The following is a 60,948-nucleotide window of genomic DNA, read 5'->3' as shown; positions in this document are numbered from 1 at the left end:
TCTTGGAGCATTTACCTCTTGAATGACATAATGTTTGTCGCTTGCAAGGTTTTTGTGAATCTCGCTTTGATCTATTTACCACTAGCCTAGTCCATGCATGACCCAACCTTTGGCTTGGCCTAGTGCTAGAGCAAGGCTTGAAGGCCTGCTCCTAATTTGAGTTGGGTTAGATCTTTTGTTTGAGATGGAGATGGCCCTCATCTCCTCCTCAAACTCTATCAAGGCAGGAAGGAACCCTATGGGCTATTTAATCCTCGATCCCACTTTTCCCATGTCCACCACATCTTCTTCTTCTTCTTTCTTAGGATTTTTGCCACCATCCACCATCGTTATTATGGCCATAGCCAATTCTTGTTGGAGACAAAGATAAAAGAGTCTCAATTCTCACCCTATCTCTCTCCCTCTCACCCCCTTACATATTCTAGTTCCAATCAAGAAGCATTGCTATCGGCCTAGTTTGTAGTGAGGAATTACTAGAATTTGAATAAGAGATTCCCTCCTCCACTTTGCTAAATCACCCATGTTTTCCCTTTCTTTTTGAAACCGATGTCTACCCCTCCTCTCTAGCCATCCCTACTTGATGGCTTGCAATTGCTATTTAAGCCCTAGCCATCGACGAGCAAGCTAAGGATTGGTTTAACATTGCTAAGCTCTATTTTAGATTTTTTTTCCATTCTCCTATTTTCTTAAGCCTTCCATTAATTGACCCTCCTCCCTGTTTCCTTCTCCTAAGAGAGGCCGTGATACTATTATTTTGTTGCCCCCTCTTGTTTTCTCTTTCCTCCTCTTTTTCTCTTCTCACTTTCTCTTTCTCTACTCTCCTTTTCTCTCACTCTCTGTTAGGTTGAGTGAACCTTCGTACATTGGTCAACTCTAATAAAGAGGTCTTGAACTACTTTGATGGTCGAATAGTATGTTGGCCCCCAACTCGACCCACATCCAACTTCATCAGACTCCATGATGATCAACCTTTATTATGTTATTATTATCCTAGTCTGACCCTCATTTCATAACTTGATTGGTTGGATCAACTGATTATACCAACTTTGGTCATTGGATGCCACCACTCGACTAGTATTGTTTCCTTCAACTTTTTTTCTATCTTTCTAGAATTGCTAGTATATTTTCTAATTATTGGACTTGATTCTATGTAGTGGTGCAATTGTCCAGACAAGATGAAGACCATCCAGGAGATTATACTATAGTCCTTTAATTGAGGTTTTGAGAGGGAGTTTAGAATTTATTTGAACTTATCTGTGCGCTAATAAGGTAAGTAATGATTTATTTTTTCTATATTTTTTGATTAATTAGTATAACATCAAATAATTTATAAATTATTTACATGGGATTTTTGAATTTTATGAAATTATGTTTTGAATGAAAAATAGATTTGTAAATCGAAAGTAATATTTTTATGATGAAATATTATCTATGTTATTTTAATTTTTTTATGAAATATGCATATTTTGATTTGAATAATACTTATTTTATTATGTAAAAAGCTTCGATATAATTTGGATTTGGGCACCTAGCTTGACTATGTTATGAATCCAACCTATAGGGGTTAAAGGTTCGCATTTTGATTGTTCCAGTACTTGATTACTCTGGACTTACTCTGTAGAGATTAAATATAATACTAAGGATCTACTTTGTAAGGATAAAATAGAGTACTTTGGATATATTCCATCGAAGCTGAGTATGCTACTGTGGGCCTATTCTGTAGAGAGGTTAAATATGATACCATGGATCCTCTCACAGGGGCAGTATGGTCATAATCAAAGGTTATTGATTCAAACATGATATTTTCAAATTGGTTTTCCGAATATGAATATGAATACTTGGGTAGTAGTGGATATTTTGGGTTTGTTTATGAGATATAATGATATTGTTTATATGCTTACTAATAGTAAGAATATTTATTGAATTTGTTACATGAATTATTTAGTCAAATTATTCATTATTTAATGGACCGTTGAGCTCATTATTCAGCTCTTTTCTCATTAAAGATTCAGCAAATTAGTCGCTAACAAGGTACCGTTATGGGCATGTGATTAGAATGAGAACCAACATATCAATATAGCTTACAATTAATATCGGTTTCTTAGTTTAATATTGAAAATATTTTATAAGTTTTATATTTAATTAGTATTTGAAGACTAGTTGATGTAAAGCTCTTGTGAATATTAAATTATAGAATTTTTTATTAGTTAGATTTATTAATTATTGGAATCTGAATAATTTTTTTTTGTTGTGTTAAATATGAAATCATGATGTAAGTCTTGTATGCTAATGTGAGAGGTGTCACTTAGCACGTTGCTCATGCATGAGTTTTGGTTGGAGGCATGAAAGTCTTCCCAGGCATTGCATCTTCAAAACTTAATGATTGTTTGTCGAGGAATCCGCTTTAAATTAAAGCAGAGAAAAGTGCTCAATTATAGAGCTCTGCAAAGGAAATCCAATCCTGGAACTGAAGGCCGAACGCGTATGGGACTAAATCTATAAGCACTATTAACAGCCATTTGGACGAGAGACAAGCGATTATACCTTTTCACTTTAATTGCATCTGGATGAAACTCCAAAATGTAAGAAAACCTGAGGGAATCCTGTGATAGGTTGACGTGAAGTGACTTGCCAATCGGATACCAAAAGAGCAGATTTGCATCAAATACCGCTCTATATGGTGTCTTATCATTAATTGGCTGTTTTAATATTATATTTAAACAGTGTCTTATCCATCACTAACTAACTATGGTGCTGACACTACCTTGACGTTTAATGATGTTGATTGGATGCTTTAGTGGTTCAGCAATAATTGGTCTGATGCTATAAAGAATTTGGCATTATGTGCATGCAAATACCCAAAAAACTGCATTGGTATCTGCAATATTTCTATTTAGATTTTAATCTTGCAGATCGTTGTCAAGTCTACTCAAAGGGCAGGGTTTTGTTTTCTGCTTTGGGGGGGGGGGGGGGGAGAGGTATGAGTTTGTTTAGCATCTTGAATCGTCCAACCTCCTGCTACATCAGTGTGAAGAGGTGCTTCTAAGAAAAGATACCAAGGAACCATAGGCTTCATTTATTTCATAAAGGAGAGAGATGGTATTCTTATGGTAATTCAATCTAGTTGGAGTGTTTCATCTAAAATTTTTGAGTCTAGAACAATCAAGTTTTTACTCTATCATTATGACTAACGCTCTCAGTTTATTCCACTCTTGGGATGAAACATGAACACCCAGGTCTTTTAAAGAAGCAACTTGCATTTGGCCAAGGTCATAATGAGGAAATCATTGTCCTAACATTGATATCTCTAATACACACCTTGCCATTTTTGTTTTCACTCTCTTCCCTACATTGCTCTCTAGATTTTGAAGTAAATCTCATATATTCAAGTTCAACTAATAAGTCGAGAAGTAAGTCAGGCAAGTCGGATCGCCTAATAGGCCAACCATGACCTAATTAGACAAACAGATTCAAGTCTGAACTCTAAACCATGCAAATCTGGACCAAACTTAGCTAAAAATTCCTCTTGTTGAACACAACTAAGGTTAGGCCGGATCAATGCACACTTGGTTGCATATTAAGAAGAGCCAAATATGATTTGAAGTCTAAGTAATTGGGTGGAACCTAAGGCTAAGTTTCAACTTCCAAGCTATTTTCCTGGCCCAGTTGAACCCAACTACAACTTGGGCCAATTGGGCCGGGACAGACAAAAGATCCGACCAAATTTTAGACGCGACCGAGTCGCCCATTTGGATGGCTCTGATGTGTCTGAGATCTAATCAAGGTGGCACATGGATACGCATTCTCCGGTTGACGAAAAGGCAGTATATTCCCTCACCCGAAGGAATAAATGATGCCGTATCCTTGGTGTCATCTCCTCACCGCCGATCATATTGATCTCCTTACCTTTTTCCAATATCCGAGAGCGAGATAGAGAGAGGGAGCGCTGAAGGCAGAGCTTCGAAATTGATAAAGTTGGGGCTTTTTTTCACCTTCGAGTCCAATGGCGAAGCCGGAGTTCTTGAAGCGGGAGGAGGAATTCTTCCCTTTCTCCATCTTTGATTCTCAAAAAGGTATATTTTTCCCTCTTCTTTTGGTGAGATTTATCCAGTGTTGTCGGATGATAGCTATTAAGTTTCTTTGTTTGTGTTCGATTAATATGAGTTAGATTAGTAGCTGCCGTGGATTTTTAGATCCATGCTTAAAAATTTACTATTTTGCTATCTATTTATGTTGTTGTGCGATGCGCGTCTTTGTTTGATTTGATTGATTTTTTGGAAATTAAGGTGAGGCAGTGAAATCGCGCGGGCAGTTGATTGAAAGAAAGATTGATGTTATTGAAAGCTTGGCGGGCAAGGCAAGGGTTTGATTTGTGTCTTCTTCTTTAAATCTGATTTCTGATAACAAAGAGAAATCTTTGAGAACTTGTTTAGTTCTGCAGCAATGATGTAGATAGGATCTTATTCTCTGTATTAAAAGTGCATTCTTTATGAGATCATATTAAGTTGCTTTAAAAATATTTCTGGAAATGAAAAAATTTTAACTTATGTGCACCCAAATTTGGTTGATGTCATTGTACATAGTTTTATATGATGTACGTCAAAAAAGATGGGCCAAGATTGGGATGGAGGCAAATAAACATCATAAGCAAGGATGTCCTTTGTCAAATGACAGAAGTGAAATGCGAGAGAATAAGAAGTAATTCATATCCCACCAAATTTGTGTAAGTATAAAGTTTTCAACCAATATTTTAAAAGATGGCTGCAATATGTGGGTGCTTAGGAGACGACATAGAGAGCAGGTAGTATATTGGCTGCATATGCAAGCACATATATGGTTAGTATTTTTAAAACTATAAATAAATTATATCTGGTGCAATACAAACAATAACAATGATATTGATATTGTTTTGGATAAATAATGGCAATATTAATGACAAGTAAAAAGCAATGCTTAGCGCTTAGTATGTAATACCTCAAAGCAACAATCATAACATAAGTAATATTATTATTAATTGTATCCATATCTGGTCCATTCAAAACCCAGATCCTACATAACCGTCAGTTTAAATCATCCAGATGGACCACATATTATTTGTTGTGATCTATCTATTTATGTTGTCATGCGATGAACGTCTTTGGTTGAGTAACATAAGAATGAGCTGCATATGTAGCCACACAATCCAAATGGACCACATACTCAGCCACACAATGGTAAGTAAACTATCTTTTCAGTCCATACATGGTCTAAGCACAAACAGCAATTGCATATAGGAATTTTCTGTGTTTGGAGGACTGAATACACATATGAATCCATTTATGCAGCATTTTGGAACACTATTTTTAACTGCTATATACTGATAATGGACATTTTAAAAACAAATTATCATAAGTTTTCACTAATCTATCAAAGTTTAGCATTCTAGGTCATCCTATATACATGTGCTTGTTGCTATGTATTAAGATTGTTGGATTGCCTTCAGTAATATATCATGCAAATTTAATATCATGGAACTCTACAAGGAACAAACAGATAAGCCCAAAAGTATAGGCAAACTTATTGGACACATGACCGGGTCCATTTCATAGTTATTGACATATTTTCATGACTGAATATAACCTGATGTCAATCCTTCATTGGCTTGGGACTAGCCACAGTGGTGTTGGGGGAGACATGACTGTGCTAGATATTAACAAAATGTCAAAGGTACTCTACGCATGTGTGTGTGTGTGTTAGTATTGCTGCTTTTGGTGCTCAGACATGTAGTCCATGTATTTTTAATGAACTGGACACAGACCACCAAAATTAGTGCAAATACTTGAATGTTTACCACATAAGGCTTGTATGAAGGAACATGGCCTAATAAAATATGAGTAGGTCTATACATGTTGGACATTTTCTGGCATAAATGTTTGAAATTATTTACTTATGAGAGATTTGCATATACGTCAGATGCTGAATCTGACACATAGATGCATATGGTGAAAAACCATCTGCACGGTGAGATGTCCATCAGTGAAAATCATGCTGACGTGACCACAGAGATGTAGAACTCCCTCGACTTATCTCTTGTTATCATCTATGAATTTCATCTCCATCTAAATCATTGGAAGTTCCTCCCTACTCATTCATCTATTGTTGAAACAACGTTACATCATCATATCTTCCCATTTCGAGATGAGGCCTTGAAAGTCTAAAAGAAAAGGACTAGTTATATGATGATTTCAAAGTTTGCTAATGAAAAGAAGGCTGTCCAGGATGCTTGGGCATAGGTTTGAAAGATGGACTTAACTATAGGCCTGTACCACTTTGATAAAGATGGACAGACAATGAATTTCGTCAGCATGAGTAGTAAATTATAAAGGTTGATGCACAATGAGTTGGGTTGACATAAATAGTAAACTGGTATGCATTCCTTTGTTACGCTCATAACCTACTAGTTTGGTGAGCTTCATAAGGTACAATGTAGTGTGAACTGGTTCTTAAATCCTTTAAGTCTACAATAGCACCAGAATGAAGTGTCAATCAATTTTCTTTTCCCCAAAAGTGTAACTAAACTATCAGTTACACTTATTTCTAGTTGAACTGATGGATCTGCTAAATTGGGTCTTTTTATCTGAAACTTGACCTGAGCTGCATCAGTTTCTTTCTCTTTCTGGGAACTCCTACCTGCATCATTATCAGCTATAAAAATTACCTTGTTAGATCATTGTAAAAACGGATGCATCAATCATCCTCATGCAAAGCTGATTCTTTCCCAAAATTATTAACATTATGTGTGTTATTTTAGTCAACGAACTAAATGCTTTGTGCTTTCCCTAATCCTGAATTTAATACATCCGGATGTGAGCTTGAATTATTGTTCATATGTGATTGCAGGAAAATTTCTGACTCTCAGCTGTTCATGTCAACATCTTTATATTAGCTCTTTGAGTTAATTGTACTGACTATATTTGATTGGTTTTTAATGTTGACCTTTTAAAATATCACAGGTTAGTAATCGACGGTCACGCAGATGGTTGAATGATCGTTTACTTATTGAACTCGTTCCCCGTTTGAATGTTGAAGAAATAAGAGGCCTCTTTGCTCCACCTCCATGGGGTAAATATTTTCCTTAGAAATTTGGTTCTTATGCACCACTGTTTTTTATGCATTTGTTGATACATGAGTTTGAAGTCTTTTAGCTGTTGGATTAGATCTGTATTTGCACATGGGAATTCATGTGTTGCTGGTTCAATAAGTATTGATTTTGTGCATTGGCTTTTTTGCCTAGAAAAAAGGCACAACTGATGGCTGCTTTTTTTTTTAAATTTTATTTTTTAAGAGAGAAGATGTATCCATCACATCAATCTTGTAGAACACCGTTTGGTTATGGTGGTTAATATCATATATTTGATTACAATGGAAAGTGCTGTCTCAGATTCTGTGTTATGTATATTTGCTTGCATATTTTATGAGCTTTTGAACTGCTTGATTAATGTGTTCTGTTTCAAATGGCAATCTTAACTTCTTATTTGATGGAGAAATCCACATGCTTTTTTTTTTCTTTTTTTGAGTGCTGATGGTATATTGTATACTTAGAATTGTTAGAAATGTTATCCTTTTATGTTAATGGTGTGTAAAAAGTATTTTAATAGTTTAAAATTCTCTTACTGTACATATGAATTATACATGTATTTGTATGTGACTATCAACAGGTTTGCATGTGATGTATACAAATTCTTTTAGTTCCTAATGGAAAAATGATGGAGAAGGAAAATAAAAGAAACAGCCCAAACTTAAGACTGCATTTCTTGACTCTCACAAAAGAAGGAAATGAGAAAAAGGATTTCCAGTTCCAAATAGAATGAAAAAAAGTCTAAGGGAAAGAGAAGAAAGATCAAAAGATGGTATCCTGTGCAATATAAGGAAGTTAAGGATTAAATACCCCCACCAGAAAGACAAGTTTTCCATTTTTTTAAATAAGGCATGTCAGCCTCTTTCTCCCTCCTGGTTCGGCAGCAGAAGCATTATCAACTCCTGAAGAAGATGAAGCTACCGAGAGGGGAATTAAGAGCTGCTCTTCTGGCCGAGAAAGCCATTGAGAAAGCCAACAGTTCTATCTTAATCATTATTCCAAATATCTTAGATTGAAGATCACAAGCCTCAACACCAAAATTCACAACTCACTCCTGATCAATAAGAGGTGCCTCCGTCCAACCTCGATAGTATTGAATGCTTCTTCCATCAAAGCATAATAGTTGCATTTTATGGTCAGAACTCAATCCTGAGATGGTGAATTAGACAGTTGTTTTACGAATATATATGTATATTTTCATATTCATATTTTCACATTAAGAGCGCATATATGATGTCTTCTATAATTTTGCTACTTATATCAAAAGATAAGAGCAGAAAAAGTTATGCATATTGAAAAAGGAATACAATAGTAAAGCCCCTTGTCTCCGGTTCTTATGAATATCTTTTTACGTAAACATATCTTTTTTCATATTTTTAGTCAAAAGAAGGAAGTTTGGTATGTAAAATATGCACATGACTTACTAATTGCTAGTAAGAAGGGGCCAGAGTTTGAAATGGTAAGCCAAAACTTCCAACAGAAGTTTCGAGAGTCTTTGGCTGAGCTCAAACTCTTTTCGTCTAAGCTCTTTAGGCTTTAAGTACTCCCTAATAAAGAAGAGGATATCGCCTCAGAGATAGGGGTTGATAGGGTAACCTCTACCTAACCACAACTGCAAAGGCATACCATCATTCGGTATGGGTGGCTGTTGGCTCATCACATGGATCTTCCCCTAGGACTGTGAGAGAGTTGAATGAGCCCTTCTGGTGACTCGATATCCACCTCCACCTAACCTAACAAGTGTAGAGAATCTCTACACTCATTACTTTTGGTTAAAGGCACAAAGGCCCCAAGGGTGGTGTGTCAACATTGCCGCATGAAGAGAAATAGGTGAAAAATCCTTATGCCCATCATGGACCATGAAATGCTTGGTGAACTTGAGACAACCCTTCTTAGAAGTCAAACTTTTCTGAGTGGATATTGTAACACCTAGTTTGTCTAACAAATGCAACCAAATTTATATGACAGATTGCTATTATGACTGTTATGGTGCATATATTATTATGTTGGATATGGATTATAAGTATTGCATATATCAATCTTTTCCTGTGGTATACTTGCCATCATGTTGATTGCATCACCTTCATGTTATGTGCACATATTGTTCCGCCGCTCTCATTATTACATTGTTCCCCAAAAGAGCTTTAAGAAGACAAATGGTTCTAACCAAGGATTCAAGTCATGGCGGGATGTCCTGCGGGACATTGGGATGGGATACTATTCCATGTGTTCAGACAGGACGGTCCCACCATCAGTTTAGCATTCTAATCAGCACGTCTTGAGATATCCTCTATCCTAAGTGCCAGGACGAGGTGGGATGGTGGCATGTCTTGTTCTATGGGAAAAATGGGACAACTCTGTCCCACGAGATTTAAAGCCTTGGTTCAAACTTCAATCTTTAAATGCATGTAATTGGAGTTATCCAAATCTTCTATGAAAGCTTCATTGTTCAACTTCTGAGGATCGAACCATTTGCTTCTTGAATCCATTATTGAATTTGCTTGCTATGCCATTCTTTTTGTTCTTGTACCTTCACAAGATGGAGTTAGTCTAGGCAGCATCATAAATCAGCAGTTGCAATGTTGGCTGTTTGGTTTGATTTTAGTCTTCCATTTATCGTCCATAGGTTAGTCTTGTAGTGGTGCTGGACTTCCCAAAAGTGGTGGAAAATCCCCTTCTACATTATTTTGATTTTACTAACACAATGATCAGAATAGCAAGTTGTTTTACCTCACTGCAGTCTTAGAAAATGACCATTTAATCTTATACTCCAACCATTTTCTTTTGGCCCATTGCACTTGTTTTCAATTGTCATTTCTCTAATTGATTGGATACTTGAAAGCAGTGAGTTTTCTTTCTGTTGATCTCATGTTTTACTTGATAGCTTCATCTGCTTTTTAGAATGTGTACATTTGCTAGCACATGTTCACAATTATTATCCTATTGCCGAAAAATTTATAATGGAACCTTTGATTTGTTTCCATCCATTTAGAGGCATTAATTTTGTGAAATGATAGTAGTTGATGATTGGGTATTAACTGCCCTGTTTTCTTTGCAAGTTTAATACAAAATGGCCCGATTTCTCTTTCGGTCTTTTTTAAAGTTCAACACATATCCTTCATCCTAATTTTGAGCATCAAGTGCAGAATGTTAGTAAAAGATGCTTGTTGTTCACTGGTACTAAACAATTGCCTTCTCTTGTATCAATTTTTGGAGATCATTTGACTGCGATGGAGGCCTCTTTCTTTCTTTCTTCATAGAATTTTTGGAGGTTGTATCTCTTATTATTGTGCTATGTCTCTCCTTCAGAAGATCCTTGACACACCTCAATAACTTATTTGCCAATATTTGTTATGTGTAATTTGACACTTGAGGTCCTTTATGCAATAGCTTTGATGCTCTATGGTGCCAAGTGTCAAAAAAGTATAATTCTACTTGAAAATTAATCCTGAGCAGATACTAATATTTTGTTTTAATGGCCTGGGATCCCACTTCTCAGGCTGAATGTTATTATCTATCATTTATAAGTGACACATATTGATTATTGTTTTATAATATAATTTGATGCTTGTACTTTGTACATGAGGTGTCAATTCCATTAGCTCTCACATTCCGTGGCAATGTGATATTAGTTAGGCAGTTGTGATTTGTAGTCCCATCATGCATTGGATCACTAACTTATCCACAAGTTATTCTTTTACTCCAGAGAGATTCGGATGTGTAGGGTGCCATTTTTTGCCATGGTGACTGTCAATTCCACCTTGTGCATGTTTATCATCATTTTCTTCGTTTGCTGCTTTTTTTCAGTTTCTCATGCACCTTTGGGTGAAATGCTGAAGTTTAAGCTTTGGTGTAGCCATCTTTTACTTTTTGGTCTCTGCTACTTTTAGGGCTTAATTTTGCATATTTTCGAGTAAGATCTACTTTAGGCATCTTGGCAGACAGCCTTTAGAATGCAGAGATTATTGTCTTGCCTGCCACGTAGCACTTATTTGATTCTGCTAGCACAATTTGTAGTGAGCTCTTTTAAGCAGTAAAGCGAAAAAACTGTCCCTTCTACTGAAATGTGCACCTAGCTTGTGAAGAAGAAGCTTCATTGAAGGGCCATCTACCATTGCAGATATTCTGGGTTTGCTGATGTTATGAGACTTCACTGCATGAAGCCACTGTGTCATGACATATTCTTGATTGTCTAGGCCAGATGGAGATGCTTCTTTAGGCTATTTCCTAACTTCCCTTAGCTATGTTTGGCTTATGGGAGCAACTTGCGTAGTTGGATCCTAGATTCATCTTGGAATATTACTTCTGGTGCAGCGGTAATGACTTGTCTATGGCCATCCTTCCTTACAAACTATTATTGATCATGTTTCTCATCTATCAATTTTTGATTTAGACAGTACTTATGAACATGTCATTGTACTTCATGTCAGTAGTATTGGTCTTTGTTTAGTTCCTTATGTTACATGTTGTGTTGTCAGTTAGAAATTCTGTTAGTTGTTAAGTCATGCTTCATGGACTGATCGCATTTGTTTCCTGCGCTGCTAAAACCTATGTGTCTCCTCTGTTCTCTTATTTGTTCCTTGGTACGATAGGCTGCGTTAACTGTCTAACCTAGAATAGACATGAAGTTTATAGTGAAGCTCTTTGTTCCATAACTTAGGGCACTTATGACATCATCTGCAGTTCATATATTTGTCAATAGATCATCCTTTCTTTTGATTACTGTACCACTTAATTTGATACATACTGACCGATATGTCCCCCTCACAAGATTGTAAGTAACATTATATTTCGTTTGTCGGAGTCTATAATCGTATTTCATTATATCTATAGCATCTTATGTCTCGAGTCTGTCACAAAAATTTAGCTAGCAAAGGTCCTACCATGTTCTCCTAAGTGATAAAATTTTCTATTTTAGAATTTCGGGGTTACTACCTATTCTATGCTCCTATGGAACCTTCTGTCAAGATGCCCATTAATATAATGTTATTATTGACTACAAACAATATAACATCCTCGACAAAACTTCTTCAATTCTCTTTTTTGCCCTACTCCCTACTTCATTTTTGGGAAATGTAGTCATAATTGTCATGCATCTCATCCATTATATTTTCCAATGTTACCGTGTGCATCTCATTCTTTTTAGTGAGTCACACTAGCTGCCAATATTTTCTGATCTTTGCTTGTACCTACTTTCTTTTGCCAACCGCTATAGGAGCTTCGCTCACCGCTGGGTCAGGGGTATCTGCTTTATGTGTTATGCATTTAAGGTCTTTACAAAGTCATATCACCTAATCACCTTAATGTGCTTGTTGCTCTCCCTTTTTGCATCCTCTTTCCTCCTTTAATAGCTTTATCTTCTCATGTTTGTGTTGTCTATATGGAGTTTTGTGTGTATAAGGGGTATCTGCTTTATGTGTTATGCATTTTAAGTCTTTATAAAGTCATGTCACTTAACCACCTTAATATGCTGGTTGCTCTACCCTTTTGCCCCTCTTTCCTCCTTTAATAGCTTTATCTTCTCATGTTTGTGTTGCCTATATGGAGTTTTGTGTGTACAAGGGGTATCTGCTTTATGTGTTATGCATTTTAAGTCTTTATAAAGTCATGTCACTTAACCACCTTAATATGCTCGTTGCTCTACCCTTTTGCCCCCCTTTCCACCTTTAATATGTTTATCTTCTCCAACCTTTTTTCTAACTTGTTGTTTGAGTCCTCACCTCATATGACTTTCATTGGTTCTTCAACCAAATTCCCTTTACTGGTCATTGTGGACCTAAGATGTTGATTCTTGATAGATTTAGGGACGTATTCCACCAACCTGCTGTTGTTTTACTCCTATATGGTGACCCTGGAAACATAAATGCCACTTATTCGTCATCTTGGTGAAAATTTTTTGGAGTGACAAGCTCTACCTGCTTTACCTATAATTGATTATTCATCATTACAATCATTGTTCATCAGGTTTAGAGTCCTTTTATATAATGTGATATGTTGGTCTCATCAACTTGTTTTTTACAGGTGACAGCATACCATTATCAGCATTTAGCATGACAAATGTTGGAGAATGGGATGCATTTAGGAATGTTGATATGGATGTGGAGGTTTGTTACTTCTTTACTGTTTCTTTTGTCAAGTGTATATGTTCATTACCTGTTTCCACGGATATGAAAGTAACTCATCAAAATTTTAGAATGCAGAGATTGCTGGGAATTGAATTGTAGACTACAAACTTTATGGACTTGCTATATCACTAACCTCAACTTTCTAGAGTCATTGATTTGATAAAAATGTTCATCCAAGAGAAAATAAATCATATTTTCTCATGCATGCATGATATCTATTGATTATATGCATATTCAATATGCATCCCTTATCCTCAGTTTGGTACGAAGGATAGATTCAGTTTGGTACGAAGGATAGATTAAAGAAAGGATGGATAGAAGAGAAAGGTGGATAAGGGAGAGGATAGATGGGTCTTCCATCCATCCTCTCATGTGTTTGCTGAAATATGGAAGGATGGATGGAAATGATTCTTTTTTCCGTTTGGTATAGGAGGAATGAAAGGAAGAATGGATGATATTTATATGATATTTTTATTAAACTATCTTTTTATAAAAAATTATTATTATTATCAATTTATAACACTTATATTATACTAAATAAGTCTGGCAATATATAAACTTATAATCTTTATAATTTATATAAAAATTATATAAATATTTAATTTTAATTTAATAAATAATTATACAAATTAATTATATATGAATTTAATTTATTTATAATTATTAATTATATAAATAACTATTTACTTTATAATTTAATTTAAATACTTAATTGAATAGTGACTATAACTAAAAAATAGAAAATAATTCTAATTATTTACTTAAAATTATAAAAATTATGTACTAAAAATAAAATAATTAGTAATAAAATTTAATAATATAGGGTTAATAGTATAGGTAAAATAAAAATATATATAAATAAAATGAATGTAAAAGTGAAGAAGTGTTAGAGTTTTATCAAAAAATTAATGAGGGATAATTTGTCAATATAGAAATTGACTGCTTGCATGCTCCATCCATCGTTGTATCCTGCCAATTTGGGAGAATGTACATTGGTGGGCTAGGGTGGATGGATATCCTAAGATTTTTTGAACCAAATAGTAGATGAGGGTCATCCGTCCTTCCAACCCCATCCATCATTCTTCTCATAAGTCCAACCATACATAGGGTTAATGTGCACTCAAATGGCATGTGTTGTACCTGTATATGAGTAGCTTTATGCCTAATAAGAACTTGAATTTGCTTTAACACTTTTTCCTTAACTTTGATGGTAATAATCCTGGATCTTTATTGCTGGAACTGCAAAAAAGCTTTTAAGCCTTAGAGACACATTTTGCATGGGCTTATCATCTTTGTTGGATATGTTCAGGTGTCATCTTAATCAATGCACTTTCACCCACTTGCCTCTATGTCTCATCATGTTATTTCATCAGGCACCTGTTGGCGATACCCCAAGTTTGCCAGCACCATTGGACTTTGCTCCAGCTTGGCAGCTTCCATAGACTCTAGACTTGTATTTGCATCATACTAGCCTATACTTCTTTTGTTGTAAGTGTTTTGGATATATTAGGATCAAAAAAAAAAAAAAAAATCCAGAAAACCTTCCTTCACTAAACCATTTTTAGATCCAAAATTAGCAAATGACAGGTTATTTTTCAGGTCATTACCACATCTGGTCTTCAGGCCATTGTTTTACATCCCTATAATTATGAGAAATGCTTTCTTTCTGTTTAAACAGTGTAATTTTTGAATCCAAAGAAAAAGAAGAAAGAAAATTCTAGGCAAAGCAGCCAAGTGGAGTTGAATTGCAGTTTGCTCTCTAATCTTCTGGCCTATTACTTAAGGCTAGTTTCTTGAGTTGTTTTATAGATATTCAGTCCATCGTTTAACCCTTCCATGTATTCTTTGATGAGTGCCTTGTAACCTATTATTAAGTAGTTAGCCATCACCGATCTGGATCACTCTTTAATCTTTTTTGCTTGAGGGTAAGCCATGATCTTTTTTTGTAGTCTATCATCAAGATGTGACTTAGCTGGAGTTTGGAATGATTATTGATAATGTCACTTCATATGTAATTATTTAATGTAATGTATTGGTAGTAAGATATATATAAATCACATTTTGGTCCGGCAGTTTAGCATGCCACTAATTACAATTCTGATTAATGTGTTAGGCAAACATGATACAAGCCCTGGAAAAATCTTCTACAAAAAGAAAAGGCCATGTTGATAATGATAAGATGATTGCATTGAATGCATGGCATCGGGTAGATTGCCGAACAAGAGAAGCACTGCGGCGTAATTTCCAATCCGATCTGGTTGAGAGTTATGAAGTAAGTTGCTTAATAAATTATATATTTGATAAATCTTTGGAGCCCCAGCTACATTTGTATACTTCTTGACATGTTTTTCCAATTTGATGTTGATATTCCTTGGCAGCAGTGAATTTGTGCTATGCATTATCTAATTTTGTTTTTCACTATGTACTTCCAACTATTTTGATTCTGATTATACTTTGTTTCCCGATAGTTAGGAAGTAGAGAGTTGGATGAGTTAGCATGAGTAAATTGATGGTCTAGGGGTTTGTGAGTGTGTATATGTTGAGATGTTTTCTTTTCCTGTTCATATGTAATATTTTGATGCCAGAGCTTAAGGAAGGCTCAACATCTTTTTCGCTCCTTAACCCATTCTACATTTTGTACCTTCAGAGACATCCGATAAACTTGTAAAACTTTAGAGAAGCTCATGGTCCTTGTGCAGGGATGGGTGCACAAATTTTGAAATATAATGAAAAATAGCTTTCTAATCTATTTTGGTTAAATTTGTGGATCCTTTCTTGCGTCTTCTTGTTTGAGGACTATATTTTGAAGTTTAAATCAATGCATTTCTTTTTGGTCCTTTCTTCCCTTAACTTCTTTAAACTTGTTTTTTTTTTTTGTTGACTTTCAAATCTTTCAATGATATCATTTTCTCTATTATTTGATTCAACTATGAGTACCTTTGCCACCAGCTTCTCTTCAGTCATTGTATATGATCCTGATCAACGCACCACCACTTTACATCTGTTTATCTAACTCATGGGAATCCTTAATCTTACGGTACTTGTGTTCCTAGATTTTTGAGTGCATCCTTTCATTGTATTTTCCCCTAAAGCTGTGAATTGTGCTTGCTTTGGGACTAATAAATTCCCATGTTCTCCGAATCATTCTTCATTTGCATTCATTCACATTGTTTTAGTTTTTAATCTTTGTGTTTGAAACCCTTTATCTTTAATGGATTTGATTTATGCAAATTCAGCAACTAAAATTGTTTGTTTTTCTAGACATGAGGGGTGTTCAGCAAAATGGCCAATTGCTCTTATATTTGAACTTTTGAAGTGCTTGCACTCTTCTTCCAGTTATTTTGCAGCTTTGATGGGATACATAAAGTTTGGTTTTCCTTGTGTTCTTTCAACATGTGAGGTGTGCATATGGTCCAAGCCCCCTTTTGGGGTGAGTTTAAACCTCTTTCTCTTCCTAATTCTTCAACTTTCTGAACTCTCTTCCATTCTGCAGACATTATTATAGCCCTTGTACCTTCAGCCCTTCTCCCATGGATGGCAGACATGTTTGGCCCTCCAAAACACTATAGCCAGCCACTTCTCTTGCTTCCAGTTTGAGCTCAGGCCTGTATTAAATTTTTGAATGCTCAAATTTGATTTTTTTTTTTTTTTTAATATAAGGCTCAAGCTTGATATTTAAACTGTATAAATTAATCAAACATCAGATGCCATACTGAAGATGTGTACCATTGCGGATTTCTGATAAGCTGGACCTTTCTCAGCTGTACTGCTCATTGAAAGAATCATCTAACCCAAGCTATATGGTGCAGAACTCTGACAAATTAAGGGACCATATGATGACTATAAGGTACTGAGACATTATCTACGTGGATGAGTGATATGGTCTTGGAATTTTGGAACTTAGTTGCACCAGATTGCTACATATCAGCTGGTGATGCTTCACAATCACATCATGAAGTGTTATGGTCTTAAAATTTTTGAATTTAGTTGCATCAGATTGCTACATATCAGCTGTAATGCTTCACAATCACATGATGAAGTGATATGGTCTTGGAATCTTTAAATTTACTTGCACCAGATTGCTACATGTCAGCTGGTAATGCTTCACGATTACATCATGATGGTATTTTGTGATATTGCACAGTGGACTGAACACGGATAGCTTGTGCTATTGGTGTGATATCCACCTGCTGTATGATACAAATTCTTTATGGTCTTACAATTCATATAGAGTACAGAATAGTTTTCCATGAGAACATGTAAATTGCTCGTGCATAAAACTAGATAAGCCATCACTATTATTTAAGGTTCTATTATATTTTTAGTTTCCTAAGCTTTATTTACATTAAATTTATTGTTCTCTTGTCAGTTGTTATTACATAATGTACATGTAACCTTTTTTTTTTTGTGATGATAATGGGAGGCATCGGCTATCTGGGAAGTTATTGCAGAAAAGAGAGTGGGTTTGCAGTGATTGTTTTTTGGGCCACTTGGGGATGTGGTCCCAACTATGTACAGATGTCAGCTTATGATTTACATGCAGTGAGGGGTTTATGTTGCTAATACAACATCGTGAAGAGAGTGCTAGCTTAGGTTACAGATGTCAGCTTAGGTTTGACTCTTTCTTTTCTGTGGTTGTGAGAACATTTTTTTCTCCCTTCAGTTTGCACTCAGAGCTCCTGGTTTTTTGCCTACAATGCTCTGTAGTTCTTTTGGTACCATGGAGAACTGTGGCTTGTTTGTCTCTGAGGTTATTGAAGTCCAGCTTTAGAATAAAAACAGTACCTCTTTAAGCATCAGTAAGGGGGTGTTCATTTGGAAGTGCAAGACACTTTTTTTTCTCCCCTCCAATTTGCTCCAGATGACTGTTGCGACTAAAGAATCACGTGCTGATCTTAGGCTTTCCTCCTTTTGTCTATTCTCCTCTTTATTGTCCGTAATTTATCCAGGGAAGTTAGGATTAAAAGGTTTCCCGTTTTTGCTGCAATGAGGCTCCAAATTTGCTGTGAAAAGGAACGTGAAATGAAGATATGGTCTGAGGTTTCCTCCACGGAGGGTGCATTTCTTTGGGACTTCCCATTTTCATTTCTGGAGATTATCCTGTGTGAGCAGTTTCTTATTAATTGCTAACCAGCTGAGCAATTTGGCTTTCTCTGGCACTGATAGTTTCCAGAAGGATTTTCTAGTTTGCGATCCAACCCTCCCATGGCTGAAGAATTTATAGCTACCTTTTACTGTGAATTTTTTGAGGCCTGTTCCATTTCCACTTGATTTTGTCTTCTCCATTTGTGAGTGTTTTATCCTTGAGCAGCTCGTTGAGTTTTCTGACCTTTTCCTTTCCCCTTATGGGTGTTACTGCTTCTGTGATATTTCCTTCAGCTAGAGAGTGAAAAACTTCTGCTATGGTCCCATGAGGCCTGTTGCCTAGTGTGAAGGCTAATGGGAACTGCTCTTTTAAAGGTAGCTCTTTTTTTCTCAACCAAAAAAAAAAAAAAAAAAGGAGCCACTTTATAACTTTCAAAATGTTCCTTCATGCCTCTGACAGTGCTCTACATGTAACTTATACCATGGCATTGGATATCATATGTATCAGCAACCAAGTTAACTATAACAAGTGCCTATATTTAAAAGCTTGGGATGTCTTATTACCGGTTGTGGCCGGCCACAAATGCCAAACAAATACTTAGTTATTCATCATCAATATTAAAATTATTATCTTATTTGCCAGTACAAAGGGTTAGGATGTTAGGGTCGATTTCAATTCGAGGACCACATAATAATGCTCAAGTCTTGTAGCGATTATAACATCAGAGTTCAAAAAGCTAGAAACACTGAACCAAGCATTTTGTTTTACTCTCTGTTTTTCTCCATATTTAGAGGACATTCACATGTTTGAATGCTTGCTTTGCTTATATCTGCATTAAATTTTATCAACTCTGAAGGAACGCATGCGAGCATTCATCAGGGATGGTGGGGATGGAGATGTGCTTGTGCTACATGTTCAAGATCCATTTCACAGACTGTTGCTGCATGGTGTATGTGAGGTAATTTTTCTTTTGTTGTGTTTGCGGAGCCATGATCATGTTGAAACTTATATCTGAACTGTTAACTCTTTGGCAGTTTGGCCTTCACTAGTGGAAGTAGATAATGCTGGCACTATACGATGCCACTCTTTCTGCTTGCAAACAAATTAACATGGACCGTAAAGCTAGCATTTACCTAAGGTCCATGCCTTTACTAATTTTTAGAAATAAAGGTATTGTAGAGAGAACCGAAGCAAATTTGTTAATTTAGGTTTCTATGTTATGATCCATGTGCAGAAGTTGCTTCGAAAGGCATAGATTTCTGGTAGATAATTGTCCTTTTGATCTCATAATACTCTTGGGCTTCATTGTTTAAATCTGAGCCTTTTCTTTTCTTTATATACAGTTCTACAACTTGATCTCTGTAACTGTTACAACTGCGACGGGTGCGAAGCAATGGAAGATGACCAAGATTAGGAAGAAATTGGGTTCTCAAGAGATACCCCCAAATATGACACTTGTCCAATTTCTTAAAATGGCCAAGGATGGGCTTTTATAGTGTGCCCTAGGGGAAGAAAACCTCTGTATATTAATTGATTATAAATGCAATCAATTGCAAATGTAAATTATTTATCACAGAAAGCTGTTGGCTCAGCAGTCAGACATTCTACTTCAGATACAATGCTAGATTTAAGTAGCTGCAACTTAGTAAAATAATCCACATTCATGTTAATGGAATATTGCACTGCGATGATAGCTTCCAACTTACATCTCATGGATTGTGCACATATATTTATGCAATCATCTTTTTGGCCCTTAACATTCCCAAATGTTCGATGCTATTGTCTGTGAACATCATTTTCCCTCAGTTTCAGTGGGCAAGTTAGGTGCGCGGTCAGATTTTGTTGATAAGTGCCCATCTATCAACCGTGCTTCCCAAGGCCAAAGAGTGATTTTGTTGGGTTAGAAAGGAAAAAATAAAATCCTTTGACATGTTGGACCTTGCTGACTATTACACCTCCCTGCTTTTGGATGAACCATATATTTAATATATGCCGCAATCATTGGTACATGAAAGATATACCATCTCGGTACCGGATCTTATATCAGTGGTATCCTATCGCTGCTGTGTTGTTTATCTTGTATAGAGGTTGGTTTGATGTATTAAATATCGGTATGCCTTTCATATCATATATCAGTACTGAAGAGGTGTGGCCCGGTTTGCTGCGTATCATTTGATTCGGGATGTATCTTGGATACATGCATATTAATAATAATAGACTGATGCACATTATATAATTGTTTACTACAGTCTAAGATTGATTGTTTTTCGAAAAGTTTACAACCATGTAACAACCTCCGCAAATATCAAAGTTGGCTCAGCTGTTAAAATAAGCAGGCAGCTTGTCAAGTTGACCTTGTAGGCCTAGGGTTTTAATCTGGACCTTCTACCGAATCCGGTTTCAAATGATGTTTGATCTTGGCTTGTTTAGTCCTTGGATGTGCTTTGTCAATTATTTAGTTCATGAACAGTTTTGGTCTATGTGCAGCTCTATACAGCATGGTTTCATGCGCAAGGACTGACTCGTCCATCCGCGCAAGGACTTCGTCTAATCTTGCCTCTCTACAGACGAACAAACGGTTGGGTTTTCATAACCAGGATTCCAACTCCGAAGCTGTGGTCGCTGAGGACTCCCCCCTCCACGCAACCCAACACCCGTAACATTCCATCCTCCCCGGCAACCAAAACATATATTAAACCAAGTTCCAGCTGTTTCTTTAACTCTTCTCTGGTCCCAATTTCCCGACATCACGATCAAAAAAGTCTTCCCCACTTCATCTGCTCTCGCCTAGCAGGACAAAGCAAATGCAAGTCCTTCCTGCATCCCTCTCCACCATCTCTGTACCAAACGCTGTAAAAGCACACAGCTGAGCAAAAGAATTGGCCAGCAAAGAGTACAGAGGGGAAAAGGCATGGGTCAGTCCAGCAGCACAAGAAGAAGAAGATACCACCACCACCACCACCACCACCACCACTACCACCCCTCTTCCACCACCCAAAATTTCCCCACTTCTTTCTACCCCTCTTCCTTTCGTTCTCCACCAAACTTTGGCCGCTCTAATCGTCCTCCACCACCACCCTCTCCTCCACCCAGGTATCTTGTTTCTTTTCCATCCACTCCTTACGATGCCCATCATCCTTCCCCCATATCCCCTTCTCAGCCGTCCTCTTCTTCCGATCGAGGGAGTGGGAGGCGGGCTCCCTCTTCCTCGTCCTTTCGTTCTTCTACTTTTTCTTCTTCTGTTAATGAGATGATGGTTGCTTCGGGGCAGGCGGCTTCGCATGCCGAGCATCAGACGGCGACGACCGTTAAAAACTATGTGAATTTGCATAAGAATTCGATCCGGCTGGAGCCGGACAAGCTCAATCCCAATCACCATCTGGTTTCCTTCACTTTTGATTCCTTGGTGGATGGCAGGTGATTGATTTTGTTTCCTTTTTCTGCTTCAAATTCCAATATTGATAGGGTACGGCATGCAATTTTGGCATCTCATCCTTTTCTATGTTGCTTAGTTGGTTACTGATACAGAATTCATTTTTTTCCATTTTATTTCCATTCAAGTACCTGAAAAATGAATGAAAAGAAAAGAAAACATAAAAGGGGCCGACATTCCTCTGAATTTAACATTGATCTTCTCATGGATGTAGAGCCATGTTATTTGTTGAATTAGGTTTTCTAATCTTATCCAAAGATGTAGATCTTTTCACCAAATCGTTATGTTCCGATAGTGATTGGAGTTGAAGAATATTTATTGCAAAGGAAGAATTATAGGACAATCGACAAGAATGTGCGTTGGTTTTCCCAACAACAAAATTATCCTTATCCTAGTAGGGAGCCTATTTGGATGCAGAAATACTTCAAATTGCATGCAATGGCTGTATCCAATTTTGGTCAAATAGTTTAGACACAAGTAGGATATTTATTTACTATTTATTTTAAGTATCATATCGGTTTAAAAAAAAAAAAAGAAGTGGTCTGGAAATTTCCCTATTGCATTCTGGAGTTAAACTGTTTTGAAGAAAATATGTCTTGAACATTTTATTGTTTCAAAAACATTTCAGCTGAAATAGAACATAACCATGCAATCAATTATGGGTACCCTACTGCTAGACTCAATAAACTCTCTACTTTATCGAGAAATACATGTATTTCTTTCAGACGGAATTTAGATTTTTCTTTTTTTCGTGCAACTAAACAATGGGGATTAGTGGAAGCCTGCATTCTAGATTGATGAGGTGCTGCGTAACTTGTTAGTGTTGCCCCTTAGGTTCTTCAAAGCACCAAATATGTTTATGTGAGTAACAAACCAAGCCCTTCATATTCTCTAAGAATATTTGCATTTATGACATGGGTAAAACTATCATTTGTTAGCTATGGAAAGTGCCAGAAAATGGAGGACGGACTTTCTTTAAGCAAAAGTAAGTTGACCTTCATGACTAACTACTTAAATTTTTGGGAATAAGTCGCATTAGCAAAAGGGATATGGGTTGATATGGTCAACATTGAAGCCATCCATGATGCAATCAGAATCTTTTACTTATTTGCATAAAATTCACAATGTTAATTCATTCCATTGGAGATTTATTGTAAATGCAAATTCTTAAAAATTTTTGAAATAGCAAGTTCAAACCTGTATTGACTACCCTAGAGGGTACGGGTACACAGCATCACAAAATTTGAAATTGACATTACAGTAAAAACATAGATATGTTAGAATTAATGCTCAGGCTAATGGAAATCTTTGAAATAGTCAATGGTACCAAAGATTACTAAGACTCAAGATTTAAAAGCTAGCACTAACATTAAAAATTAATCTGGTACAGTTCTTATACTGGCTCCTGCTGGACATCATATTTGAAAAGTCCAAATATTTTAAACCAAGGTTCTGTATATTGATATGTACCATTCCATATCAGGCATACCATACCATATTGGTTTTGAATCGAGAATCTGTATGAGGGGCATACCAAGATTGATATGCGAAACTGACCCCTGTGCTGGTCATATGGATACTATAGCAGCATGGTATTGATATAGGATTTGGTGTGAACCTTGTTTCAAACAATACAGTTTGTGCCAAAATTACTTAATGTATATTTTCATATTTATTTTCCTATTATTTTTCACATTTTCTAGATTTTTTACTCAAACTTTGAAACTCGAGCAGAAACTTCCCAAACTTGTTTCTTTTGATCCCCGACTGAAACAATACCAACTTTTCGAACTTTTATCGTGAGCCTAGTTGAATATAGATTTCCTAAGATGGGATTTGATATATTAGGATGGTTCTTTGGTATTTTTTTTTGAGTCTTCAAATGTCAATGTAACTGATGTTTACACTTTTATTCCCTTGGCCAGTACATTTCAGGACAGAGTAATCCAAGACTGCTAGGAGAGTTTAAACTCAACCAATACAGCTAACATTATTTGATTGTCAGATAATCTCTGATTCGTCACATTTTGCTGGTCATTTGGTCAGGTGTTTGCATATTGTCTTTGAGGTCTTTACTACAAAATGGTAACAAGAATTCTGATTCAATTGATTATCACCATCACTTGATGGTTATGCAAGAGCATCCTTTATATTACTTTATGTTCATAATTAGTTTGAGACATATTAGAAGTTTAAGGGTGCTTTTAATTTTATTTCTTATTTTTATTTTCATTTTATAATTAATTTTTGGTTTGTACTGAGAATTAGTTCTTGAATCTTCTTTTAGTTATGACCAGTGTCTGATAATTTTTCTGATGCATCTGTTATAGGCTAGATTTGTTAAGTTCTAAAATTATCAATGCAAGCTTTTGAAAAGTATCAACATGTATGGGGGTCCCATATGAATCAAAATTAATTTCTTTCATTTTTTCATATCTTTGTTTAACTAGAGAACTTTGCTTAGGAAAATGCAATTCAGTCATTATTAGTGCACTTGTCTCCTTAGATGTTCTTTCTTTCTATTTTATTTTTGGTATGAAAGCACCTAGGCTCCTTGTGATAATTGATGTTTTCTTTTCGTTTGTTTTTTGATATTTTATATTCTTAAATTTATAACAATACACGAGGATTTATATGATTTCATGAATCTTACATGTTTTATTTCAATTAAATAAACAATCTTCTCTTTCTTCTTTATGGCAGAGATTTATGATGCAATGGTGTCTCTGTAATCCTATATGCAACTTTCTGGTACTTTTGATGGCATCTTGCCACTGATTTATTGTCTTCCTTTATTAGAGGTTTTCTTGAACCGATACTCACTTTGCTTTTATCTTTTGTATTTACTTTTGTTTAAACCTTTCAGAATTTTTTTGATTCCCCCAAAACATCTTGAAAACCCTTCAATAGATGGCCCTTAATTCTCTAAGATTTTCCTGTACAAAGCTTGCTTACTGAAAGCGGATCAGTTGCAGGTGAGATTCCATGTAATCTTCAGATAAAACCTCTCAATTCTCTAACCATTTTTTAGATTTCTAGCATTTGAGTAACATCCTACTTATGTAATAACTTTGTAAGAGTTTCATCATTCATAATTCATCCTACACTTAGTTTCACATACATTAAGTCCAAGAAGCTGCAATTCTAGCATTTTCTGTTTTGGATTCCAATTAACCCCAAGACATCCTATTACCTATTCTTCCTAAATCAATTTTGGTACTAGTGCTTGATCTTCCAGGTTTTTTCCTGAATCAGTTGGACAAGCTAATACGGAAATCAGTGGCATGGGGTAATTTGTTTTCCTTATTTTTTGTGCATTCAAATTCTTTGAGGGATGCCTACCATTAGATGGCTTTTGTTTGCAATCTAGTTAGAATTTAAGTGTGTCATTGTCTTTGAGGAGAGCAGTAAAGTATTCTATACAATTACTTGCTACACTTGGATTTCCTCCATTGGTTCAATTATCCTTTAATGCATGTAGGAAAAATATGATAATGGGGAAGGAATGATTGAGCAAATGTAGTTCTCCTATAAATTAAATTAAGTGTACTTGTTAAAATTTTCTTTTTTTTCCCTTCTGACTTACAAAATTTAGACTTGAGATCATTTCTATTAGGATCCATTCAAAAGGTTCTCTTGCATTCAATTGATTTACAAAAAGAAAATAACATGAACCTTTTTCTTGAATCTTTAGCTATTAGGTATTAGCAGTAATGATTTTGTTAAAAGATACATCTTGTCTGTGTGGTAGTTTTACTTAGTGTCTGAATAACTTGGGAAGCTTAGACACAACATTGTTATATCGTTGACTAATAAAGATGTTCTTGTTGTAGTCAACGAGGTTTAGAGGCAAGGTTTGAGGGTGAAGGGTGCATTCTGATTTTGGTGCAAGGGTCTGGATGGTGGAAACCACGATACTTATCAAAGTGGGACTAAACTTTGAACAATTAAGCATTCATAGAACTGGGATTAAAGATGGGTCAAGGAATGTCAAACGGACCAAAACCACCTACTTCTAGGTGTACCAACCCAAACTAGTGTGGTAACTTGTCAAAATGGCTATTCGGGTTAGTATGGGGCCTGAACAGGTCCTAACTGAGCAGAACCGCCTGGTTCTACTTAGTTGAGGGTAGTTTGGGCTGGTTTGGCCCCTTGCTGACCTTAACAATAGAGAAGAAGTCATCTTGTGGCCTTCTCTCTTTTGTTGAAACTTGAAGCAGGTATGGGGCTTTGTGAGGAAAACTCAAGGAAGAGGGCTCTTCAGCTGATTTTGAGTTTGAATCCAAGCCAAATTAGGTATAATCCCCTCCCTCCTCTTCATTCTTCTCCTTTTTTCATTTTTATGTCTAAAAGAAACCAAAACTTGGTAAAATCAGAGAATTCATGCCAAAGTTTTGGAACACCCTTGGTAGGGTTCTACATTAATCCAAATTAAAATTAACTTTTTAGGTATTTTGTTACTTGGAGTGCATATATAGGGCATGATCCCTAAGTTGGGGAGTGAACTGGGTACACAATTATATTAGAACTACAACCGGATAATAAGGAAACAGGATAGAATTATTCAATATTAGAAATCCAGCTTAACTTGACACCTCAACTAGAAAATTTATTGAAAAATCTGGTGGAAGTCTCAGAATCCCGTGACAGAGATACTAATTGTACATGAGGAGCACAAATTGTCCCTGTATCCACTAGTTGGTTAGAGCAAGGGCTCTAGTAGATGCTGATTGTAAATCAGGCATTAGAGAGGGATATAGGGAGGTGCAACTATAAGCCTAGGAGCAAGACAATAACATGGCCTTTGGGTGTCATGTCCACCCATGATTTCATGCTATAGAACAGTCAAATAAGAATAGCAAAATATTCAATATAAAATCCATCTCAATGAAACAGAAGGGTCCTATGGCATGTCAATATCTATCTGGTTCTACAATACAGTCCACAGGTGCATCCATATAGTTCATAGAGTAACTAATGTCAAGTTTGTCTTAAGAAATATCTAACATTCCCTTTTCCATTTATGACATCAGGTAATACTAGAACAAGGGTATGGCAAGAACGTCAAATCATTTATGGGAGAAACTTAGACATGAAATAAATTATACATTTTGAATAATGAACTATAACTAACAAAATATTGACAGTCAAAAGGAAGATGATTTAAAAAAGTTGGTGCTTACAATTTGAAAAATGACAAATAATCTTAATACTAAAAAACAAGGTAGCCTAGATCTTCACTTATATGTGCACAAAACTTGATGCATGATAATAAAATAATCCTCCATAATTGTAATCTTGAAGGTGAAAATAGAATGGCAATATTTTCCATTTGATAGTTTAGTCTAAGATAAGTGTGAACATCATAATTTAAACATCCAAAAACCATAAAATAATCTTAAAAATAAAAAATTGAAAAGAAAACCAAAAAATACTGTATCGGTTTTGAATTGGTACACACTTGTGTATCAGATATCGAGAAGGTATGGTTCGGTACTATACTATTACTGGTATTTGACTGGTATAGTACTTTGTACGGAAACAATGGACCTTGAAGTTCCTCCTACAGAAAAAAATGAAAAATTTGAAAACTTCTAATCCATTTGCATCTTAGAGTAGATTGTGATCATGATATTATGTTATTATAGAAGTGAATAAGCTTCCTTCGGAGAGGACTTTAATGTTATAAGTATGAAATGAAATGCCAGAGTAAGACAAGAATGAGTATTTTATCTTTCTGTGCTTAAATTATTTCTCTGTTACTCTATTAAAACTTGCAAATAAAAATTATGTGAGGAACTCTACAATTGTCCGTTTGCAACTTAGCAACTCTTGTTTTGTATGACAGTTTTACTATCCTTTACTTTGCAAAGGAAGGGTTGAATTGTAGTTTTTCCCTCCTTTATCCTGACTTGTGCGTGGATGTAAGCATACCTTTCCAAAAAGGAGTGAGTCAGAAATTTCTCCAGCCATCAGGAACCGGAATGGACCTGGGTTTCTTTGAGTTGGATGAACTTTCAAAGCCATTAAATGGATGTTTCTTTCCACTGGTTATCTATGCTGAAGCTTATACACTGCATCTTCCAAAAGATGAACTTACATGTGAGTCGTCAGCTGCAGCCCGTGCTCAGATTACTGAAGCAGTCTTAGAGAAAAATAATCATGTGTCTTTCCAAGTAAAAGTTATAAAACAAATATTATGGGTCAATGGTGAATGCTACGAATTGCAAGAAATTTTTGATGTTGGGATTTCAGCAGAAGCAGGATTTGATGGTGATGATTCTGAAAAGCAATGTGTTATCTGTATGTCTGAATCAAGGGATACTGCTGTGCTTCCTTGTCGACATATGGTGAGAATTCAATAACTACAAGATATTATTATCTATTTTTTTTTCCTTAAGTGGTTACAAGGTTGCTTAATGAGACTGAGGAATATTATAGCATTTGTCTTCTCTCCCATGTGTATGGTAGAACCTCAAGTTCAATAACTTGGTTTTATATTCTAGTGTATGTGCAGTGAATGTGCAAATGCATTGAGGCTTCAATCAAATAAGTGCCCTATATGTCGCCAACCTATTGAAACAATAATGCAGATACCAAACAAAAGACAAGGAGAAAGAAATGCAGAATGTTCTGAAGCATAAATGGCTGCATTGAGCTATTGATGTTGAACTGTGAACATGATAGCTTCTGCAGTTTCCGTGTTCCTCTTAGCTCATCCTGGATGACATATTGTCGTATTGTTCTGATGTCTTTCATTCCTACATTTTTATATTTGCATGTGTATGAGCCCATTATATAACAATGTCCATATTTTACTTATTTTGTTGTATATTTATCATTCCATTGTATTACAGGATTTGGAGTTTCAGTTAGAAGAGTTTATATATGCAACTCATGAACAGAAATGCTTTTGTATGCATCTGTATGGTATTTGCATGTGTTTAGATTTCATGTGAATATATTTCGAATAATGTTAAACTTTTTCTTCCCTTAACTGTGTTTCATGTGACCCTGATCATTGCAAGTAGAAACAAAGCTTTGGTTTTTTGCTGTATGGATGTAAATACGTCTGCACGCTATTTTCTGTTGGCAGGGACATGATGTCTGTTTACCTAGGTTAATAAACATCAACATAACCTACTCTGATATGTAGCCTCAACCTTATTACTCTGTTATAATACATATCTTTTTTAATTTCAACTGTATAATGAACATCTAATCCTTTTAGATTTTTAATGCATGATATCCACATTAGGGAGATGGTATGAACTTAGTTTATAAGATTTCTGAACAGCAAGATATCAGGTTCCACTAGAGAAACAAGCCAGAAAAGATAAAAAAAAAGAAGAAGAGATATTCAATTTTTTATGAAAGATATTCATACTCTATATTTATATACCGAAGCCTACAAACTATAAAATTAATTACTTATCATTAAAAGATTGATTTTATAAAAAAGGAAAGAAATTAAGAAACAAATTCTTCCCTTTGTTATTGAGGTATGCAGGAAATACTTGGAGTCCATCGAGATGTATTTGCGATGTGGGTCAGCAATATTTGACTCTATGCTTATTTGACTCTGAACCATCTTTCATTAAGTTTTAAGATTGAATGCCTCAATTTTGTTGATGCATTGCTGATGAAGTTCAACTTAATTTGCCATTCCACAATCTTGTCAGGTTAATGAAAATTTTTGTAGACTTTTTGGTCAATTTTTCTTGTTCTCTTCTAGAAGCACTAGTTAATTAGTTTGTAGGTCCTACAAAACCTAGAAAACTACTTTTTATTATTTTCTTTTATTTTGTGTTTTAGGAAAACTATATTGCATAGAAATAGAACTTCTATGAGTCTTAGGAACCTATCCTTATAAGTATTCCAACTCTTTGATCATTAAAAAATTTTTTAAGGAGTATTTTCTTTCTGCACAGTAGATTCTATGCATTCCTAATGGATTAGTTTGAATGGCAGCACAGCCAGTTGGTGAAGTTCTTAGAGACAAGAAACTACTACTCATCCCTTCTTCTAGTTTCTTTCTTAGATCTAGATCCTTAGCTTTTAATTTTTTTCATATTGATATTTTCTTTCAAAATCTTACATTTAGATTTACTTTAATATATATATATATATATATATATATATATATATATATATATATATATATATATATATATATATATATATATCTTATTTTAGTCTTCTGCAAGGTAAGTTTGAAGCTTAACCTAGGCTCCCACCCTGTATAAATTTAGGACACTAATTTAATCTTGAGAATAATATATTTAGGATAAGTATTGTACTTGTATCTTTGTAGTGTCAAAATTTTATTAGAAAGCGGTGACTACATGGACCAATCGGATAAGGCGATGTGCTCCACATTGAATTTTCTGCACCGTTTGCGGTGCACAAAAAATTTCTCTTTCTAGATGATGCATCACAAAATTTTGAACTTGGATAATTATGATATAGATGAGCCCCCTTCCTTTTCTTTCATAAAAATAAATTTAAATTTATGGTTATAATTATGCTTAAACCAACCTAGATCAGATTCAGTTACAAGCCTAATTGCATCCTCCCTGCAAGATCACCATAGAGAGATCAAATACTTGTACCAGCTCTATAACAATAAAGCAAATATATCTTCCATACGGCAGTACCTGATATCAGCCCTTTCATTATGACCATTACTAGCATTTATTCTACAAACCTTTTGTCTTTTTTTTTTTTTTTTATTTTAAAGATAGAGCATCCATATAAGTCTTCCATGAATCCAACCAAAAGAATGAAGAAAAAAAAAAAAGGAAAAAAAGAAAAAAAAAAAAAAGGAGATCCTGAAATGATATGGACATACTTGCTATGTTTATCTAAGTTCTTTATTCAAATAATATTAATTTTTTTTTTACAAAATTAATACATCTTTCAACTTATTTACATAAATGATGCAAAACCATAAAATATCATTTCAAATGGTATTTTTTGATAAAAAATACCATTTCAAATGACGTTTCTTCGCTCCACGTCATCTTCTCCCTCCATCTCCCGTGGAATCAAAAGACCAAAAAGACAAAAAAAAAATGCTCCACATCATCTCCTCCCCCATCCCCGTGGAATCAAAAGACTAAAAAGATCAAAAAAAAAAATCGTTATTTGTAATGGCGCTTTTGAAAGTGCCATTTTAAATGGCATTTTCAAAAGCGTTATTTCAAATGATATTTTTGAAAGTGTCATTTGAAATGGTATTTTCAAAGATGCCATAACAAATGACATTTTCTTAGTTACACCCCCCTCCATTCAAAAAAATCTGGATTTTTTACCTATTTATGATTAAATTTAAAAAAAATTATCAAAATAATGCCAGACTCAAACTATTTACGAAAATATTACTCAAAAAAAGATGCCTTTTGAAAGGATGACTTTCTTTGCCACCTCACCAATCTAACCGTCAGCTGGGGGTCAAGTGGATTAGAAAAATGAGTCGTCCTTTGATAAGGTGTTTTATAAGTCGCCCTTTTATAGGGCGATTTTTCTCCATTCTTTGCTAACTCACCAACCTAACTGCTAGCTGGAGGTCAGGTGAATGAGAGAAATGAGTCACCATTTGATAAGGCGGCTTTATAAGTCGCCCTTTCATAGGGCGGCTCTCCCCTTTTCTATATCCTCATTTACCCGTCTTTATAAGTCGCCTTTTCATAGGGTGACTCTCCTCTTTTCTATATCTTCATTTATTTTACTCTTCACTAACTTTAAAATATAAATATAAATAAGTAAAAACCCTCTATTTGAAATCAATACAAATATCAAAAAAATTAAAATTCAAGTCATGGATTTTAGTTCAAATTCTTTCCTTTTCTATATGCTCATTTATTTTACTCTTTATTAACTTTAAAACATAAATATAAATAAACAAATATCCTATTTGGAATCAATAAAAATATCAAAAAAATTAAAATTCAAGTCATAGATTTTAGTTCAAATTTTTTTCAAATCTAAAACTTTTAAAACTTTCGAATGAATAGATTAAAGGGTCTCAAAATTTATTAAAAATTATTTTGTGACTCACTAACATAATTATCATTAATTTTTATTTTAAAAAAATATATATTTTATATAGCCCTTCATAGTTTTCTGACTTAGAAAATTTTCAGCACAAATTATGCCCAACTGGCTTCAACAAATTTTGGCAAGTTTAATTCAAAGTAGTTTATAATTCAACCAAAGTAGTTTGAATTAAACTTATCTTGCCAAAGTCAGTTAGGCACAATTTGTGACTATCTGCCGTTACAGATCTTGATCCTGAAAATTTTTTAAGTCAGAAAACTAGCACCTATATGGAGGGCTATATAAAATATATATTTTTTTGAAATCAAAATTGATTGTAATTGATCCTTGGATGTTAGTGAGTCATAACATGATTTTTAATGAATTTTGAGATCCTTTAACCTATTCGTTCTGAAGAAGAAAAGTTTTAAAAGTTTCGAGTTTGGAAAAAATTTGAACTAAAATTTAAGTTTTGACTTCTTATTCTTAAGAATTTTAATTTTTTTGATATTTTTATTGATTTCAAATGGAGGATATTTACTTATTTATATTTATATTTTAAAGTTAATAAAAAATAAAATAAATGAAGATATTAACTTATAAGGGACATAGGCACCTATATCCCTAATGGGACATAGGTGCCTATATCCCTGATGTAGGCACCTGCATCAGGGTATGTGCCTACATCCTTTTATCAGGGTAGGCGCCTACATCCCTTATGTAGGCGCCTACCCTGATGATGTAGGCACCTACATCCGGGATGTAGGCACCTACATCCGGGATGTAGGCACCTATCCTGATGATGTAAGCGCCTACATCCATTCTATTGGTTCCGATGTAGGCACCTACATCCATTCCATTGGTTTCAATTTTAGGTGCCTTTGTTTCACCACTTTTATATTCATTGGACCTAAGGCACCGAACTAGTCGACTTCATCTTCTTTCCCTTTCCTTTTCGTTTCTCTCAAAATTTCTAGCTTCCATCTCTATAACCATCATACAATCTCCACTCACATCTTAAATTTCAAATAAAAAATCTTCTTTCCATCTCCGACCAACCTTCAAAAGATGGCTCCAAAGATGCATCTTTTCCAACGTCAAAGATATGTCCTCCTAGTCAGCTATCCTCCTCTAGGCCATCCTCATCTATTCGTCCATCCTCATCTACTCGTCGCTATCATTCTGCTGTTCAAGCTGATCCGAAGGATTAGATTATATTATGTGGTGCGATGATGTAGTAGTTTTTGATTGTAAATATTCTGTGGTGCGATGATGTTGCATATCTGTATGAGGCGAACCTCTCTAATTCTTCAATATGATAGACTAAATTATGAATATCCTGTCTTATATCCTGCATTGCTGAAATAAGTTTGTCCAATTTTTTCTGGAACGAAGAACTATGTATCCTGCTAGGATCCATACATGCAGTGCTCTCTCCTAAAGATGATAACTGAAGAATAGATACAACCTCCCGAGCGATTACACTGACCATATCTGGAATCATCCTCATTTGCTCAACAGGTTTCATACCCTCTATAGACCTAGAAGGTCCTGCTTCACTCCTCCTCCTGGAAGAAAGTCTTTCTTCACTCCTAGTTCTTTCTTCTTCAGTTGAAATATCTTCATCCTCATATTCTCTTCTTCCATCCTTTCTAGTCCACTCACCATCAATTTTAAATCAATACATTCTGTGTAGGGCTCCTTCATTGATTTTGCTATCTCTACCTAATTTTATTGATTGTTCACCTCAAATTTTTACTCCATAATGTTTAAAGACATGGGTTAACATCATGGCATAAGGCAGAGACATCTGTGCCCTACCCACCACTTCTTATATAACCTTGATTATCATTCTTGAAAGGTTGAGTGGGATATATTTGACTACATGATACATAATTGCTAAATCTTTCTCTGTTACAGTATCAAATCCTCCAGTCCAAGATTGTATAATCCAGCAAATAATTATATGGAGTAGTCTCATTTCAATATTTAAGTATTTTTCATGAATTCTCTGAAATTGACCATGATCCTCTATCCCAATAACAGTTTCTACTCTTGTAGTTCTATCTCTTCTACTATCCCGTAGCTCACCTATAGTTGGAAGTTTTAAAATTTCTCTTAGTATTTCATCATCCAAATAAATTTCTTTTCCCTTAAGTGAAGATGATATGGTATGTTCTTCAAATGAAATATTCTCATAAAATTCTCTAACTTCATAAATATTGGGGCTTCAGTAGTACAGATAAATTTTCATCCCATGGCTCTAATTAAGTTTGCAATCTCAAATCCCTCCGAATCTAAAAAGTTCAGGAGATAATATTTTTATCACTTACTGGAGTTCTCGAAGGAGATGATCTTGAAGGAGTTCTCAGAGGAGGTAATCTTGAAGAAGGAGGTGATGGTGCTTCGCTTGCTTCTCTTCCCCTTCCCCTTCTGCTTTCTTCTCCCCTTCTGCTTTCTTTACTTCTGCTTGCTCTTTGGTGTTGGGGAAGATGCATTTTTGGAGCCATTGGCCGAGAAGGAGATGGAAGGAGGTTTTTAGCTTGAGAAGGAGATTTTTCGTTTGGATTTAAGAAGTGAGTGAAGATGGTTGTAAAGATGAGAGCTAGGGATTCTGAGAGGAACGAAAGAGAAAGAAGATGAAGGAGTTGATATTCTGAACTAATTCGATGATTTGAAAATATATAAAAGTGATGGAAGAAGTTGCCTAAAATAAGATCAGATGTAATCGCTTAAAATCAGAAAATAATCGAGATGTAGGCGCCTACATTTGGGTCGTAGGCATCTACAACCCAGATGTAGGCACCTACATCCTGATCCCTCTAGGCACCTATATCCTGGCTTACTCCTGTTGGATCACGGGTGGATCACGAGAACTTTAGGTCAGGTCACGAAAACTTTACATTAGGTTACGGCATCCGGATATCAAGCAAGTCACGGGTGCCAAGCAAGTCACGGGTGCAACATGCAAGCGTATGTGCACATTAGGATGTAGGCACCTACATAAGGATGTAGGCACCTACATCCTCATGTAGGTGCCTACATGCCTACATCCTCATGTAGGCGCATACATGAGGGATGTAGGCGCCTACATGAGGGATGTAGGCACCTACATGCCTACATCCTCATGTAGGCGTATACATGAGGGATGTAGGCGATGTAGGCACCTACATGCCTACATCCTCATTAAAAATATACATGAGGGATGTAGGCGCCTACATCCTCATGTAGGTGTCTCTGTCCCGTTTCTTTTTGTGTTTTATTTGTTTCTTTCTGTGTTTTATTTATTTACATTTCTTTTTCTTTATTTTAAGTTAATGTCCTCATTTATTTTATTCTTCATTAATTTTAAAATATAAATATAAATAAAAAATATCTTTTATTTGGAATCAATGAAAATATCAAAAAAATTAAAATCTTTGAGAATAAGAAGTCAAAATTTGGGTTTTAGTTCAAATTTTTTCCAAACTCGAAACTTTTAAACTTTTCTTCTTCAGAACGAATAGATTAAAGGATCTCAAAATTCATTAAAAATTATTTTATGATCCACTAACATCTAAGGATTAATTACTGTCAATTTTGATTTCAAAAAAATACATATTTTATATAGCCCTCCATATAGATACTAGCTTCCTGACTTACAAAATTTTCAGGGTCCGTAACGGCAGATAGTCACAAATTATATCCAACTGGCTTCAACAAATTTTAACAAGGCAAGTTTAATTCAAACTACTTTGAATCAGAGGTTGAATTATAAACTACTTTGAATTAAACTTATCTTGCCAAAATTTGTTGAAGCCAATTGTAACTATTTGCCGTTACGGATTCTAAAAATTTTTTAAATCAAAAAACTAGCACTTATATGAAGGGCTATATTCCATACATAAAATATATATTTTTTAAAATTAAAATTCATAATAATTGATCTTTGAATGTTAGTGAGTCATAAAATAATTTTTAATAAATTTTGAGACCCTTTAATCTATTCGTTTTGAAGAAGGAAAGTTTTAAAAGTTTCGAATTTGAAAAAAATTTGAACTAAAACTCAAGTTTTGACTTGTTAATGTTCTTAAAGATTTTAATTTTTTTGATATTTTTATTAATTTCAAATAGAAGATATTTATTTATTTACATTTATATTTTAAAGTTAATGACATTAACTTAAAATAAAGAAGTATTATTTACAGAGAAAGAAAGGCATAGAAGAAAAGAGGTAAGTCATCCTTTGAGATGTAGAAAAGGGAAGAGTCACCCTATCAAAGGGCGACTTATAAAGCCACCTTATCAAAGGGCGACTCATTTTTCTCTTCTACCTGATTTCCAGCTGGCGGTTAGGTTGGTGAGTTGGCAAAGAAAGTTGCCCTTTCAAATAGCGACTTTCTTGTGAGCAGTATTTTTGTAAATAGTTTGAGCTTGACATTATTTTAGTATATATTTTTTAAATTAACCGTAAATGAGGGGGGTAGAACCAAAAAAATGCCATTTCAAATGGTACTTTCAAAAATACCATTTGAAATGATGCTTTTGAAAATTTTGTTTTTTGATCTTTTGATTCTACGAGGGACGGGGGGAGGAGATAACGTAGAGTGAAGAAAACGCCATTTGAAATGATATTTTCTATAAAAAAAATTATTTGAAATGGTGTTTTATGGTTTTGCATTATTCCTATAAATAAGTTGAAAGATGCATTAGTTTTATATATATTTTTTAATATTATTTAGGTAAAGAGCTCATGTTTATCTACAGAACTCTACTAAAATGCTCAGTTACAAAATCGGTAATCCAGTCCGCAATGTTGCTCATCTTATGATAGATATATAGCATTTTTTCCCTTTTTGGGTAAAGAGACATATAGCCCTTTGCAGTTTTGAAACCATAAAGGTTTGATACTTTTGACAAAAAAAGAAAGGCTCCATTGCGAGGGATTAAAGTATTTTTTTGGTTACCATCTGGGGTTTGCCAAATGGGCAGTAGCAAACAGCAAATTCACATGCAAAAATTTGGGAATGTTAGGCGAGAGGACATTGCATGATCCATAGGTATTATAGGGTAGAAAGGAGAAAGTATGACCAACCGAAAAATAATTTTTTTTTATTTTTATTAAAGGTTTCAAAAAAATCAAAAAGTAAAACTTTCATAAAAATAAATTTTTTTATATTTCATAGGAAAGAAAAATCTATATGAAATATAGATTTTTTTTGCTTTCCTACGGACTTGGAATTAGGGTTTTTTATTTTTTTTTCAAAAGTATCTTAAAGCCATCCAAGACTTTATAAGATACGATAAGATCTTTTTTTTAATTAAAGGTATGATATATATTTTATATAGTTTTTTTAAAAAATAGATACTCAACCAAATATAAACCACTCTGACCAAATTTCCATGGTTAGTGAAATATACCAAAACCATTTTACTAGGCATTAGCTTCCTAGAAAAAAATACTTTAGTGATGAAAATTCTTTCCAATAAACCAAAAGAACTCTCATTATGTCATGATAATCACCCTAACAAACAAAAAAACAACTCTTATAATTTCTGTGTCTTATCATGTCCAATAATCAACCAGCTACCACAGCATGGATGGTGGATGTTTCGAATAAATACAAACTTAACAAGCTAGGCCGTCATAGGTTGGAGGTGTATGTTTCACGGTGTTCACCTTACTTTGCACAAATTCAACATTGGATTGTGCGATAGCTGCTTTGAAATTTATGCAAGGAGATGGATAAATGAGTTTGGAGTGCTTAGAGAAATTAAGAATGGTAATGGATTGGGTATGACTCAGATCGGCCAATATCTATACTCACCTCATAATTAAAAATTACATACCTATACCTGCCTCAAGTTAGATCAAGTAGAGATGTAGATCAAATCGGATCGAATGGATAAGAAGGGTTGGGTCGGATATATATAAACACTATAAAATAATTATAATTTTAAAAGAGAGATATATATTAAGATTATATCAGATCGGATCTGGGCTGGGGTATTCTATAATCTATATTTGATCCGAATCCATTTCAGATATTTTTTCTAGAACCCATATCCTCCCTGATTCAAATAAGGTCGGGTAAAATCTATCCTATTTGAGTCAGATCAGGTTGGATACATAGAGGGTTGGCAAGAATTGCTATCTGTAGGAGAAACCTCGATCATTATATATAAAGAAGAATGGTCGAAAGCATTACTTATTATCTAACTCACTAATCCATCCAACATTGCATCATGTGGTGTTAATCCTCTATTTGATATGAAGGATGGATTTGAGGAAGGGTGAATAGAAGAAGATGGATGGATTTTTCTTATGCATCCATCTTTTAATCGCATGTTTAGTGAAACACAGAAAAAAAGATAGGAATGATTTTCTCTTCTATTTTGTATAGAAAAAATAAAAAGGATATATGAAATTTATATCACATTTTTGCTAAACTATCATTTGATAAAATATATTATTATTATAATTTTTTTACACTTATTTATAAGTAATTTATAAACTTATAATTTTCATAATCTATAATTATTAAAAATTATTTTAATGTTTAATTTAATTTAATCTTGGTTTATAAATTAAATATTAATGAATTAATTTATTTATATATAATTTTATTTAAAAAGTTAATTAAATTTATAAAAATAGTTAATTAAAATAGTAATTATAAATATAAAAATAGAAGATAATTATGATTATTTAATTATAATTATGAAAATTATATATTAAAATTAAAATAATTAATAATAAAATTTAATAGTATAAAATTAGTATTATAAATAAAAGCAAAATATGTACCATATGAATAAAAAAGTGAAGAAGTGTTACAATTTTATCAAAAAATTTAATAAGAGATAATTTTATTAATATAAAAATCCGTCCCTCACATACTCTATCTATTCTTACTTATATTCTTCTAATTGTGAGGATATAAATTGGTGGATCATGATAGATAGACAATTCTTATTTTCAAAAGCTATCCATCCCATCTCTTAGATCTCAATTAAACACAGGACAAGTGAATGGCTAGTACCAATGAATAAAGCCAATTGCCTACCACTTCAAACATCCAATTATTTGTATAACATGGTGGCATTCTGAATCATGTTCAACAGGAAAAAAAAAAAATCATTGCTCAGCTAAACTATCTCGATCACCATAAATGCATTGAACCGGGCAACTCTGATCAAGCGAAGGCCCTTATGGCGGGAAACACTCATACCCATTTTCGAAGGCATTTTTGGAGTCTCTGTTCACTAATTTTTTTCTCTCTCTTTTCCCTTCTCTGAAGAGAGAGTATAGGAGCTCCCCGATGTTCATATCTTACACTGTTGTGAAATCATTGACATCCGTACCTCCCATCCTCCAAAAAACATCCAACGGTCCAAACCCGTCCTCCCACGACAACTATGGAACCCATGTTTTTTTGGAAAACCCATAATTTTTTTTTCGGAAACCCCATGCACGTATGACCCATTTACCACCCTACAGAGCAAGTGCACAGTTAGATGGGGTTGCCGCACATCCTTCGCTTTAATTCCAAGTATTTATGGAAAGCAATCAAAAGACCGTAGCAAATTTGGTAACAAATATTTTTGATTATAAGGAAACATGAAGACCATAAGGATTGGGGATTCCCTTCCTATCATGGCCGTTCATGATTGGCGCAAGGGTCGAGATTAAATGAGACCTATGGAATCCGATGGTTTAGGGTTGAGGGTGTGATGGAGTGAATCCAGATGCCATAAGGAGAAAAATTTATAGAGCCTAACGTCTATATAAGATGAGATTTGGGGACTTGTCGAGAGCACTGGACACGATTAGAGGGATACGACAAGAGATCAGGTATGGTACAAAATAATTAGTTTACTCTTCATAATTTATAGGAATTTATTTTTTGGTATTATGATTGATAGATTTAATAATTCGGATCCAACCATGTTTCATTAAACTTTTGATCTTTGATTTTATTGCACTCACAAATTGTGGTTAATTTTACATGCATGTATTCTATTTATCTAAATTACCTAAGATCTTAAAGTTCTTTAATACTACTATTTATTGTTATTGTATATTGTGTCTATTTTATGGTATTTCAAGTCATTGGCTGCTATGTAGTTTCAAAGCTACCAATGTTATCAATGTTATGCATGTTAGATATTAAATGTTATAACGTATTTTCAGCCTAATGGTATTACCTTACTTTTGGGAAGATAAAGAGAAATCAAAAGTTATATTTTATTGCTAGCTTTTCTTAGAGAAATTTTTCTGTTGTAGAAGCTCTTTTAAACTATGTTACAAAATATTTATTTGTAGAATACTTTTTCCATCTAAAAGTCATAAAAGTACTTTTTTTTAATCAACACCTGATATGCTCGTCTCGACCTAGAAGCACCGACGTTATTAGCCATTCTTCAGTTTTGTTGGGTGATATATCGTCAAAATGATGAACATTGTTTGATCTATTTGACCATTATTCTACGTTAATAATTTTTTTTAAAGGTATACAAAGGTATTGGTTTGAAAATATCCCGTTATTAGCAATTGGTTCCCATGTCAAACTTATATAAAGAGATACTTTCTAAAAAAGTCATTAACTAGGGGAAAAAGGTAAAACCACAATGGGCGATATTTGTGGATCAAAGTGTACAAGAGTTGGATTTTATAGCCATCATTTTACATCTAACAATTCAAATTATAATTTGAGAGTTATTACTACAAAAAGATATCCTTGTAAGGAAAATGATAAAATGAACTAATACATGAATTGCCCAGATTGCGATGGAAGTTTAATGTTTGCATCTTGATTTAAATAAACATATATATTGTAGAATATAAATATTATACACATGCACGCACACACACACGGGCTGATTAAAATACAAATTCTATAACTCTAAGAAATATATTGAATGAAATATTTTTTTGATTTAGTTAGTTAAATACATAACGTCTTACATAAGTTAGTTGTGCCTAGGCTGGATCAAAATTGATCAGACTAACCCAAGTTTGTCCATCAGGTTACATTAGACAATGCCCATTTAACACCAACCAATTTCAGTAGTTTAAGATCAAAGCAATTCAGCAAGAGTCAATCCAAACCTGGCATAACCAAAGCCTGGCCATAAAACCCTAATTTGACACTAAAACTATATATGAAGTCCTCTTCTCTATTTTTTGAAAAAAAATGAAAAGAAAAGAAAAGGGAATGCTAGGATTATGCAAGTAAATTTAATTTAGCCAAAATTACTTTTATTTTAATTTATAGGTTATACTTGATGGTAACCTTCTGCCAGACATCTCTTTGGGATGAGCGCAATGGAATGATCTATGATTAGATTAAGACTCTTTTAGTGGTGTGATTCTTTGGAAGGACATAGTCTTAACCTAGCCAAAACTTAGATATTTGAGCTTATATTTGCTAGTTAAAATGGAGATCTAGCCCTTGTTGCTCTATCATGAAAACAATTTCTAATTGAACAGGATGGGTATCATGCTTATTAGAGGAATAAAGTGGCCAAAAGATTATAGCGTTGATTGTCCATGATGGCCATAAAGATTCAGATTTAAAGGGATATATAGCCTTCATTGTATTTGCATGTCATAATGTGATCATGAAGAAATCATGCCGATCCACCCTGGTTTTCTCACTAAGCAAAACATCATGCGTGAGCTTTTGAAAGTCATTCCATGGGTGCCAGTATCCATGGAGGTTGGAATCAATCTGAACAACAAAATTTAGAAGGTCGAATTTTGTTGCCTATTAGTGAAGGCTGAAAGCAAACTTTGTTTTCTTATAAATAAGAGGCCAGAACTAATACATATTAAAGAAGTATAATGTGAAAACCTCATACACTTACGCATGCATGTTCATTAAGAAAACAATCTTACCATCTGATCACCCTAGAATGTGTATTGGAGTTCGTGGATGGGGAGGATCAAATCAAATGTTAGAAATGAAGTTTAATAGTTAATTTGTATGAAGCTAAAAGCATTTGTCAAGCATCACCATATACATAATTGAAGCTAGCAGAAAAAGCTATGATCTAATGGTTGCACAGCACTTTCCTTTCAGGGATGTTTCATGTTAGAACCAAAGGCCACGTTTCTCCAAGTGTTTGGCATAGATAGTAGCTTTCTCGTTTGTACGTATTAAACTTCAAAATGAAGGAAAAAAGACAGTCTTAGGTTAAATCTTAAAGCCCTAACAAATAATAATTTAGATTTATGGACTAGATCTTAATAAATGAATAAGAGTGGTTTTAGCTTAGCCTCCTTATCATTAGGACATTTGAGCCCTTGTTCAAAGTTTCAGAGACTTTTCACTAGATTTGCAGCTTCATCAGGGAACTCTTGAACTATATCTAACAGCTTTTGTTTTAAACTACTCCACTATATGATTAACACTTTCAAGTAGATCAATTGACATTCTCTGTAGCAAACCGGCAAGAGCATGAAATATCATTCCAAAAGTTTCCTAAATGTAAAGGTGAGGCTGAGGCACCATGCTCTGCAAGAAAATGATGGGCTAAATAAGTGACCGGCCCTGTGCAATAGGTGGTGTGCCACCATAGATTTTAGAAATGAATTAAGTTGAGGTTCAGAGAACAGAGCATGCTTAAATCATGCCTGGGCCGCGTGCCCGCCTAGGGCACGGGCCTGGGCCGTGCACCCCGCACGTTGGCCCTGCCTGGACCGCACTCCACCGCCGCTCCACCAGCCGCCGGCTGTCATCCACCATCTTGGATCTCGTGCCGACTTCAAAAGCTCGTATCTCCTCCATCCGAGCTCCGTTTGGGATGATCTTGATCTCGTTGGACTCTGTTTTTCACCACGGATCTCGTTGTGGGCTCAATGTGGATTGAATCTTGAGATGTCAAATCCTAACAATCTCCATCTCGACTCGATATTCGGCCTCCTCCTAACTTCGAGAGCTTCTGGATCTTCTCGCCCCCATGCTCTGGAGCAATCGTCTGCTGATCATGGATGGGCAAACATGGGAGTTGAGCCAGGCCGTTCGATCCCATCTCTATCATATGCTGTGCTCCTCCTGACCTGAGACTTGCTCGGGGCATCGTCCTATGGCAATAGGAATCTCACCTTGCGACATCGCCTCTCGTCCTCCCGAGTCTCCTTTCTCGTGCTCGATCCACCTCTACCTGGAGCTCCACCTCGCTCTGGGCTTCTCTTGGCTCCTGAAGCTCCACCTCGCACTGGACTCTCCGTCAGGTAATAATGTCCTCTGCTCCCCTTCTTCCCCTCCAGCACAATCCTATCATCACGTAGCACCCTCAGGATTCCTCCACCAGCTACCGTCTTGTAGCCTCTCGAATCCAGTCTGCTAAGTGAGATAAGATTCTGTCTGAAATTGGGTATGTATCAGACCTTCCCCAATCTCCTCACTGCTCCATCATGTATCCTCCAGCTGACCATCCCAATACCTCTGATCGCACAGCTCGATCCATCCGACATATATACAGTGCCCTCACTGTTCTTCAGGGAGTCAAACTGTTCCTCTCTGCCACATGATAGGGGCATGTAGAATCTAATATCCACTGCTGAGAAGAAGTAGATACCTCATCAGATATCTCCAGGACATCTCCATCTGAATCACTGCCAGCTGTTGCTACAGCAGCCATCGTCCGATTTTTGAGTTGAGGACAATCTCTGGCTAGATGCCCCAACTCCTTACACCGGTAACACCTGATTTTGCTCAAATCCCTCCTGGATTTGGACCGCCCTCATCACGATCTCCTGTCGCTCCATCTATCACCTCCTGCTCCTTCAGAAGCCACCAAAGCTGAGCTACCGCCATCTAAGCTCGAAGCCGGGTTCTCCCTCTTGAGAACCTCATTTTGGAGTATCACCGTGGTGACCTTGTCCATCTTGATGGTGCTTTTTTCCACTAGAAGAGCAGTCACCAAGGGCTCATATGAAGGTGGAAGTGACGCTAGCAAAACCAGCATCTTAGTCTTCTCCTCAACATTCTCACCAACGCTGAGGAGGTCGGTGAGGATCTTCTGGAAGTGGCTTAGATACTCCTGCACGCTCTGTCCCTCAGCCATCCGCAGCTGGTAAAACTGCCTTCAGGGGAAAAGAGTGTTGGTGAGAGATTTTGCCATGTACAACTCCTTGAGCTTTGACCACAGCACCGTCGGAGAAGTCTCGCTCAGCACATGGATCACCACCTCTTCCGTTAGGTATATGTGGATGGTACTCACCGCCTGCATTTGTAGCCATTTTCAATCCTGCATCTCCATGGTGGTCGGCTTCTCATCGCATAAGAGAGCATTGATCAACCCCTGTTGGATGAGTACGTCCTTCACCCTTGCCTGCCATAAGAAGAAATTGCTCTTACCATCAAATTTATTGATCTCCATCTTGATTGATCCAGTCTTCTCCATCTTCAGTTTTGCTCACCACCACTGCAATCTGCATCTTTGTACCGCCTCGCTCTGATACCACTTGTTGGGTGGATGTCAGGTCAGGACACCACCTCTCAGGACCTTTTCAGTACCATACGATGCAGCAGGAAGAAAGAAAAAATAAAATAAAAAATAATCAAAATACGTGGATCAGCCACAAAAGGGCTCGTCTCCACGGGGCATGTAAACTTCACTATGAAAAAAAAAATTTACAAGAGGAGATCTCACCCGCAACCCTCATACACCCAATTTCTCTCTCACTAGAAGTTTCCCTCATAAAAGCTCTCTCTTTTTGAAAGACCCCCTGAATCCCTGAAGCGACCGGCATCCGCTGTCCAGGAGCCTCCTACTCCTTCTCTCTCAGTGCTTCAGCCTCTCTCTTCCTCGGGTTCCATATGGCATCCACGGCAAAAAACCAGACCCTCACACAAGCCACTGTTTACTATTTCCAGGCCATTATAGGCCTTAAACAAGGGCTTAAACCTAATTAGAAAGGGATTAGGAGTCCTGAACAAAGCCAAATAATCCCCTGGATCGTCGGATCAAGATCGGGAGCCATCCAAGCCATCCGATCGTGCTTCGATCTATGAAAAAGTATCGTGGACTGCCAGAAATGCCTGGGAAATGCCCAGGCGGTCCATGCGGTCCACCATGGACCGTCCGATCCATGGTGGATCGGGGTACAGGCCCAGGCACAGCGCTTGGGCCTGGGCCGGCCCGCGAGCACAGGCCTGGGCCCGTGCCGCACCTTGTGGGCCCGCATGTGGGCTGGGCCGTGCGCCCTGCACGTTGGCCCCGCCTGGACCGTGCTCCACCGCCTGCGGCCGCACCGTCGCCGCTCCGCCACCGGCCGCCGGCGGTCCTCCGCCGCCTCGAGTCTCATGCTAACTTCAAAAGCTCGTATCTCCTCTATCCGAGCTCCGTTTGGGGTGATCTTGATCTCGTTGGACTTCATTTTTCATCGCAGACCTCGTTGTAGGCTCGATGTAGATCGAATCTCGAGGCATCAAATCCTAACAACATAGATAGTAGCTTTCTCGTTTGTACGCATTAAACTTCAAAATGAAGGAAAAAAGAAAGTCTTAGGTTAAATCTTAAAGCCCTAACCGATAATAATTTAGATTTATGGACTAGATCTTAATAAATAAATAAGAGTGGTTTTAGCTTAGCCTCCTTATCATTAGGACATTTGAGCCCTTGTTCAAAGTTTCAGAGACTTTTCCCTGGATTTGCAGCTTCATCAGGGAACTCTTGAACTATATCTAACAGCTTTTGTTTTAAACTACTCCACTGTATGATTAACACTTTCAAGTAGATCAACTGACATTCTCTATGGCAGACTGGCAAGAGCATGAAAAATCATTCCAAAAGTTTCCTAACTGTAAAGGTGAGGCTGAAGCACCATGCTCTGCAAGAAAATGATGGGCTAAATAAGTGACCGGCCCTGTGCACTAGGTGGTGTGCTACCATAGATTTTAGAAATGAATTAAGTTGAGGTTCAGAGAATAGAGCATGCTTAAATCACGCGTATTTGCACTACTTATTTCTTTAAAATTTTTCTTCCTCCACTATAATAACTTAAGAGCACCCAATTAATAAAGACTATTGGAAGATACTGAATTTGCCAAAGTCCATTAGTTCTCTCTCTTTCAAAAGAACCTCCTCTCACTTCTCTAATGCATGCATAGAAATGCATATTAGCATATGAGGCTCTGGGAAATGGTCAAATGTGCACAACCTTACCTCCATATGTGGAGAATCTATGTCTATGTTTTAGACCGGTAACACCCAAGTCACAGTAGAGCAACTTTACTGTTGTGCCACGGCCCACCCTCCAACATGCACGGTGATAGTAAAATTCTCCTCTCTCTCTCTCTCTCTCCCCTCTATATGGAAATAGCCATTTGTGCTTGTGTTTGTTTTTCTTTTGGGCTAGGAAGGTTGACATGGGGAAGGAATTTGGTTTGTGGGTTTCTGTTTGTGTGAAGCCCTGGCTACCTTTTGATTCACTTGCCGTGTGTCTCAGATCTCTGAAGAGCTGTTCTTATTCTGAACACATTCCTGGGTTTGGTTGTTCTGTTTGGTGAACAGAATGAGTCAAGAAGATAGCAAACCGGTACTTTTTCTTCCTCTCTCTCTCTCTATCTCTTGGGGTTAGTTTTTTTCATTTCCTCTATAATTGTTTTTCATGGATTTTGTGTTCGGTATGAATGCTTATTTTCCTTTTGTTTCTTTCCTCACTTGCAGACGTATGTTCTCAGAGTGGGCATATACTGTGATGGATGCAAGAAGAAGGTGACCAAAGTGCTTCAAAAGATTGAAGGTATTTCCACTCGTTTCTATGTTTTTTTAATGGTTCATTACCCTTCCTTCCATATAGGGTTCTATATATGATTTAGAGCTTGAGTCTAAAATTATTAGTTTATTTGTTCCATATGCTAGCATGGTAAGGGCTTCGTTGCCAACATCTTGCTTAAAAATTTCCTGCCCCCATCACCCCCTCTAATTCTTTATGTTTTCTTTTTGCTGTTGGTTTTCAGGGGTGGACGAGGTCAATGTAGATAAAGAGGAGTGGAAGGTGACTGTCTCAGGCAACGTTGATCCTGCCATCCTTATCCACGCGCTAAAAAAAAAGGCTGGCAAATGGGCAGAGCTCTTGGACTCAGAAGGTGGAAGCGACGAGCCTGAATAGCTCCAGCTTGAGGACAGAAAGGGAAGCAAGAACACAGTGACAAGCCTGAAGGTGCTGAAGCTCCCCTTCCGAAAGGACAAGAAGTCAGTCAAGAAGCTGCAATTCTGTTTTAGATTCCAACTACGAAGGACATCCTATTACCTTTTCTTCCTAAATGAATTTTGTTCTAACGCTTGTTCTTCCAGGTCTTTTCTGACAAGCTATTATCGAAAACAGTGGCATGGGATAATCTGTTTTCCTTATTTTCTGTGCATGCAACTTCTTTTAGGGATGCCTGCAGTTAGATGTCTTTTGTTTGCAGTGCAGTTAGCATTTAAATGTGTCATTGTCTTTGAGGAAAGCAATTACTTGCTACAGTTGGATTTCCTCCATTGATTCAATTATTCTTTAGGGCCTATTCGAATGGTTGGACCAAAATTCTATAGGATTTGTGGCTCAACCACTAAAAATATAAAATTATAGACTGCACTAGATCTATTTTATAACAATCCCGGATGATCTTTTGAATGGGCTGGCTTGAATCCCATAGAGAGAAAAATTATCATCCTAGATAGTTGTAAAATAGGCCTAGTCCAACCATCTTGTATGGATAGTGGTTTTACTTAGTGTCTGCATAAAATCTTTGATAGATGAATATAACATTGGAAGCTTAGACACAACATTGTTACATTATGGACTTGTTAAGTTGCTCTTGTTGGAATCAATGAAGATTGGAGGCAAGTTTAAGGGTGAAAGGTGCATTCTAACATTGGTGCAAGTGTCTAGACGGTGGAAAGTGATACTTAACAAAGTGGGATTGAACCTTTAACAATTAATCAATCATAGAACTAGGATTAGAGAAGGGATTAAGGAATGTCAAATTGACCTAAACCACCAAGTTCTAGGTGACCAACCCAAAATAGTGAGGTAAAGGTCGAAATGGCCCTTTAGGTCAATAAGGGGTCCAATATAACCAGGCGGTACTCTCTGGTTCTACTTGGTTTAGAGCAATTTGTGCCAGTTTGGCCCCTTATTGACCTTAACATGATGGGTTGCTTTTTTGTTGATTTTGAGTTTGAATCCAAGCTAAAGGTGTAATCCCCTCGTTTCTCTTCATTCTTCCCCTTTTTGTGTTCTTATGTCTAAGATAAACCAAAATTTGTAACATGCTTGGTAGAGTTGTACATTAATTCAAATTAAAATTAACTTTTTAGGCATTTTGTTGGTTTGAGTGCATAGATCATGATCCGTGATTTCTCAACTAGAAAATTATAGAAAAATCAAGTGGAAACATATGCATTCCATGGTAGAGATACTATTTGTTAATGAGGAACACAAATTCCCTACGCATCCACTAGTTTAGTTTGGTTAAAGCAAGGCTTATAGTGATACTGATTGTAAATCCGGCATCAGAGAGAGATATAAGAAGGTGCAACTATATGCCTAGGAGCAAGATTAATGAAACCTATGGGTGTCATGTCCACCTATGACTTCATGCTACAGAAAAGTCAAATAAGAACGACAAATATTCAAGAAAAAATTCATCTCAATGCTATTGGTAGCATGTCAATATCTATCATTTTCTATAATAAAATGCATAGGTGCATCCAGATAGTTCTTACGGTAACTAGTGTCAAGTTTGTCTTAAGAAATATCTGACATTCTCTTTTCCAATTGGATCCTGTCATTTACGGTATCAGATAATGCTATAAGAAGGGTATGGCAAGAACTTCGAATCATTTATGCGAGACAAGAAATAAATGGAGTATATTTGGATAAGATCGATCGAATTTAGGCTCAGATTTGATTGGATCAAATTGAACAATGGGGGTCCTATATCGATGATCCAAATTATTGGATGTAATCTACTACCTCAAAACAGCTTGCACACTAAACCTCATATGATTTGAACACCTCTAGTCTATGCATCAAGTGATCAAAAAATACATATAATTCAATTTTATTTAGGCTATCCAATTTTTGACTATTTGATGCATAGGCTAGGGGCCTTTAAATCATATGATATTTTGTGTGAAATAGTTTTGAAGCTGTAGATTACGTTCAATAGTTTAGATTATTGATGTAGGATCCTTATTATAGAGTTTTGATCTGATCAGATTTGAATCCAAATTCGATCGATCTGATTCTAGCTTGGCTCGAATTCTAATGATGGACTATAAGCTAATAAAGCACTGACAGTCAAAAGGAAGATGATTTAAATATTGGTGCTTACAATTTGAAAAAAGTCAAATAATCTTAACACTAAGAAACAAAGGAACCTGGATTCATTCATCTGTGCATAGAAGTTTGATGCATGACTATAAAAACTATCCCCTATAATTGTAGTCCTGAAGGTGAAAATAGAATGAAAAATTTTCCCATTTGATATTTTAGTCTAAGATAAGTGTTAACATCATAATTTCAACATCCATAAACCTTAAAATAATATTCAAAAATAAGAAAATAAAAACAAGACAAAAAAAATATTGGATTGATACTGAACTGGTACATATTTGTGTATCAGATGTTGATAAGGCATGGTTTAGTATTATACCATATTGGTTCCTGATTGGCATAGTACTCTGTATCAAACTTGTGAACCTTGGATCTTGAACTATTCCTCCTACAAAAAAAAAAGAGAAGAAAATATGAGTAATCCTGATACATTCCCATCTTAGAGCAGATGATGGTCATGATATTATGTTGTTATCGAAGTGAATAAGCTTTCTTTCTAAGAGGATTTTAATGTTTTATGTATGGAATGAAATGCAAAAGTAAGACATGAGTGAGTATTTTATTTTTCTATACTTAAATTATCTTTGTGTTACTCTATTAAAACTTGCAAGTAAAATTATTATTATTATTATTATTTGAATCAAGCAAATAAATTATATGAGGAACTCTAAAATGATCATTTTGCAACTTACTTAGCAACTCATCTTTTGTATGACAGTTTTACTGTATTTTACTTTGCAAAGGATGGGTTAAATTGTTGTTTCTCCCACTTTTATCCTGACTCATGCATGGATATAAAAAAATACATTTTCAAAAAGGAGAGCATCAGAAATTTCACCAGCCTTCAGGAACCGGTATTGATCTGGGTTTCTTTGAGTTAGATGAACTTTCAAAGCTATTAGATGAATGTTTCTTCTCACTAGTTGTCTACGCTGAAGATTGCCCATTGCATCTTCCAAAAAGATGAACTTATATATCAGTCTGCTGCTGCTGCCCGTCCTTATATTACTGAAGTAGTTATAAAGAATAGTAATGGGCCTTTCCAAGAATAAGTAATAAAACAAGTATCATAGGTAGATGGTGAATGCTATGAATTGCAAGAAATTTTTGATGTTGGGATTTTAGTAGAAGCAAGATTTGATGGTGGTTATTCTGAAAAGGAATGAGTTTTTTGTATGTCTGAATCAACGGATACTGCTGTGCTTCCTTGTTGGCACATGGTGAGAATTCAATAAACTCCAAGATGTTGTTATCTTTTTTTTATCCCTTTAAGTAGTTAAAAGGTTGCTTAATGAGACTTGAGGAATATAATCGCACCTGTTTTCTTTCCCATATACATGGCAGAACCTCAACTTTGGTAACTTGGTTTCATATTACAATGTATGTGGAGTGTGTTGCTTCAGGGCTCAAAATCCTGAGTAGAGTGAATCTGCTTGGGTAAGATAGGGATGGAGCGATCCTTGCGATCTGGCAAAAATTTCTCCAATCTGTAAAATTAGTCAAGAAATCAGGTGGAGATCCTCCGGTTCTTGACCCTCCGATGCTTAAGTCAGTCCAAGCTTTGACAATAGAAGTAGAAAAGAGTAGAAGAGCAAGAGAAATTGGATGAAACTGGAGAAGAATTGAGTAGGAGCCAAGAATTTCGCTTGATTTTCTACTGACAAAGTTTTCTTTAGTTTTCGAGAGTTGGACTTACTGATGGAGGATTCTTGACTCTCTATTTATAGAGGGGATGACGAGATCATTCTAGAGTTTGTTAAGCCGTTAGGAGAGTTTCTTAGGTAGTTAGAGAGCCACCTATAAATGAACTGACGTACAACTATACATACAGGCTGGACATGAGATCATGACCAGCTTTGGCCTGGTAGAGAAAACCACCATGGGCATTTAAAGAATAGCCAAGTATGCCATAAGAATAGTTCAGTTTGGTAGAAGACTGGGATGAAATAAAGACGCCATTTTCTAGTATAGAGAAGAATAGGGTTTAGGTCAGCATACATCCGACCTGAACATTTCTGTTAGAAGAGTTGTCCGGAGTGTGAGGATGTCTTTTATACAGATCAATAAAATATCGATTCGAGTCCAGTTCACAGGTAAGTGCGTATGCTGGGATTCGGCACTTTAAGATTGACATCCCCTTGATCTCATATGATGATGCCATGTGTTTCGAAGATGGTTTAATGCACCAACACTTTCTCCCTACTTCCTAAGTCCGATGTGATAATTTTCTGATCGAACAAAGAAGTAAGAGTATCTTCATAGAGTTTTTACTAATTTGGAAAGTATTCGTCATGAAGGTTGGATTTTACCAATCGAGATATTTTATTTTCGATTAAACCTTTTCTGGTTGGGATATCAATTGTCTAGGAGATCTCATCTCCATGTTTGCTCCAACTTGGTTGTTTACCGACTAGGAGATCTTATCTCCACTTTTGAATTTTCAATCCGATTTTATTGATCAAGATATCTTATCTACAAATTTAACTTTTAGATCAATTTTTTATCGATCAGGAGATCTTATCTTCGTGTCTGAATTTTCGATCTGATTTTCACTGACTAGGAGATCTTATCTCTGAATTTGACTTTTGGTACAGTATTCAACTGATCAGGATATCTTATTTTCATATTTTACCTCAAAATTTTTTCGGTGGATGTAGTCGTCGCCTAAAATAAATGCACCGCACCTTGAGAGTAGAAAAATTAATTATTTGATTGGAAACGAAGGGACTTGATCTTTCAAAAAATGATATGTCATATCTTTCCTCATCATTGCTTGGATGGGCAATTTGAAAATATCCAATGATAGAGCGACAAATATCAACGCTTGGTTGGTTTATCAGCTTGGGCATGGATCGATCTAATGTGGTAGGATCTGAGGGGAGGTGTGCCTAACTTCAAACTGATCGAGTGTTGGATTGACGCCAAGTGGCACAAATCGACAAGGAGATCAGTTAATCTTAGCCGTCGGTCCACCTATAAAAGATTTTTTCCCCCTGGTCACTATTCATTTTCCCCATTACCTTACGAAGGGGCTGTTGAAACATTTTCAAAAGCTTCTCAATGTCGAATGATCATCGGAGACCGTGAGGAGCCTCATCAGAGTGAGAGAGGAGTCTATTTCATCTCTTGGAGGGTTTCATCTATCTGTTTTAGGTATCAGTCCTCCCTTACTCGCTCTTTTTCGACCGTAGGGTAGCCTCCTTCTTTCGAGTCTTCTTATTTTTTCTTTATACTTTTCTTTCGAGAAACATATCCCACAGAACTAGGAAGAGGAAGGAGATCCTAGATGAATCATAGGTTAGGTTGACCCAGCCCCTACTGGCCATAGAGCTAGGAAACGTATCCCGGGATCTTGAGACCGATCTGTTAGGCGAGGGGAGTTCGGATCACAGCACGAAATCTTTCATACGTGATCTCACGGATTACCTCAGTCTAGAGATAGAGAGATCTATCTGGATCGAGGAGAACCTCGCAGTACTTAGAGATAAGTACAATATGTCTGATGGATATGAAATGCTAGTGCTGGATCGGAAAGGTCGAGTCTTTGAACCTCCTAAGGGCTGTATAGCCTTCAACGATGAGTCTCTTCAATCTGGCCTAAGATTTTTATTGCATCTTTTTTTCTGTAATATCTTTGATTTCTATAGAGTCCACCCCACTCAAATAACTCCAAATGCCATTAAAATGATCATAGTATTCATCATCATGTGCGACTTCCTTCATATAGACCTTAGGATCTCCCTGTTTAGATCTTTAGTCCTTTTAAAAAGGCATCTGAGTGAGAAGGACTGGTGGTACTTCTCACTTTAGAAGAATTATAAATTCGGACCTAGCTTGCTTTCTTCCATTCACGATTGGAAAGGCTATTTTTTCTTTGTCCGGACTCCCATTTTATGAGGTTTTAGGACTTCATAGGGGCATCCAGACATCAAATATAATTCTCAAAATGAAATTCTTTCTGAAGATGAGGTGGCTCACTCAACCCTGATCACCATCAGAACACTCAAGCTTTCCACTTTGATAAATGATCAGGTGTTGTATGATGCTAGAATCAGTCTGTATTCTTCTTGGGGTAAGACCAGACTATTTTATTTTTACTTTTTTTTTTATCTTCAACATTCTAAAACATATATTTGTTGCAGAGATGAGGTTCAATTCAGCAAAGGTGGAAGAGAGGAAGAGGGAGGACCAACTGAAATCACCTGCTACTGCTCCCATGCCAAAAAGAGTTAAAAGTGTGGAACCTCTTTCTGCCCCGACACCATCCCGATCATCCTTAGCAACTCCATCTCCGATCACCTCGGGGAGAAGTGAAGCTTCCCCGAGACTGCAGAACTCTCCCTGGGCACTATCATTGGAGCCACCTCACCAATCCACCAAGGTAAAGATTAAGAATAACAATGCCCGGCTTGTACCGCCCTCCAAAGAGCCGAGCAAAAATCATCCACACTCTGTGGGGCACCATCAAGTTCAGCTGAAGGGGATGCCGTCACAAGAATGTTACTCCTAGAGTGACCCCGACTAGGTCAAGATCTCCTTGAATCCATCATGCCGACCATTGATCTGGAGGCACGTCAGAAGAATAAGCCCAAGGAGATCGCCAACCATGGGTTTGAACAACTCATGCATATAAGTACTTCTTTCTTTTCTTTTCTTTTTTTTTTCTTCTTCTTCTTCTTCTTCTTTTTACTTTGGTGTATGACCAATCTGAATCTCTTGTCCTGTAGGTTGCTGTAGATTTTAAAGTCATGTATGAGAATATAGCCTACCTGTTGAAAAATAAAAAGGCCATGGATGCCAATTTAATCATCCTCTAAGAGGAGAAGAAGTCCGAAGTTGCCATCGGACTCAAACACCAACTTGAAGAGAAGCTGAAGGCCTTGAAGGAAAAGAACCAGAACTTGTTGGACCTTCAGTAAAAAATAAACAAGCAGGAGAAGAAGAGCTTTGACCTGCACACTGTTGCTGAAAAAATAAAGAACTAGAGCCGAGGCTTAAAGAGATAGAAAAAGCCACTGAAGCCCACGAGAAGGCCATTGAGACCTTGAAGAGATAAATAAAGGAGCAGGACAAGGTGGCAAAGGCAGTGAAACTGTACAAGGCATTCGAAAAATTTGAGAATGATGTGTTCGAGAGCTCTGAGGGTGCGTATGACTATGCCTTCAGCCAATGCCATAATCTGATCAAAAAGTTATATCCCGAGATGGACATCTCCAAGGTCACTCCAAAGGTAGCCATCGAAATGGGTGTGAAAGGAGATCTTGAATCATCCTCCAAAGCAGCAAAGGGGCTAGCAAAGGAATCGAATCGGCCAACTATCGAGGTGAACACAACAAAAGCTATCACTACAGAGCCCATATCTATGGTACCCTCGGTGGAGACTGAAGACCTCGAGGCCGGCAGGAAATTGGATCCGACCCCAGCTGTGGAACTTGCCATTATTGACACCAAAAAGCCAGAGCAACCGAAGGAGGAATCGACCAAGGAAGGCTCCAATGCACTAGTGATCATTCAGTAGACTTTTTTTTTCTTCTCGGGATGTGCTGACCTAATACATGTCTTTTTGTTTCTCTCCTTTCCTGAAATATGTGAACCCGATGTGGATCCTTGTCTTTATAATTTCTTTAAATATCAATGCAAAGGATATTTTTTCAAGCATATCTGAGTCATGTAGACTAACAAACCTCATCGCTTGTCGAGATGAAATAATCATATGTATCTTTATAACTCGACAGAACTGGAAACTTATATTTACATATGCAAACCGATAATACTCCTTTTGCTTTCATTTTTCTTTTCAATTTTTCTTTAAAATGAAAATTAGTAATTTTCTCCTCTAATTTTTTGGTTAAATAATTATATTTTTATTTTTTTTCCTTCCAAGACTAGCATCACAAAAAGGTACCTAACCAATTTGGTTTGCTTATTTGAAGAAATTCTCCTAGATTAAGTTAGCCATCTTAGCTCCAATCTAGCTATGAATTGGACTTGTTCCTTGTCATGTTTCACGCTTAGTATAATCTTTAATCCTACCCAATTAGCTAGTATTGTGGTTCTCTTTGGTTCATGTTTTGAATTGAAGGGCTTGGTTTGATCACTAAAACTTATCTCTAAATTCATCGTGAAGACATGCTTAAATAAGATGAATAATAGTAGTCCAATCATCAGCCGTCTATATAGCATTGATGGTGGATGTTTGAACTAGATATAAAATCAATGAGCAAGGTTTTCATAGGTTGGACATGTATCTTTCGCATGAAAGAAGGATTCATCTTACTTTGCACAAATTCACCATTAGATCATGCAAAATAGCTGCTTTGAGATGTAAATGAAAAATGATCTCAAAGTGCTTGAAAAAATCTCGACCATTTTATATAAATAGGGATGGCAACATGTCATATATGGATTGGATCGGCTAATATCTTTATTCGTTTCATAATTAAAAATTTCGTAACCATACGAGCCCTGTACTCACCTGGATTGGGTTGGATCGGATCAAGTAGAGATGAAGATTGGGTCAAGTTGGATGGATAAGAGGGATCAGATTAGATTAGATAAGGAACTCATCATGTAAATATTATAAAATAATTATAATTTTGAAAAAAAAATAGATTAATATTATACTAGATTGGATTCAAAGAAGAATATCATTATCCGTACCTGATCTGAATTCATTTTGGATATATTTTTTTTAGAACCCATATTCACTCTAGATTCTAATTAGAATAGATAAAACTTATCCGTTTGTATCGGATATCCAATGGATCAACTAAAATTGCTATTATTTCTTTATATAAAGAACAATTCTCCAAAGTAGGACCCAATAGCCAACTCGGTAATCCAACCAATGGCATGATGCAGCACTAAATAAATATGGCTAGCACCAATGAGCAGAAAGATTTGCCTTCTACCACATCGGACATGCAACTATTTAGATGATGTAGTGGCATTATGAACCATTACCCCTATAAACTATCTTTACGAGAAACACATTTTATAAGATAACTCTAATCCAGGCAAAGGTCCTTCTGCACGGACGCGCAGCACCCATACCCAATTCGAGGGTATTTTTGGAGTCCATGTTCCTCTCACTCTCCCTTCACTAATTTTTCTCTCCTCTTTTCTCCTCTCCGAAAGGAGAGGGAGTATAAATGCTCTAAAAGAGTTTTTGGGGTATTAATCTCTTACACTATTACGCAATCACCGGCAATTTGTATCTCCAGCCTCCTCAAAGCATCAAACATTCCAAACCATCCTCCAACGACAGCTATGGAACCTTTTTTTTTTTTTTTTTTGAACCCATGCATGTATGACCCTTTTATGAACCCAAAAAAAAAAAATCATTGGGAGAAGGCACCAGATTTTCCCTTTTTCTTTTTTTCTTTTTTTTTAACCCATGCATGTATGACCCTTTTATGAACCAAAAAAAAAAAAAAATCATTGGGAGAAGGCACCAGATTTTCTCTTTTTTTTTTTTCTTTTACAATATTCCTTTTTCGTCTATCCTAAAGAGGAAATCCATTCCTGCTAACAGAGTCTATCAGTCTCATAATTTAACAAGAAAAAAAAAACACACATCAAGAAGTCCTATCATATTCTTACTATTTTAATTTTCCTATTTTTGGCGCACTATTTTATTCTTCCTATTTTATTTTTCCTATTTTGTTTCTCTTTTGGCGCATGATTTTTTTTTTAGAAAACATATGGGATTGGTAAGAGAAATGTTTGATTTTTAGGTTTCCTCTTTGAGATGAGTGCAAGAAGAAATATGAAAACAAAAGGATTTTTGAATTTCCTCTTTAAGATGAGTGCAAGAGGAAATATGCCAAAAATGACTTTGGCCACGTATGATATTTTTCTTAAAATAGAATTGTTGAGGTGTAACGAGATTTCTATATCCCATTTCTTCTACAAATCTATTTAGCATCGACGAGCAAAAGAACAAAAATTAATGGCAAAAGTTTAGCTTGACAGCCTCTTATCGGTCCAAAAGAACAAAACACTTTGAAGATTAAATAACGAAAAATATGTGACCAAAAAAAGAAAATATGGAAAGTAAACGAAAAAAAATATGGCTCTGCAGACCAGGATATCCACATTTTACAGTCAAAGGACTTATATCAAAGCATGGATTTCAATTTATAATAAATAAAGGAAAACTAATTAAAAAAAAAAAAAAGCCGGTGTCAAGTTTCACTAACAATAGACGGTCAGTAGCCAAGATATGTGTAACAATAGAATATTAACTATGTAAACACAACCAAACGGTCAAAGTGGCAATTCAAAAGGACAAAATCTATCAAAATCTATCGGTAAAGCATTAAAGAAACTTAATATGTAAACAAACAACAAGAAAGCGCTAGCTACTACCTCCAAACTTGATCCCTATATGGTTCTTTGTTCCCGTCTTACACATTTCTCGATTCAATTCCTCACGTTTTTGGAAGGCTGCAGCAAACTTGGTAGCGTATATTTTCAGTAATTGATTATTAGGTAACTCTTCATCTAATGCTAAGGAAAGAGGAAGACCACTCGGACAGGGATTCCTCACTCTTTCGATCATGGCCGTTCATAATTGATGCGAGAGATGATTAAATGGGACCGATGGAAACATATGGTTTGGGGTTTAGGGTGTGATGGAGTGAATCCAGGTGCTACAAGGAGTAAGAATTGTAGAGCTAGAGATCTTTATAAGATGGGGTTGGGACCGATCGGGAGCAATGCACACAATTTCAGGTGAAGCAATTCATGTGGAGAGATTACGACAAGAGTGGTATGGTTCAGAATATTTTGTTTATTTTTCATAACTTGTGGAAATTTAATTCTTGGCATTATGATTGATTGATTTAATAATTCGGATCCAGTCATGTTTCATTAAACTTTTGATCTTTGATTTTGTTCTACTCACAAATTATGGTTCATTTTACATGCATTTATTTTATTTATCTGAATTGCCTGATATCTTAAAGTGCTTTAATACTGTTATTTATTGTTATCATATATTGTGTCTATTTTATGGTAGTTTAAGTCATTGGCCATTATGTAGTTTGCCAATGTTACTGATGTTATGCATATTAGATATTAAATGTTATAACTTATGTTCAGCTTAATCACTCATGATTTGGATATATATGTTTGCTATTACCTTAACTTGTTGGGAAGAGAAGGAGAAACCGAAAGTTATATTTTATTTCTAGCTTTTCTTAGAGGAACTTTTTTATTATGGCCGCTCTATTTAGGCTATGTTACCAAATATTTGTTTTAGAATAATCTTTTGATTTGAAAGTCCTAAAAGTTCTCGTTTTAGTCAACACCAAATATGCTCACCTTGTCCTGGTAGCGAGCACTGGCATTATTATTAGCCATTCTTCCGTTTTATTCGATGATATATGATATGATGAACATTCTTTTACTATATGACCATTATTCTCCGTCAATAACTTTTCTGAAGGTACATCAAGGGTCTAACTTATATAAAAGGCTAAGTTAAAAAAGTCATTAACTAGGCATATGGAAAGAGGTGAAAACATGGTGGATGATATTTGTATACCAAAGTGTATACTAGAGTTGGATTTTATAGCAATGGTTGTACCTCTAAAATTCAAATTATAATTTTAGATTTATCACTAAAAAAAAAGATATCCTTGTAAACGAAAAAAAAAAAAAAGTTTAATATGCACATATTGATTTAAATAAATAAATAAATATATATTAGTAAATATTATATATATAGTTAAAAAATATACCTCGAGATTCGATCCACAAGAAGTCCAGAACGAGATCCAAGATGACGAATGGAGTCCAACGAACCTATGATCAGCCCAAACGGAGTCCAGATGGAGAAGTTACGCATGAAAGAAGGCGACGAGATGGACTGGTAGGGCCCACGGATGGCAGACGGGCCCACAAATTCACGGGCCAGGCCCAGTGGGTGCGCGGCCCAGCATAGGTGTGCACAGGCGCACGCGCGGGCCGGCCCAGCAGGCATGCGAGAGCACAACCTGTGAGTAGTTTTCATGCAGTCCATCATGGACCGCCGGTTCACAAGGAGAATGTGGACCGCCAGGGTGTTTTCCTCCTGGTTTCTCACGGTCCATGATGGACCGACGGTGTTTTCAGGTGGTTTCTCATGGCTCATGGGGGGTTCTCGTGGATCAGTGTGCAATCAGGTAGCTTCGGATGATCGCGATCGGATGGCTGTGAGCCATCCCAAGGAGATCAGAGATGTGATCTGGCATGATGGGATGCGATCCAACAGTCAATTTTCGATCTAAGGTGTGATCGATCTAAGGTGCGATCGGATGGTCGAGAAACTATAGGAGTCTGATCAGGAGTCTAATTCCGATACAACTTGAGTTTTATGGCCTTTAAGAGGCTCTATGGGTGAACAGAGAGCGCGATAGAGAGCCATGAGCGGAGGCATCAATGCGAGGGAGGCTCGTGCAGCCATTGGGAGGAGTCCGACAGAGCTTCGAGTGTGCTTAGTGGGCAGAGTAGATCCTGCAGAGCACTGACAAGGGATTGGAGGCAGAACAGAGCATCAAGCAAAGCAGCTGTGGAGAGGCACGATGTAGCGGTTCGCTCCACAGAAAGCATCCAAGGATATCGAGGATCCTGGTACTGGGAGACCTGTGAGAGGGTCTCCTTGGAGGATTTGAGACAGCTTTTGTGAGGATAGCTTCTAGTTGAGAGAGGATAGTATACAGAGAGTTGAGAGTGGGTGTTCTCCTCTTGTATTTTTTTCTTTCTTATAGTGAAGCTTGCATACCTCGTGGAGGCAGCACTTGGGCTGTTCTACGTACCTGATTGTGTCTGTATTATTTTTTCTTTCTTCCTGCTGTGATGCGTGGTATCGAAAAAGTCCTGTAGAGGTGGTGTCCTAATCAGACATCTCCAACAAATGATATCAAAGCAAGTGATATCCCAACATATATATATTATGAAACTTGATGAAATAGATATTTGAAATTAGAGTTAAGAGCGGCCATAACCAACAATAATTTGCAACTTTAGCAAATTAAAGTACATGTGTTTTATAACTCCAAGAAATATGTTGAATGAAATATTTTTTTGATTTAATTAATATAATAAATAATATCTTATATAAATTAGTTATGTCTATGTTGGACCAAATTTGATCAAACTAACTAAAGATGATCCATGAGGTTACATTTTTTTTTTTGGCAACACATATTGCATCAACTAATTTTAGTAGTTTATGTTGAAAAATAAATGTAAGAGTCTCCAAATTTTGGATTATCTGGCACCGAGAGGATTGAAACTGAATTTTCTTCTCCCAAATAGGATCACAATCAAACCACACAACTCTTGAGTCAAAAGTACATTCACAAGATGGAATGCACTTGATTTTCACTGTCGAAATGCCTCCAAGATGAGTGTTCTTGGTTTTGAGAGAGTTTTCCAAATATTTTGTTGGGATATTTTTGGAGACCACATCTAAATACTATATCTACCCATTTGAAGATAGTTTTTCAGCATTTTCAGTTATAGAAAGTTATCAAAGTAACTCCCAAGAATTGCATTCCAAATCAAATCGGATTTTGCCCACATGGGTGATCCAAACCCGAATTTAAAAAACTAATAGTTTAAGATCACAGAAATTTAGGAAGAGTCCATTCAAACCTGGCATAACCAAAGCCTAGCCACAAAATCCTAATCTTGCACCAAAACTATATACTATTTGAAAAAAAAATAAAAATGCTATGATTATATAGATAAATTTGATGTAGCTAGAATTATTTTTATTTTAATTTACAGGTTATGTTCGATGGTAGATCTACTGAAATTTGGGTGGCCCACACAATTTTG

General features: G+C 36.0%; 2 protein-coding genes across 4 annotated transcripts; both read left to right on the top strand.

Moving 5' to 3' along the window:
* The first annotated feature begins 3,836 nt into the window (after positions 1-3,836).
* Positions 3,837-19,998, top strand: LOC105034017 (uncharacterized). Of its 3 annotated transcripts, none has more exons than XR_012141580.1 (8): positions 3,837-4,073; positions 4,287-4,357; positions 6,993-7,101; positions 13,139-13,221; positions 15,356-15,514; positions 19,185-19,286; positions 19,363-19,466; positions 19,672-19,891. XR_012141580.1 is itself a non-coding variant. In XM_010909046.3 (7 exons), the coding sequence occupies exons 1-7, from the start codon at positions 4,004-4,006 to the stop codon at positions 19,822-19,824; spliced, it is 747 nt and encodes a 248-aa protein (XP_010907348.1). In that variant the 5' UTR covers positions 3,838-4,003; the 3' UTR covers positions 19,825-19,998. The 3 variants fall into 3 exon arrangements, 1 of the variants encoding a protein (XP_010907348.1); XR_002164226.2 differs by having other exon boundaries at positions 19,363-19,498; XM_010909046.3 differs by lacking the exon at positions 19,363-19,466 and having other exon boundaries at positions 3,838-4,073; positions 19,672-19,998.
* Positions 19,999-20,924: 926 nt separating this feature from the next.
* Positions 20,925-28,683, top strand: LOC105034033 (probable E3 ubiquitin-protein ligase LUL4). The gene is made up of 3 exons (XM_010909056.4): positions 20,925-21,745; positions 27,610-28,111; positions 28,268-28,683. Exons 1-3 carry the CDS (start codon positions 21,240-21,242, stop codon positions 28,403-28,405), a joined length of 1,146 nt encoding a protein of 381 aa, XP_010907358.3. The 5' UTR covers positions 20,925-21,239; the 3' UTR covers positions 28,406-28,683.
* Positions 28,684-60,948: the final 32,265 nt, after the last annotated feature.

Source organism: Elaeis guineensis, chromosome 5 (assembly GCF_000442705.2).
Source record: "Elaeis guineensis isolate ETL-2024a chromosome 5, EG11, whole genome shotgun sequence".
Lineage (NCBI taxonomy): Eukaryota > Viridiplantae > Streptophyta > Magnoliopsida > Arecales > Arecaceae > Elaeis > Elaeis guineensis.
The sequence above is the reverse complement of the archived record's forward strand: the minus strand, read 5'-3'. Positions and strand labels throughout refer to the sequence as shown.

Bases quoted from the DNA above. Each gene is read 5' to 3' on its own strand.
- LOC105034017 (XM_010909046.3), top strand. From the start codon at position 4,004: ATGGCGAAGCCGGAGTTCTTGAAGCGGGAGGAGGAATTCTTCCCTTTC. The intron at 4,358-6,992 runs GCAAGGGTTTGA...AAAATATCACAG, and splicing joins TTGAAAGCTTGGCGGGCAAG to GTTAGTAATCGACGGTCACG. The intron at 7,102-13,138 runs GTAAATATTTTC...TGTTTTTTACAG, and splicing joins CTTTGCTCCACCTCCATGGG to GTGACAGCATACCATTATCA.
- LOC105034033 (XM_010909056.4), top strand. From the start codon at position 21,240: ATGGGTCAGTCCAGCAGCACAAGAAGAAGAAGATACCACCACCACCAC. The intron at 21,746-27,609 runs GTGATTGATTTT...TTTGTATGACAG, and splicing joins GATTCCTTGGTGGATGGCAG to TTTTACTATCCTTTACTTTG. The intron at 28,112-28,267 runs GTGAGAATTCAA...TTTATATTCTAG, and splicing joins TGCTTCCTTGTCGACATATG to TGTATGTGCAGTGAATGTGC.